We start from the raw sequence: 72,089 nt of genomic DNA on the forward strand, positions 1-72,089 counted from the left end.
CCAGATATAAACCTAGTGGGAGTGACCCCCCACAGAGGGACAAAAGGACCCCCTGATGATCCTCTAATCGCCTGAGCCAAGGTGTGAAACTGGGTGTGGGTCCCAATCAGCCAGAGTTTCGGGTGAGTTCATTGTGAAACCTGGCCCCACCTTATCATGCGAATTCCTGAGGTCAGATGGCCCAGGATGTGAGTGGGCGTTAAGGCGTCTGGGAAGGGATCTCAAAACTGGATTGTAGATGGCAGACAGTTGGTGTCGTAAACCCCCGCCTCTGTTCAAAGATGGTCGCTCACAGTGGACATAGATGGCTTCTTTCACTCCTCTTTCAAACCATCTGTCCTCTCTGTCCAAAATGTGAACATTGGCATCCTCAAAAGAGTGTCCTTTATCCTTAAGATGCAGATGGACTGCTGAGTCTTGTCCTGTGGAGGTGGCTCTTCTGTGTTGTGCCATGCGCTTGTGAAGTGGCTGTTTGGTCTCTCCAATGTAGAGGTCTGAGCATTCCTCGCTGCACTGTACAGCATACACCACATTGTTAAGTCTGTGTTTTGGCGTTTTGTCTTTCGGGTGAACCAGTTTCTGTCTGAGCGTGTTGCTGGGTCTGAAATGCACCGGGATGTCGTGCTTGGAGAAAATTCTCCTGAGTTTCTCTGATACACCGGCTACATAGGGGATGACAACGTTGTTGCGTCTGTCCTTCTTATCCTCCCTCGCTGGTGTCTGATCTTCTTTTCTGTGCCTCTTTGCTTTTTCTCTTAACCCTTTAAAGCCAGTGTTTCTGTGAGTTTTTGACACTTCTACATGACCTCAAAAAATGATATAAATTGCATGGCACATGTTTAATGACTACATTGGAAAAATGTGGCTAATGTAGCAAATGTGATACAAATTAAAACTCAGATGCAGATTAAAATTTGATATATTTTTTATATATTTTGTCTGAATGTTCAACAGACGCTCCATAATCAAAAAAGTTTTCTGGCAGTTATTTCATGGTTCAGGTTTTAAAGGGTAAAACATTCACAGATATTCCCCCTTTTCCCCCCATAAATTTAAATCATCCACATCACAATTTTAATCTCTATTTTATCCGACTTATCCTCAATAGCAGAAAATACCAGGGTGGGCTCTGCCATGCACTCATCAGAATATTCATGCTCCCAAAAGCTGCCTTTTAATGTAACCACATTAAATTGACTTGATTTGAATACTTTTAGATTATACAAAACACATTTTCCTTAATGTTCCTGATTATTTGAACAACTAAACCTTTGGTTTCATGCTTCAGTTGCATTTCTCTCTAAATGATTGTGTCAAGTTTATGAGGGCAAAGAATCCTGTTTTGAGTGTTTCCGATAATAAAAGTAAAGATAACGAGACATGGGCTTGAATAATGAGTTTTACAACATACTTTACTACTATAAATATGCAACTCACAGCAGTTAGTGGTTTTCTCCTGGGCACAACTCATCAGCATAGACTGTCTGTCAGGTAAGATTAGATATTTTTTCATTTCACCCCCAAAGTCTTGTTATATATGATCTAACTGATACTAATAGTTTTGTAGTATTGTATTCTTTCTGAAAAGGGGTTCAGTGTCTATTTTTTTACATGTTTATTTTTTAAAAACATGTTCAAAGTTTATGTATTTAAAGAAAAGCTTAAAGGGAAGCAAACCTGTCTGCACTGCACAACCATCGTGTAAAACTTTGTTGTTCTCTATGTATTTAATATTTGTTTCTGAGGTGATCAGCACTTTAGGACTGCTCTACTCTATTTTTAAATATGAACAAATATGGGTTTCTAGGAAATTCTATTAAATCTTCATTTCCTGGCAAAAAATCTAAACATTTAGATTGAAACCAAAAAAATTGCATAGTTAAATCTGGTCTTGAGTTATGGTTGAATTTTTATTTTTCTGACAACTTTTAACTTTTACTCTCTGTATTTTAAGGCAAATATCTATACTTTGTATCACTTACATTTTCAAAACAGTCTTGTTACTGACTATGTTCCATGAAAATACTACAGTAGTTAATTTGCAATACTGTGGTGAAGTGTTGGACTGTTGCAAAGCATTTTATTTTAAGTTGATGATGACGACTGTGATGCTTCACAGTATCACATCTTGAGAAATTGGAGTCTAAACTTATTTCTGAGTGATTCTGTTCCCTATGCTCCACACATTTTTCAGTTTTTTTCAGTTGAGTAAAAGTCACACAGCTACAACATAGGTTATAACCTTTAAAGCAAATCTCTTTTTTTTCTGCTTGTGTTCTACATAATACACATGAATTCATTAAAAATTTGAATTTGGCTTGAAATAAAGCTGTGTTTGCCTGTGTATTCATTCAATTTTATTATACTTCAACGTTCGGTTACCTTTTCACAAAAATAAGCCATAGGAAAGTCTTGCAAAGAGCTACTGCACAGTTCTGATTTAAAAAACATATATGACTTATCGCACTGTAAACAGTGTCTTCTTTGAAACAAATAAGGTCAGAACAGCAAAATATTCAATTGAAAATATGTTGTTTTTCTCTCTCCTCCAGCAGGTTCACAAAGCTGGTTAAGACCACCACATCATGGAGAACATCACACATGTGATGAGCAAATCGCCCTATGGCCCAAAAATGGAATTCAGCACAAAAAACTGGGGTGTTGTGGTAAACACCAACTTGGCTGCAGGAATTCTCCTGTCCACCTCTCTGCTGGGCCTGGCTACCTATATTGGTGCCTTCTGGGACCAAAGAGGTGCACTCAGTCTTTTTAAGAGAAGCTTCATCACGTCCTTCTCGTGTGACCATGGGAACCTCAAAGGTGTTCAGAACACCCATGTCTCTCTTTTTGCTCTGATTTTCATCGATGTTCTAAATGTCATCGGAGCAATGACCTTAGGAAGTCACCTGGTTGCAGCTACCTGTCCTGGAAACACATGTTTGTACACCGAAAACCTGTGGATGTTTTCAAGACGGTATTTAGTGATGATACATCTCCTGACTGCCCTCATTTCAATCCTTTACCTCTGCCACCCACACCTGGGTTCCAAACTACGTTGTGTTTTCTCTGTGGTGTCTTTATTGATTTGTGTTTTATACTATAGTTCTATGCTCTACACCATTGAAGTACTATACATGCAAGAAGTTCTCACCTGCGGACTGGCTTTGGCTATAACTGCAAAATCTAAACTCACAGGGAGGAAAAAAGACAAGCTACGAATTGTAACTGTTGCATTGTGCACCTTCTTAGTTGTCTACCTTCCGGTTTTTGTTCTTGATTACCTGATCTATAGTCGGACCATCTCTGGGCTGCCAATAGAAGACTATTTTGTAATTTATGTAAATGTGTATTATTTCACAAACTTTCAAGTCTTTCTCGATGGACTCTTGTGCTATTCAATTTTGAAGATGTCTGCAGCAGAAGAAGAACAACAACCACAACAATGGGAGCTACAAGAACAAGGGCTGCAGCAACTGCCACAACAATCACAGCAACAATTACCACAACCACCACGACCATGGCAGCAACAACCACCACTACAACAATCGCAGCAACAATCACCACAACCACCACAACCATGGCAGCAACAACCACCACCACAGCAATGGCAGCAGCAGCAACAACAGGGCTTAATTTATCCAAGGGTTCATGTTAATACAAATGCAATTACTGCATATAACAGGCAAAACTGGAATTAAGTCTCTGTGCTATGAAGTTTGACTCGATCATATCTCTGAAATCAGCTACATGTAGTATTTTTTTCCCAAGTATTTGCAACTGTGGACACTAAAATCACTTAAAAAAATGACTAGATGGGTGAGGGCCTAGTTAAAGGTTGATAGCACTATTATTCAGATGGCTGTACTTTATGTTCTATTAATTTAATTTAAAATTGGATGAAAGGAATTTTAAATCAGAGATTAAGATGATTATTGTATCTCTACTGTGATTTTAAAGCCAATGTATAACACAGAAGAATAAGTACACGCAGAATGCACTATAAATGTGATTATGTGACAAATTACAGCAACTACACAAATACTGTAATAAAAAAATATCCTTTTTAATTAAAGTTGTTTCTTTTTTTTTTTTACACTGTTATGCCTGGTTTTGACAGATCAACTTCTCAAAAAAACAAAAACAAACAAACAACAAAAGTAAACCCCAACCACACATAACAACAGCTTATACAACAATGTGGGGGAGAAAGGGAGCGCTAGGTTGTGCCAAAGAGACAAAACCAGAACCTAGCTGAGCTTTACTCTAAGAGGGAAACAGCAAAGAAAGACGATCCTAATCCTCATCTCACAAAATAAGCTCAAAACATTACATGGGTGGCACCAACCTACTACCTAGTGTTTTTTAACAGAAAACATGTGTGAAAATGTACAGGTTCCCCCAGAGTTACCCAGCCCTCTTACTACCACCACAAACCTCTCACAAACAAATTGAATGCTGCAGGGCAGCTCAACACATGTGCCAAACGATCCTTAGCGAGTGGACGAGAAAGCCGCCTCTAACCACAGGCGAGTTTCCTTTTATGAGCCTCTCCTTATTCCTGGTTGGTCCATTCAAAGCCTCCTTCCTCCAGTTAGCTTTAGATTCACAAATGGGCAACAGGCTGCAGTCTTCGTACCCAGGGAAATGGCAAGTAAAATGAGAGGGAAGAAAACAGACAGCCTGGAGACACATTACAAACACATTTTCTCTTTTTTGTAAAACATCATCCAAATCTCCACAACAGATTTTAATGTGTAAAAACTAATACAAATTATGAATCTGTGCACTTAAGTTACATGTTACAAACACAGTTTCAAAACATATAAGCTTCAGCTGTGAATGGTACAGTAAGCCATGTTTACAATGACAGTTAACTGTTTTTGAAAAGTCTTCCTGAATCCATGAAATGATTTCCATGATAGAATTTTTCTTGTTTTTAATCCAGTGCCGCCTGAGGGCCCAAAGATCCTACGCATCCAATACTGGGTTTTAGCCTTGTCCATTGCGCACAGAGATTTCTCTGAATCCTTTCCAATCCAATCCTAATACCACACACACACACACACACACACACACACACACACACACACACACACACACAAATACCCAAGCTTTCAGGTTGAAAAAGAAAGACCAAAATATGTTTTAAGTTGTACTTTTTACCTCATTCCACAGTTTCTATGGCAGAGAAAGGTTGACCCCTTGTTATTATGTTCGGTCTCTAGAATATGGAGGAGCTGGTCAGCAGACCAGTGACATTGAAGCAACATACTGCATAAAGCGCATTGATGCCCTTTGTGATCTGGACAGGTGTTCAACCCATTAAGGGATTTAAAAACAATAATATCTTGACTAAAACACATAGGAAGCCAAGGAATGTCTTCAGTTTTGTTCTTAATAAAAATAAAAGTTCTAAAAAATTACTATCCAGGTTTTGATGTTACTAAAACATTCGAATAAAGCTTTTAATGTTTTATAAAATGTTTAGTATAAATTATAAACATCATTATATTTTCTGTTACTGGAGGGGGGTTGCTTCACATGGAATTATATCTATGAAAACACCTCAGTCTATGCACTAAAGATGTCCAATAATCTTTTTCATGACTTTTTTCTTAACAGCAAAAATCCTTTTTATTTTGAATTACGTGGCATGTTTTGACAAAAACATATTGTGAATACTTTTGCAGCAGTCTGTTTCACATGCTGTAAATGGTTTATAACCAATAGAAGAACACACCCCGATAAGACATGTGCTTGACTAATTGTTTTTATGACATAATTACATCCATATATATGCAGCTCAGTGTGGCAGTGTTTGTCAGTTGGTGAATTTTACCCCAGAGACAGGAGATCACTTCGTAAATAAAGTAAGATTAAATTATGTCTTTTTACTCTCAAATTCTCATGTTGTATATGTAAAAATTAAAAGACTAAATGATTTTTACATGATTTTTACATGTTCTCTGATTCTCTGACAGAACAAAATGTTTTAAATGTTTTTTGTTGTTGTTGTTTTTCCTGTTTGTTGAGCAGAGGGTATATATTTCTTCCTGTTGATTATTGTAGAAAAGTGTCAATTCCAGCCTTTAATTTTCAAATGTCTGCCTTCACAATGAGAGCTTATGTCAGGGCTCCGTGTGCATGCGGATGGAGAGGAGGATCCAAATGCGAGACTCCGAGACTGAATTGAAACTGAGAACCTTAGCTTTATTGCTGGTGATAAACGAAAACATGAACTGAGCAATGACACTGCGAACTGAACACACAGGCATAATTCTGAGGGTACGACATGACACTGAGCACAGGAAAACACAGGGCTAATATACACAGGATGGTAATCAGGGAATGGGCAACAGGAGGGAGACACAGCTGGGAGAAACTGGACTAACGAGACAGGGGGAGCAAAGCTGCACACACTAACATAAGACGTAGACTTTCACAATAAAACAGGAAATAAGACACAAAAATGCAGACTAAGAAACACGGACTTAACATGGGCAGAACTAAAAATAAACCAGAATAAGCTGGAACATAGAACATCATCATCATCATCATCATCACAAGCACTAAGAGAATAAGAAAACAATCCAACACACCAAAGTAACTTGAAATGCAGATTCATCATAAAACCCCAAAAAAGCACCAGAGAAGCATAAAGAACAATCCATCATTCAAAAATAAATCAAAACATAACATCTCAAAATACTGGGTCAAACTGACCCAGAACCGTGACAGCTTAAGAGAAGCAAGAAAGACTTCAGTCAGTTAGCACATTTTAAGCCCCTGTGCCCTTTATGTGAACAGGCAGCAACATGTTTCTCATTACACTATAAATTTTACAACAATTATACATGAAAATATATAATGTATAGTAATGTAATTTGCAGGGCAAAATACTAATACAGATATTGGTCTTCTCTCTCTTCCAGCAGGTTCACAAAGCTGGTTAAGATCACCACGTCATGGAGAACATCACAGATGTGATCAGCAAATCGCCCTATGGCCCAAAATTGGCAATTGGCACAAAAAATTGGGGTGTTGTGGTAAACACTAACTTGGCTGCAGGAATTCTCCTGTCCACCTCTCTGCTGGGCCTGGTTACCTACATCGGTGCCTTCTGGTTCCAACGAGGTGCCCTAAGCCTCCTTAAAAATAGCTTCATCATGTCCTTTTCATGTGAGCACATGAACCTCAGAGGTGCTCAGAACACCCACATCTCTCTTTTCGTTCTGCTTTTCATCGATGTTCTAAATGTCATCGGAGCAATGACCTTCGGAAGTCACCTGGCTGCAGCTACCTGTTCTGGAAACCCATGTGTGTACACCGAATACCTGTGGATGTTTTCAAGACGGTATTTAGTGATGATACATCTCCTGACTGCCCTCATATCACTCCTATACCTGTATCGCCCACACCTGGGAGCCACACTACGCTGTGTTTTCTCTGTGGTTTCTTTACTGATTTGTGTTTTACACTACAGTTCTGTGCTCTACACCATTGAGGCAGATTACCTACTAGAAATCCTCATTTGTGGATTGGCTGTGGCCATTGTTTCAACAGCTATTTTAAGCTTTGCTGCCACAAACATAGTAAAGATAGGCATCACAGTTATCTCAATGGTCACGTTCTTTGCTGTCTACTTCCCCAGTTTGGTTCTTAGGTACCTAGCATACAGCAGGCCCACCTCTGGGCAGCCAGGAGCTGACTATAATACAATTTTTGTAAATGTTTATTATTTCACAAATTTTAACGTCTTTCTCGATGGACTCCTGTGTTGCTTAATCCTGAAATTTTCTGATGGAGAAAAAGAAGATGAACTACAGCAACTGGAACTACAACCACCATGGCGGCAGCAGCAGCCACAGCCACTTCAACATGGTTTAGACTATCCAAGGGTTCATGTTAATACAAATGCAGTTAACCCTTATAACAGGCAAAGCTGGAATTAAGTCTCTGCATCATGAAGGTTGACGTGATTTATCATCAATAATAAGCATGACCTGATCACAGTTCTGACCTTTGATATTTGTCTTTCAGTCGTTTAGAACTGTGGACATTTTTTTTAAAAATGATTTGATTTTGATGAATGAAAATGGGATTTGCTACAGGTTGATTTGTAACAGTTTTTAGTAGATGGTTGTACTTCCTAAAACTGCATGTAATTAGGATGAAATCAAAGATGAAGATCAGCATCACATTGTCACTGTGATATAAATCATAACCAGTATAAAACATTGAGTATAAAAAGAGCAAGAAGAAATATGTAAACATCTCTATATTCACATAGTGGTCTATAAATTAAATGGATTTTGTGAGAAATATCAGTGATTATGTACACATTGTAATATAAATAATATTGTAAATAATATCACATGAAACTATTTAATGACAATTTTTAAACTTTTTTTCATTTCACTTCATTTTAAATTATATTTTAAAACTATTATACAAATCTCCGCAACAGATTTTAACTCAACTTTAATAAATAATATTCTTTTCTGCCCTGATTGATTTTAGACCGTTTTTGATTATCCACACAAAGCTGACACCTCAAGCATTTGACTCCTTCATAGAGAATAGTAAATCACGAGTTCGGTAGCATTACAGTTACATAGAAATACTTTTATCTGACACGTGCTCTTGTCCTTGGATGTTTAACCATTTTCCCGTTTATTTCACCCTGGAAGTGAGAAAAAAACGTACGAATAAGCCTCTGTAGCCAGAGTGAACAAGCCAAAGCTCTTTCAACTGGTTCATCTAAACTTTGCAATTTTACCCTTTACCCTTTACAATAACTTATTGCTTTTAAATATCTTATGTTTTATTTAGTATTTATTAAGTAAACAATAACCAAAACTACTTTTGTCAGAAGCTTTTTCAGTATCATTTCTGCTTCCTTCAGCACAGGCTGTAAACAGTTTTGAGAACATCTCAGGAGATAGCTTGAGATAGCTTGTCATGCAGTTTACAGCAATGGTCTGGAAGCTTTTTACTGCATTCTGGGACAAGGACACATGCAGGCAGCACCTGGGGATCATTTACTACTCACGTAACATCATTAGAAATTTGACAAGTGCTTAATCTTTATTGTATGATATGATTGTGATTGTATACAGAGTCATTTATGATATACAACAAGACAAGATCGCATTAAACTATAGTTATCTTTAGACTTTAGACCGTAGCTTTGTGAGAACAAGCAGCCCTTTCACCTTAATGCTAGCACTAACAATTCTGCTGTGGTGTAAATTTGCTCTTGGTTTGCAGGTGTATTGTTTACTGTGCTCACTTGCTAAATTTAGTGTCCAGGAGTGAGAACTGCAAAAAGACACTTGATTTAAATGCCTGTTTGGGACATTTTATGTTTGTGGATGCTATAGAAGGGATGCAATTTATAGAACAATATTGTAATCATTAAACTTATACAGTACTCTTGTTTCACAGGTCAATTATGCATTCAAGATGAAGAAAACTTTTGGTCATGATAAATCTTGGACTTTATAAGAGATGTTCCTTTTACTTCCAGAATATTCTACCATTCATTAATAGTGAAGTGCAGATATTAACAGGCCTCTCTGAAAATGAGTGAAGTTCTAGCGTGTCCTTCTGTGCTGACAGAATAATGGAAGAAAATGGAAGAAGATAAACACTGGCCACGCTTTTGTGTGTACAGTGGTCCCTCCTTTATCGCGGGAGTTATGTTCTAAAAATAACCCGCGATAGGTGAAGCAAGTAGCCAGCTTTATTTTTTACAATTATTATAAATGTTTTAAGACTGTAAAACCACTCACTACACACTTTATACACTTTTCTCAGACAAGCATGAACATTTTCACACTTTTCTCTCTTGTTTAAACTCTCTCAAAGTCCAAACCTTCCTAGAAAAATAAGTCCAGTATTATAGAATGAAACCAAAGACCAAACCCTGTTTTCAGATCCAGAACATGGGAGTAGAGCAGCTGCGAGAGAATTCGACATTAATAAATCAATCGTATGACAGTAGAGAAAGCAAGAAGAATGACTTGAGTAACGTTTGACTTCTCTGACTGTTTTGTTTCCGTGAGCTTTATGGTCCGAAGAACACGGTAACTTCTACCTTCCTTTAGCATGTCCAGAAGTCCAACTTTTTGTGCGATAGTTAGCATCTTCCTCTGCCTTTTGGGTGCTACCGCAGGTGTCTTTAATGGTGCAAACAAAACGTTTTGTCGACATTGTTGTGTTTGTTGGGGAGAAAACTTACAAGTGCAGCACTTCAGAGTCACACAGCCAGCGATCTAAGATTTATGTAAATTTGACAAGCTGAACACATTCTGTACTGTACAGGAGACACAGCAAGGAGGAGATTGATTGATGGTCTACAGCCAGTCAGGATGCAGAACACAATGCGCTGTAAAAAAGAAAACATGAAAATTTGCATTTAAAAAACCTGCGAAACAGCAAGGCCGCAAAAGGTGATCTGCGTTATAATGAGGGACCACTCAAAAAGGGTACGAATGGGCTATGCATAAATGTGTGGTGCACGTAGGCATTTATACATGTATGACTGACAAGGGAGTGTTTTGGGTGTGACCCAGCTCTAAAACTTCAGATAACTTATCTCCAGGTGACTTGTCATGCACAGCCAATCAAGTTCCCTATAAATAAATAAATACATAAATAAATAAATAGATTTGTCTTTTTTTGCAAACATTTTTGTTATATATGTGAACTCTGTTTCACTTGGCCAGAATGAAATTACAAGAGAAAGAAAAAGACTGATTTAAATAATTAATAATTTAAATAATTAAAAGTGTTTTTGTTTCCTTCAAAGCACGAGACAGGACAATCATGGGATAAGTTTCACTACTTAAGAAATCAGCTATGGTTACACATCTTTGTTTCTATTTCTTTATGCATACAGCACAACAAACCTTGAATGAAAACTAATACTACCTCAGAGCAATAACCACAATCACTAGCCATATAAATTGAAGTATGTGCTTAATGGAAGGACACACTTTTGGCTGGACTTTGCTGCTCAAATGGCTATTGTCATGTTGTTGTCCTTGAATTTAATGTCATTCTGATTAACCCTCTCAGGCTCAAATTAAACTTTTTGTTGCTAATGCACAACCAAGTCCTGCAGTGGTACTTCTGAATAAAAAAAACTCATAAAATATGTATGTGGGGTAATCAGGTTGTTAGTTTTTAACTGTTGCAAATCAGCAACACCTGCCTCGAGAGGGTTAATATAACTTCTTCAGTTTTACTTTTACTCTTTTTGCATACAATGTATGAATAAATTAAAGTAATATACACATTTATTTAATGAACATTAAATGAATCTGCTCTTTTTTATGTATCAAGAAAACAGGGATACGCAGTGGTAGGGGAGGTACATGTGACAAGCTGCTTGCCTGGCCTTTTCAAAACAAGCACACGGTTTTGAATAGACCTGCCACAGAAAGCACGCCGTAAGCAAATGTCCTGATTGTGCAGTGCTGTGGTGAGCTGCAAACCAAATATACAGAAATGTCCCTTTTACTAACCCATATACAAGTCCAACCCATGTGAAATGGTTTGCAAATTGCATAAACACAGAAAAAATATTGAATGTTTAAAATGAGAAAAAACCACCAGTCAAAATTTTTTTTGAATTTGATGGGGAAGGGTGTGAAATATCGGCAGACCAGTTCAGCACAATACTATGAAGCCATGCTGCTGTACTAGATCCTTATTTGTTGAAATATACAATGTTTTTCCTGAGAGAAGTCATCTGAATGGAAGCATAGGTTGCTCTAAAACCTGTATATACCTATCAGCATTGGTGCTGCCTTTCCAGATATGCAAAGTGGAAATCATAGGCACTAATGTACCATTACAGATACAGACTTTAAGTCTTGGGAGCCGCCTCCCTTGCACTCAGCACTATATGGCATTTTTATATTGCACTGAACTAACTGACTAAGAGGTTCTGCAATATTTATTTTTCAGTTTCCAAGATACAAGAGCCGACCGGACTCATTTTCCCTTTCATTTATTCCTCCAATTTGCATGACAGCTACTGAATGTGTATGATTTCTTTTTGTTCCCATACAAACAATGAAATCTGGAATGAGAGCCAATATTACATCAGTGCAATAACTACTGCCAATCATTTCAAACAGCCAATAAACTTTCATTAATAATTGATATACCTTTATTAGTCCCACAAGGGGAAATTTCATAAGGCTGCCGACCTATTGCACGCAATGGTGGCGCCATCTTACCCTCCGACCATACATACGTTACACAAAACATCACATGGGGAAGACAGGTCAGAGAGGTATAACAATGGAAAATGCACCACATGAGGAAAGATAAGGAGAAAAAAATAACTCCCCCCAGACTGAGCTCCAACAGGGAGATCAGTTTGAGAACAGAAAAAAACATCTCTGCACAAAGCACATGAAAAAACTCTTAATACACCAAAGAAACACATGACAAGCAACAGGGGTGGGTAAAGGGTGAGAGACAGCCGATTTAGACAGTACATCCGGGCCTGTGTGCGCTGGTCTCCTTGATCCACCATCAGCATCGGAAGGGAATAAGCGTCGAAGGTGTTTGGAAAGGGAGGGGGGATGAGTGTGTGCATATCAGTGTATATGTATGTGTGTGTGTGTCCATAGTTCAGCTGAGACAGTGTCCTTCGCCCTGCTAGGCTAAGTAAACAGTCTTCCAGCCAACCCAGGTGGCCTTGCATGGAATGGGAAGGAACAGACTAAACACAGTCGTTATCAGGGTGTTTTTGTTTGGCTCCAGCCTTGAGACCGCAGCTGGCGCCGAAAGCGTATCCGCATGAAGTGATGGTGCTTTTTACTTTAGTGCGAACAGCTCATATGAATTTCAAAGCAGTTCTATAGTCCAACACTGGTCTCTCAATCTCCTGTTGGAGAGCCGCGAGCTTCGCCATACTTGCGTTCTGTGATGTTGTCATTTCTTGTGCTCAAGGAGCCGATTCTGAGAACTCACGGCAGTGTGCCTCCCCGAGATGTCATCCAATTTGCACCCAGAGATGTTATTCCGAGCGAGCCCTTCCGAGATGTATCCAGTCTGCAGTCAGAGATCTTATTCTGAGTATTCACAGCAGCCGTAGCCTTTCCAAGATGTTATCCGTGCTGCACTCAATGAGCCCATTTTGAGAAACTCACGCCTCTCCCATCAATAAAAGCAAACCATTACAACAACTAAAACATCTTTGACCTTTGTTTCTGTGTGGCTCTCTTCCCTTTAGCTTCTCTTAGTGCTCTGTGAGTGTAACACTAAAAAGCCATAATCTGTGCCAGAAGGAATGATAAATGTAATATATTTATTGTTGCTCTACTTCTTTCTTGTCAAATATACAGTACATATGGTGGTCAGGACGATATAAAAAAAATTTCTTAATGAAAATTGCAAACAAACAAGAAGCTGACCTGGTGCGGATTCGTTTTTAAACAAACAAAGTTTTGAATGATCCTGCAATGCTAAGAAAACTTAACCTAGACTAAGCAAATGCCTTGACCATAGATCATTCAAATTGCGGTGAGTTGCAAACCAAATATATCTGAATATCTGAGACGTCTCTTTTACTCACACATGCAGACGTACATGTGTTTTCAAGCGTGACAAAGTGCCCTGCTAACATTCATCTCTAGGAATTTGCTCACTTTGCCACGGTTCATAGACGTGATGTTTTGGCTCAGTGCACAATCAAAAAACACAACTCCAAGCTATGGACTATTTATTATAAAAAGTTAATGGAGAAGGGGAGAAGGAGATACACTGGTACAATTTTGTCATAGTGAGGAAACAAAGCCAAGAGGTAAGACTACACTCATAGAAATACATTATACATTATGTATTTATAAATGGAGATTTTTAAAAAAACAAACAAAAACATTTTATTCAGGGCGTTGAATTGCAGATCATGGAGGGAAGATTAATGAAACTGCTCATCTTTGGTTTGTACTCTTTTCTTATATTTCTAGTTGAGAAATAGTACATATATACAGTATATATGTTTTGGTTTGCTTATGTTTTATTGTAGGTTCTACCTTACAATATAAAGTGCCCTTAGGTGACTGATCTTGTGATTTGGTGCTTTATAAATAAAACTGAACTGAATTGTTTGGGATGAATTTTGATTTCTTTTGTTTTTACAGGAGTTTTTCTTTTTTCTTTCTTCAATGTGCAGATAACACAGCTGACAGGTAAGAAAATATGAATTTATATCTCTCTAGTATAACTGACTGTCCGAAATAAGAACATGGTGATAGCAGCAGGGGTGTACTGCAATAACTAATAATAACAATAGTAATGATGACAGCAACTAAATAACTCAACACGAAATCATCCATGTGCCTAAAAGATGTCTTTAATGGAAATTACTGTGACCATTTTTCATGTTTTATCATACAACCTATTTTTTTTTATATAAATATAGTTTTATACTTATATTTTTTTCTAATTTCTTTCTAATTTTCTCCTTAAATCTGTCATCCTGTTTTTCAGACTCTTCATGGCCAAACTTCTTTAATATAGCTACAACTACAACAGATACTACTATTGCTACTCCTATTGCTACAACTAAAACTACAACAGATACCACCATTGCTACTCCTATTGCTACAACTACAATAGATACCACCATTGCCACTCCTGTTGCTACAATTACAACAGATACTACCATAGCTACTCCTGTTGCTACAACTACAACAGATACCACCATTGCTACTCCTATTGCTACAACTACAACAGATACTACCATTGCTACTCCTCTTATTACAACTCCAACAGATACTACCATTGCTACTCCTATTGCTACAACTACAACTACAACAGATACCACCATTGCTACTCCTATTGCTACAACTACAACAGATACTACCATTGCTACTCCTGTTGCTCCAACTACAACAGATACCACCATAGCTACTCCTGTTGCTACAACTACAACAGATACTACTATTGCTACTCCTATTGCTACAACTACAACTACAATAGATACTACCATTGCCACTCCTGTTGCTACAACTACAACAGATACTACCATAGCCACTCCTGTTGCTACAACTACAACAGATACCACCATTGCTACTCCTATTGCTACAACTACAACAGATACTACCATTGCTACTCCTCTTATTACAACTCCAACAGATACTACCATTGCTACTCCTGTTGCTACAACTACAACTCCAACAGATACTACCATTGCTACTCCTGTTGCTACAACTACAACTCCAACAGATACTACCATTGCTACTCCTGTTGCTACAACTCCAACAGATACTACCATTGCTACTCCTGTTGCTACGACTACAACTCCAACAGATACCACCATTGCTACTCCTATTGCTACAACTACAATAGATACTACCATTGCCACTCCTGTTGCTACAATTACAACAGATACTACCATAGCTACTCCTGTTGCTACAACTACAACAGATACTACCATTGCTACTCCTATTGCTACAACTACAACAGATACTACCATTGCTACTCCTCTTATTACAACTCCTACAGATACTACCATTGCTACTCCTATTGCTACAACTACAACTCCAACAGATACCACCATTGCTACTCCTATTGCTACAACTACAACAGATACTACCATTGCTACTCCTGTTGCTCCAACTACAACAGATACTACCATAGCTACTCCTGTTGCTACAACTCCAACAGATACTACCATTGCTACTCCTGTTGCTACAACTACAACTACAACAGATACCACCATTGCTACTCCTATTGCTACAACTACAACAGATACTACTATTGCTACTCCTATTGCTACAACTACAACTACAATAGATACTACCATTGCCACTCCTGTTGCTACAACTACAACAGATACTACCATAGCTACTCCTGTTGCTACAACTACAACAGATACCACCATTGCTACTCCTATTGCTACAACTACAACAGATACTACCATTGCTACTCCTCTTATTACAACTCCAACAGATACTACCATTGCTACTCCTATTGCTACAACTACAACTCCAACAGATACCACCATTGCTACTCCTATTGCTACAACTACAACAGATACTACCATTGCTACTCCTCTTATTACAACTCCAACAGATACTACCATTGCTATTCCTATTGCTACAACTACAACTCCAACAGATACCACCATTGCTACTCCTATTGCTACAACTACAACTACAACAGATACCACCATTGCTACTCCTATTGCTACAACTACAATTCCAACAGATACCACCATTGCTACTCCTATTGCTACAACTACAACAGATACCACCATTGCTACTCCTGTTGCTACAACTCCAACAGATACTACCATTGCTACTCCTGTTGCTACAACTAGAACTACAACAGATACCACCATTGCTACTCCTACTGCTACAACTACAATTCCAACAGATACCACCATTGCTACTCCTATTGCTACAACTACAACAGATACTACCATTGCTACTCCTGTTGCTCCAACTACAACTCCAACAGATACCACCATTGTTACTCCTGTTGCTACAACTACAACAGACACCACCATTGCTACTCCTATTGCTACAACTACAACTCCAACAGATACCACCATTGCTACTCCTGTTGCTACAACTCAAACAGATACCACCATTGCTACTCCTGTTACTACTACGACAACAGATACTACCATTGCTACTCCTATTGCTACAACTACAACTCCAACAGATACCACCATTGCTACTCCTATTGCTACAACTACAATTCCAACAGATACCACCATTGCTACTCCTATTGCTACAACTACAATTCCAACAGATACCACCATTGCTACTCCTGTTGCTACAACAGATACTACAATTGCTACTCCTATTGCTACAACTACAACTCCAACAGATACCACCATTGCTACTCCTGTTGCTACAACTCAAACAGATACTACCATTGCTACTCCTGTTACTACTACTACAACAGATACCACCATTGCTACTCCTATTGCTACAACTACAACAGATACTACCATTGCTACTCCTATTGCTACAACTACAACTACAACAGATACTACCATTGCTACTCCTATTGCTACAACTACAACAGATACTACCATTGCTACTCCTCTTATTACAACTCCTACAGATACTACCATTGCTACTCCTATTGCTACAACTACAACAGATACCACCATTGCTACTCCTGTTGCTACAACTCCAACGGATACTACCATTGCTACTCCTGTTGCTCCAACTACAACTCCAACAGATACCACCATTGTTACTCCTGTTGCTACAACTAGAACTACAACAGATACCACCATTGCTACTCCTACTGCTACAACTACAATTCCAACAGATACCACCATTGCTACTCCTATTGCTACAACTACAACAGATACTACCATTGCTACTCCTGTTGCTCCAACTACAACTCCAACAGATACCACCATTGTTACTCCTGTTGCTACAACTACAACAGATACCACCATTGCTACTCCTATTGCTACAACTACAACTCCAACAGATACCACCATTGCTACTCCTGTTGCTACAACTCAAACAGATACCACCATTGCTACTCCTGTTACTACTACGACAACAGATACTACCATTGCTACTCCTATTGCTACAACTACAACTCCAACAGATACCACCATTGCTACTCCTATTGCTACAACTACAATTCCAACAGATACCACCATTGCTACTCCTATTGCTACAACTACAACAGATACTACCATTGCTACTCCTGTTGCTACAACTACAACAGATACTACCATTGCTACTCCTGTTGCTCCAAATACAACTCCAACAGATACCACCATTGTTACTCCTGTTGCTACAACTACAACTACAACACATACCACCATTGCTACTCCTATTGCTACAACTACAATTCCAACAGATACCACCATTGCTACTCCTGTTGCTACAACTACAACAGATACTACAATTGCTACTCCTATTGCTACAACTACAACTCCAACAGATACCACCATTGCTACTCCTGTTGCTACAACTCAAACAGATACTACCATTGCTACTCCTGTTACTACTACTATAATAGATACCACCATTGCTACTCCTATTGCTACAACTACAACAGATACTACCATTGCTACTCCTCTTATTACAACTCCAACAGATACTACCATTGCTACTCCTATTGCTACAACTACAACTCCAACAGATACCACCATTGCTACTCCTATTGCTACAACTACAACTACAACAGATACCACCATTGCTACTCCTATTGCTACAACTACAATTCCAACAGATACCACCATTGCTACTCCTATTGCTACAACTACAACAGATACTACCATTGCTACTCCTGTTGCTACAACTCCAACAGATACTACCATTGCTACTCCTGTTGCTCCAACTACAACTCCAACAGATACCACCATTGTTACTCCTGTTGCTACAACTACAACTACAACAGATACCACCATTGCTACTCCTATTGCTACAACTACAACAGATACTACCATTGCTACTCCTGTTGCTCCAACTACAACTCCAACAGATACCACCATTGTTACTCCTGTTGCTACAACTACAACAGATACTACCATTGCGACTCCTATTGCTACAACTACAACTCCAACAGATACCACCATTGCTACTCCTGTTGCTACAACTCAAACAGATACTACCATTGCTACTCCTGTTACTACTACTACAACAGATACTACCATTGCTACTCCTATTGCTACAACTACAACTCCAACAGATACCACCATTGCTACTCCTATATCTACAACTACAGCTCCAACAGATACCACCATTGCTACTCCTGTTGCTACAACTCCAACAGATACCACCATTGCTACTCCTGTTGCTACAACTACAACAGATACTACCATTGCTACTCCTGTTGCTACAACTACAACAGATACTACCATTGCTACTCCTATTGCTACAACTACAACTATAACAGATAATACCATTGCTACTCCTCTTACTACAACTCCACCAACTGACATCAGACTTCCTATGAAAGGTACAATCTGTTGTAATTTACATAGCTTGATACAATGAAAGAAATTAGAACAGAGTAGCCTTTATCGTCATCACTTCCAGGGGCGGCAGAAGGCAGCCAATGATTTTCTTGGGCAGTGTTAATACCCTCTGCGTAGCTTTCCTGTTCTCAGTTGTGGCGCCTGCTTCCCAAACACCTGGGCAGCAGGAGAGTACACTCTCCACTGAGGAGCGGTAGCAGGCCAGAAGCAGCTTCTGGTCTTATATAAGTCTTATTCTTATCAAGTCCATCAATACATTTCATTTCTGTTTGATACAAAACTAAAGAATTTTTTTTAAGATGAAAATAATTATTATTATTTCATTTGCCATTTCCAGATGTGCAGAAGAGGACTGTAGTGAGGCTGAGAATGAAAAGCAGTGCTGATCTGACAGATCCAAACATCAGGGATCAAGGGCTGCAGCAGGTACAGGAAACAGATGTGTTTGCTCTGCTTTTAAACACCTCTACTCCATTTTCTTATCAGCTCTCAGCAACTCAAGCAACAAATGACGCCATTTTCTTTTTTTATATGTTGTGTATTCAGCTGGAGGCCTCTCTTCAAAATCAGGTCTCTGGTGTTGTTAGACTGCGTTGGAGGGACATCAGCTGTTAAAAGCAACAAAAGGAAGGTACGGATCCTAAATAACATATTTACACCATGTCATAAGTGACCCATATATGGTTATGTTTTATTTTATCCATATGCTAAATAAAGAAGTTTTCTGTAAGTAGAAGAAGCAAAATTTCATGGCTTGTTTTATGTTTTGATTAATTCAGCGTCTAATCTAAATTGAGCTACAGATCTGTTTAGAATTCACTAATGTCCTATCTGATATTAACAAGTGGTGGATAATCCTTGAGGCCAGGATGAGGGACTTTTTTAGGTTTTACATCACCTGTTTTCAGAGAAAAAACATAAATAATTTCATAATATCAGGTTCACCAATCTTGTTTTCCAGCGGCAGATACGTGTGTGGAGGACAGCGATTTACTCTAAAAGAGGACTGCAGAGAAGATCTGACATCAGGAGCAGGAAAGCTATGATGATGTTTGCAAACCTTTAGCTTGCATTCTTAATTATTTTGAGTGGATTTAGATACAAATGTTTAATTACTACAGTGGCTATATTTTATGTTTTACTTTGATTGATTTGCTGTTTCTCTAAACTGTTAATGCAATACTATAACCAGAAATGAAAAGTTGTTTTGGAAGATTTTAGTGTTGATATTTATGTTTATGAAAGTTATATGTCACTTCATTTGACTTTCCCAGACTTTCCCACAGGAACCAGTCACCACACCAGCACAACAAACCTGCAGTTCAGTGATATGAGATGCAGATGAGTTGTGACTTAAAAGACTTGTGCAAGAACCATAGACTGAATTTAAATAAGAACATTGCATCAGCATGAATATAAATGAAAAGCAAAGCAAATGACGTGTTTTACACCTGCATGCTTTCACATGTCCAGAATTTCAAGGAAAAAGTACATTTCAAGGATGAAGTTTAAGGATCAAGTTGAGACATACTTCCTGTATGATGTATTACTTGTGGGCAACTTTACCCTTATACAACCTGGCCTTGAGGGGTGTATAGATGACTCAATAACCGAAAAAAACAAGCCCAAATCAGTAAGCTTTCACCACCTTCTTTGACAGTTAGATGTTAAGTTCAATGTCACTGGGATTTGAACTAATTCCTGATTTTTAGTAGCTGCACCTATGTCATGAATTTAAAAATACTCATTCTCAAGTTATCGTGTTTACATAATTTTCCGAAAACTTTGTGCTTGACTTTTACTTCAAGGTCACTAGGTTTCAAACTCGTCAGAAACGTTTCGTACATGCACCTATGATATCAGTTTGGAAATCGGATGCAGCATCATTTTCAAGTTATCATGTTCAGAAACCTGGGTGTCCACGCTACCAGCCACCCCATCCACCTGCATGGCCGCGTGACGACAAAACCCCGTCAGCCTTTTACAGCTGAGGGGTAAAAACCTTTCACAAGAAAGAAAAATGGATGCAAAAATTTCATTCTGCATTTAAACTGATACACATTACAGATCCTGTTCTATGGGGTTATAATGAATTCAGTCTACAATAGAGGGGGATTCATTTGGGATTCATTTGTACATTTGTCAACTCGCTTCCACTTAACATTAAACTCATCACTGTACTTATTAATCTCATGGATTGTTGGCTTTTCTCACATCTGACTGAAACCTGAATTCTTCTCACAGTCTGTGATGCATGTGTTGATGATCCTAACAACAAAAATGAAGTAGAAAATATTATGGAGCCTGATCTGGGCTGTTGCATGATTTTGGCTAAGAAATAAATTAATATTGTGTCATACTGAAATATAATTAACTTGTAGGTTTTTGTGACAGTAATAATCGTTGTACAGAAGTGAAAAACAGACTATTAAAATTTTCTACACCAGCATTACATTCTTCACCACTAGATGGAGACAGTCACCAGTGTGTGTGAGTGCGTCTATGTGGTATGGATTGACATTTGACCTGGCACTGTACCTGGGCTCTGGGGACATTTCGACTTTTTGCTGTGTATTCATGTGTCCCCCTAAAACATGACTTGTAAATGCATTTTTAAGTGTCTAAATAATAATTTTTCTACTTCTTATGAGGTCACTATTTATCTTTTGACGTGTATTTGCTTAAACTGTAGTGTAAATTCATTTATTAAACTCTAATTAAAAGATTTTCTGATTTTCTTAAAAGTCCACCTATACCCCTCACCTGATTTTTGTGTATTCCAATGTATTGCACAGCGACGTTTCGAGTTAGAGTGGATGTGTGTAAGTACTGCAATTTAATACACATTTTCAATACACACGGCCGGAAGTCATTGTGATTGGTAGGCTATATATATAGGCGGTACCTACAGGAAACAGCGCCACGACTTCGCGCGTGCCCTTTAACAAGTATATGTCGACGGCAATACGAAGACGGATTAAAAACACAAAGGTAAGCCTTTTTTAATGTAAAATGCACCATGACTTTAATACTAGTGATGGGCAGATGAAGCTTCATGAAGCACTGAAGCTTTTCATCCAATTGCTTCACCCCAGCGCAAAGCTTCTTGAAGCTTCATTTGCTCTAGTAGGACACCTACTGGATGTAAAAATATTAGTTGGCATGAATTTGAAGAGTGTGGCCTTTTGCACACAGCCTGTAAATGTCAACAACAAAAGGAGTGTGTAAAACATGTATATTGTAGTGATGCAGTATACTGTGTATATTTATACTGGCAGTATGGAAAATGATCATTTGGAAATGCTTAAAATGGAAATGATCATTTACTGTGAGGTGAGGTGTGGTTGGGGTGTTGACAGTAGTTGTGCTTTTGTAACGTTGAGGTATGGACAGCTACACACTGAGCCTCAGTCCTGCCTGTTCACATTTTATTCTGTAAAAACTAAATTTTCACTGCTTTTATGGCCTTTTTAGTGGGGAGAACATAGCTAGGATTTAATGATTTAACAAATCTTTTGAATCCTTTGTCCTATTGCACCATCAGTATTATGAAAATACATCTTCTGTAGAAATTTACATACCTTGTTGGGAGGAATAAAATCAAAATGTTCCCACACAGGGGAGGACATCCTCCTCTTCTTAGCTGGCTCCATTCTCTCCTGACTTTCTCTCTTCACTCTCATAAACCTCCAAACTCTCACTAACCGCAACTCTCCATCAAACACCCACATTTTGAATGAAGTCTGAGGGGTTTATATCGCTGTCATATCTCGCGGCAAAGTTCGAACCACTTCATGAACCAGTCACGTGGTACAGCCGGGCAGCGAGGCTTCGGACGTCATCATTTTCAGCTCCTCCCATAAATGAAGCAAGCCTCGATACGCGCATCGCGGAAACGCCCCCTCAATTACTCGACACAAGCTTCGAAGCCTCGATACAGAACGTCACATCACTATTTAATACTATATGAAATTATAGGTGCACAGGCCTATATTAAACTGGTTTAATTTATGCTTTATGGACTGTTAGTTAGTCTTTGAAGAAGTAAAATGGCCCCAGCGTTTGTCATTGAGTAAATAAAATACGGCTGACGACTAACCGCGTCAACGCGATAAAGCGGGCTAACTCGTGTTAGGATTTACTCGGTGTTAAAGCATTATTGTGGCTTAAACGTGTTAATGCCGACATCGCGACTAACGCGATTAACAATTAAACCAGCGCAGTCTGAGTCAAAATCCCTGATGTCGCTGTCAGCTAATTTCGGGCAGTTTGTCCAATGTCTGTCCATTCTGCTGACAGCCCTAAAATAAAAGCAAGGGGTATAAGTGTATTTAGTCGTGTATTTATTTATATGCCTGAAGAAAAAACTTCTTACAGTTTTGATGCCTAAGCTTTCTCAGTACTTGTATCACTCTCTGCAGTCGCCATTACAGAAATGTCACATGTCGCCATTTTGAGTACTAGGCCTTTAACATTTTAAAAGAAGGCATAAATTAGGACTATGAATAAGTCAGCTGTGTTTATGCTGTAAACTACACTACTGCTAGTTCTGCTACTACTGATGATGATGACAATAATCGTAATACTTTATATGCTTTGGTAATACAGCCAATCAAAACGTACAGGAGAACATGCGAAGGAGACGCATTCCTCCACGGGAGGATGCAGTCTGTCATGTTTCTGCTGGAAGGGACAAACTGGGACTTGATATCCACTACATAAATGCCTCCAAAGGTAAGTTGGTCTTTAGTTTGGATTAGATTTGGAGTTTGTCACTTTGTCTTTTGTCACTCACTTGGTATGCCTCTGCAATTCAGGTCGGGGCATTTTCACGACTGTTCCATTCCAAAAAGGAGACTTCCTTTTGGAATACAGAGGTAAACTCATAACAAAAGAAGAATGTGAGCGGAGACACAGAGTTTATCATGACAGCCTGAAGGTGTTCATGTTTGAATTCAAGTTTGATGGAAAACTCTGGTGGTGCGTATTATATCAGTGTAGTTTGATTAAGATTAAATTACACATTGCTTTTGATTTATGAAAAAAAAAGCTTCCTAACAAAAACTAGTTAAGCTAATACTTTTTTGCCTAACCCCACAGTGTGGATGCATCTCAAGAAGATGGGTCATTAGGCAGACTTGTCAATGACAACCACATCAGTCCAAGTGCTAAGATGAAAATATTAAATATCAATGGAAAGCCCCATCTATGCTTATTTGCAAGCAGAGACATAAGTCCAGGTGAAGAAATAGACTATAATTATGGTGACTCGGATTGGCCCTGGAGATGCAAGGTATTTCTACAATTGTACTTTTTGGAACTGATAAATTGCATACCGTAAGCTATTTTTACATTTGTACCTACTCAAATTGGCTTAACGTGACTTAGGGCATCTAGTTTTCCACTGAAATTGAGTATCACCTACTGTGCCTGGGGTCACTATAGCAATGCAGCCGAGCATCCAGTGATATAAATGCCACAGCAAGCATGGACGTCAAGGTGACAAAATGCCTGCTGCTCAGTCTATACTTTAGTGTTCAATTCAGGGATCACGCTGTAAATTTTGGTCGCCATTTCAAACATTTCAGAGTTTCAAAAATGATGGCTTGGATTTTCACGAAGGAGGCGCACTCATAACTTATCGAATGACAACATTGACCAGCCACCTGGTGGCATTCAGTCTGTCTATGTCAAATTTTCTGATCACTTTGGAACCTTGGTGCAGTAGTTACTGAAAAACTACATGGTACTATAACCTACTGGAAAAACAGGGGTAGGTACTAATGGAAGCGCTAACGGCTGCAGACAGGAAGATACTGCCAGCACCAGAAACGTGCTCGTCATCTCCGAGCATGAAGTAAGGAGAGCCTTCAAGAGAGTGAACACCAGGAAAGCAGCAGGACCAGACGGCATCCCAGGTCGTATCCTAAGAGACTGCGCATACCAGCTAGCTCCTGTGTTCACTGAGATATTCAACATCTCTTTATCTCAGTCGGTGATCCCCACATGCTTCAAAGAGTCCATCATTGTTCCTGTCCCGAAGAAACCCCACCCTGCTTCTCTCAATGACTATCGCCCTGTAGCCCTCACCTCAGTAGTGATGAAGTGCTTTGAACGCCTGGTCAGAGACTTCATCATTTCTTCACTACCAGACACACTGGACCCACTACAGTTCGCTTACCGTCCAAATCGTTCCACAGACGATGCCATCTCTCATCTCCTCCACACATCACTCACTCACTTGGACACTAGAAGGGGGAATTATGTTAAAATGCTCTTCATAGACTACAGCTCTGCATTTAACACCATAATTCCCTCCACACTCACCACCAAGCTGGAGCATCTGGGACTCAGCTCATCTATGTGTCTGTGGATCTCCAACTTCCTAACTGGCAGACCACAGGCAGTAAGGATGGGCGGACATGTCTCAGCCTCCACCACTCTCAGCACTGGAGCCCCCCAGGGGTGTGTTCTGAGCCCCCTGCTGTACTCTTTGTACACATATGACTGTGTGGCCACTACCAGCTCCACCACCATCATCAAGTTTGCTGACGACACCGTCGTGGTGGGCCTGATCTCTGATAACAACGAGACGGCCTACCTGAAGGAGATTAGGAATCTGGAGAACTGGTGCCAGAGGAACAACCTCCTTCTAAACGTCAGTAAGACAAAGGAGCTGATAGTGGACTTCAGCACTAAGCAGGAGAGGAACTACCAGACCCCCGTCATCAACGAGTGCCCAGTGGAGAGAGTGAACAGCTTCAAATACCTCGGAGTTCACATCACGCAGGACCTGTCATGGTCCTGTCACATCAACACCGTGGTGAAAAAGGCCCGTCAGCGTCTCTACCACCTCAGACGCTTGAGAGACTTCCAACTGCCCTCCAAGGTGCTCAGGAACTTTTACTCCTGCACCATAGAGAGCATCCTGACGGGAAACATCTTAACCTGGTTCGGGAACAGCACCATGCAGGACAGACGAGCTCTACAGAGGGTTGTGCGGTCAGCTGAGCGCACCATCCGCTCCGAGCTCCCTGACCTGCACTCAATCTACAGCAGGCGGTGCTGGACCAAGGCCAGGAAGATCGTGAAGGACCTCAGCCATCCCAACAACAGACTGTTCTCTCTGTTGAGGTCAGGAAAGCGATTCCGCTCCCTGAAGACCAACACAGAGAGACTGAGGAGGAGCTTCTTCCCGCAGGCGATACGGTCTCTCAATCACACCACCACACAGTACTGACCCACACATACAGTTCTTACACACACTGGACATTCTGGACATTGTTATCACTTCATTACTTAAATCACGCTGCTGTTATTGTGTATATGCTGCTGTTATTGTGTATATATTTATTTATATTTCTTCATACATTCTTATATAGTTCTATACTGTGTATTGTGTATTTTGTTGTACAGTTATTTTATTTTCAACTTTAATTTATATATTTTATCTTATTCTCCCAGTTAAATTTACCCTTCATTCTAATTTGTGTTGTACAGTTATTTCATTTTTAACCTTAATTTATATTTTATTCCTTCCTAATTAAATTTACCCTTTTTAATTTTTCATATTTATTTCCTATCTTATTCATAGCCTTTTCCTTTTTTGTTTTCTTTAGGTCACGAGCAGTTGTCCAAGCATTTCACTACAGATCGTACTGTGTATGACTGTACGTGACAAATAAAATTTGAATTTGAATTTGATTTGAATTTGAAATGGGCAATTGTGATGGCTGCCACATCAAAGCTCTCTAAAAGCACTAAAAAAATATCAGCAGGTATGCAGAAATAAAAAATGGCTTTCGGTTTCTAAATTTTAACAGTGATTGATGTTTAATGTGATTCTAGCCTCTTTAGTTAGATTCATTTTAAATTTTGTCCCTCGAAGATAAATGGGCCCTAGTGATAGTTCGTTGCTGCTACAGGTGATTCTTTTACTCCTTTAGCAATGGCTTAAAAAAGATTAAAGAAATCACACTGACTATTTTTCTCTTAATGTCAAGATACGTTGTGTGGCAGGCAGGGGAAGGACCCAAGATGCAGATTCACAGACACGGGGATAAACTCAAAAAACACAGCTTTATTGCTGGCCACGGGAAGCAATACAAAATAAACTAAAACTGGGAAAACTAAAGCATGAACTGTACAAGGAACCGAACCACGGGGAGAATTACACACAACATGAGGGAGAACGCGACGCCGAACAGAGGGAGACTCAGACAGAAATACACAGAGGGTTAACGAGGAAAGTGGGCACACACGGGGAACACAGGTGACACTGATAATCATAACGAGACAGGGCGGGGTGAACTGAACATGACATGTACAGGCACAGAGGTTCAGACAGGAGGAGAGAGAGCACGGGGAAAACAGACATAACGGGCTGGGGAAACATGAAACAACCACAAAGGGAGACGAGGGCTCATAAATACATAGAGGGCACACAGGGGGGAGAGAGAGCACGGGGAGAACTTAGACATAAAGGGCAGGGGAAACATGGAATAAAACATAAGGAGAGACGAGGGCTCACAGATACACAGAGGGGCACACAGGGGGTAAAAGCCATGAAGGGAAAACACTTAGGGAACAACACAACAGGGCAACTCAGAAAACATGGCCTAAATAAGGAACGAAATACAAAAATACAAGGAACTAAGAATACTGGGCCCACATGGCCCAGGACCATGACACTTAATCATAGGGCCTTAAATTCTCTATACATGACAGTGAATATTTTAAAGACATTAGCTTGAAACTTATCTTTCTCATACAGTTTATTTAATGTTTCAAAAGCCTCTTCAAAAATGCACTGTATTTTCATTTTCTATCTGTTACACACGAAGACTGAGACCAGCCAGATTCAGAAGACTGTGAGCTGCCTAAAGCCGCAACCAAACAGCTTTCCAAACAATGATCTGGACCTGAAACATCCAGAGCCTGAAAGGGTAAATATAATCCAGTGTACCACTTAATGAACTAATAATTTAATCTATCATCATTCTTTATGGATGCTGTGTGTGTGTGTGTGTGTGTGTGTGTGTGTGTGTGTGTGTGTGTGTGTGTGTGTGTTTGGCAGTCACCTGGGTGTGATGTGATTTACATGGACTGTGGCTTGTAGGTCCTTTTCCTTGTTTCAAAGTGCAAGTCTGGATAACATCTGAGTGTGTGTGTGTGTGTGTGTGTGTGTGTGTGTGTGTGTGTTAACCACCCAAATGTGACTTAGGAGGACCACACTGTTATTGGGGGACTCCGTCAAAGTTTGCTTCATGGTGACATCACTCTGGTTTTAGGAGGGGTCTTCTCATATTTTTTGACAGTTTGACCTACAGCGTGCAGAACTGACTGCATGTGCTTTGTTTCTATGTTGAAATGGTATTAGCAGTGTATGTGTAGTCATTAAAATATCCTTAAGTGTGAACAGTTTGGTTGTTTTTTTTTCAGCATTTGACATTACTGCAATGCTTTGACAAAAAACTACTTCACTTAAATAGAACTGCAAAGCTAAATTAAGTCTATCAAAATGTGTTTCAGTTTGTTTAGGGGTCTGGCACAAATCTTGCCTTGCAAAATTGGCAAATCAGAATTGTCACCAGTCAACACAGGTGTGTATCCCATTCATATTTGGCTTGGCTTTTTCAGTTTATATTTTACCTGTCTAAAGTATTGATCAATTAAAATAACTTTTATTCTTACATTCCAGAAAGAAGAAATTTCTGAATATTCAGGGGAGGATGGATTGCCACATTCAGTTCTAGATCAAATATCAAGCGATGATGATGGCAACCACAGCATATCAGAAGAAGAATATGTGCCAGATTCAGAGTCATATGATGAAGATTCAGATGAAGACATCTCATTATTGCCAAGCACATCAAAAGGTCTGCTATGCCAAGATGACATCTCCAAAGCGCACGAACAATCAGATTCAACGAATTTAATCCACAACTTGACAAAGGACAAGCCAGAAGATAAAAGTGAGCTTTGCGAAACTGAATCAGAAAAAATGACTTTAAGTAAAAGAAATTACTGCTATTTTTGTGGCAAACCACAAGCTAAAATTTCCCGCCACCTGAAAATGCACAAAATGGCTCCTGATGTTGTGCATGCATTTTCCCTGCCTAGAGACTCAAACGAGCGTAAAAGTCTGTTAGAGAAATTGAGAAATTTTAAGCATAATGCTGCAGTTTTGCATGGTGGAGTGGGACCACTGAAAGTGAAGAGAAGACCCAAGATTAAAGCAGTAGAGGGAAAGTTTGCTCATTGCTTTCATTGTCAAGGGATGTATGTTCGCAAGGATCTTTGGAGACATGTCCGCAGATGTCCTAACAAACCAAAAGATGACATGGATAAAGAACCTGGAAGAACCAAAGTACTCGGCCTGGCTTTAACTCTGGAGTCTCAGTGTTATCCGCAGGTGTCAAGTGGAGTCTGGAAGGTTCTTGCTGTTATGAAACAAGATGAGATTGCCTCAGCTGTGCGAAATGACTTTACTGTTATTCAGTTTGCCCAGTCCCTCTACAATAAACATGGACAAGACCCTACAAAGTATGATTATATACGACAGAAGCTTCGTGAAGCGGGACGTTTGTTGTTGTGTCTGCGTACAGAATTCTCAGTGCATAACATGGAAGAAGCTATTAAGCCTGCTAATTTCCAGAGAGTTGTGCAAGCAGTAAAGAAAGTTTCAGGTTTTGATGAAGAGACACTGTCATACAAAACTCCAAGCCTTGCGCTGAAACTGGGACATACACTGCATAAAATGTCTGACATTATCCATTGTCGTGCCCTCATGACAGAGGATGAAGCCCTAATCAAGTCCACTGATGCGTTCAAGAAGTTGCCTTGAACACATTGAGTGAAGCAACGTTTAACAAGCCATCAACATTGCCCTTTACAGAATATGTTCGGCTTCTCCATCACTACCTTCAAAAATCTGCAGAAAGTGCCTTTTGCAGCTTGGAGAACGAAGCCACAGCTCAGAATTATGCCCAACTTGCACAAGTTACACTCTCACAAATCATTGTGTTCAATCGAAGACGTTCTGGAGAGGTTTCAAAGATGCACCTCAAAAGTTTTCTTGAAAGAGACAAAACAGCACTCCACAGATGTTGCCATGGGGCTCTCAGAAATGGAACAGACTCTGTAACTATTTCTGTAGAATAGAAATAATGGGAAAAAGGGACAGAAATGTTCCAGTTCTGCTAACACCAAGCATGCTGGATGCTCTGTCACTACTGGTTAGTAGGAGGCCTGACTGTGGTATTTGTGCCACTAATATCTACCTCTTTGCAAGACCCCGATCAATGAGTCATTACAGAGGAATGGACTCCTTGCGTGTTCATGCACACCAGTGTGGAGCAAAGCAGCCTGAGTATCTAAGATCGACACAGCTCAGAAAACATGTTGCCACACTCTCACAAGTCCTTAATTTGAAAAACAACGAATTTGATCAGGTTGCAGATTTCCTGGGTCATGATATCCGCGTTCACCGCGAATTCTACAGATTACCAGTTCCCACAACACAGCTGGCCAAGATTTCCAAACTGCTTTTAACACTGGAAAAAGGACATCTTTCCCAGATCCAGGGGAAATCACTGGATGAGATCAAAATAGAAGGTTTGTATTGAAAGGAGCAAATATTAGGGCAGTAGTTGAATATTATGCTTTATCAACAGAATTAAAACCTAAAAGCACAGACCATTCTGTTAAATGTCCATGATTTAAGGTTCTTGAAGTCTATTGTTTCATCACTTTGCAACATTTGGCAAACTGCAGAGTGGTGGCCTTAAATAGTAAAACTATGTACTATAATTTCCAGTATTTGTTCTGTATTTTGTCATATCTCGTTGTTAATGTGAGGTTTTTGGGGGGGTTGTGTTTGTGTTTGTTTGTTTTTTGTTTTTTCCCCCCCACAATTTCTCAGATGAAATTGCATTAAGTGATGCTGAAACAAAGGACAGTGAGAGTGAATCAGATGAGGATGACACAGCACTCACAATGTCGGCGTGTGGCACCAGTGAGCCTGTACATGCAGTAGCTGATTCCACAAACACAGCGCAGCTCCAAGACACTGTAGATTGTGGCAAGTTACCACTAGCTTGGTTTCTGTGGATAAAATGTTTGTTACAAATATTTAAACTTAATCAAATTGTGTAATCAGCAGATGAAGGACCACTCACAATGCCTGCAGCAAGTGAGACTGCTGCTCCCTCTGAAGGTAAGGGGTGCAGTTGGTTCTCTAAGCTTATTATTGTTTCATCACTTTGCAACATATGGCAAACTGCAGAGTGGTGGCAAAAAGTCCCTTGGATGAGTGACAAAATGTTTCTCCCACTGAAAACGTTACGTCCAGATTAACAGAATCAACGTTTTGGGATTTACTTAACTGGATGATTGAGCATGCATCAAGAGACTTTTATTCAACTTTTTATTCAGTCTTTTATTCACAGTGGAACACTAAATGTTGTCTCATTTTAGAAATTTGATAAATTTTCAAAGAGAATTTTAGCTCGTTTTGATATTGATGGTAGCAACACATTTCAGAAGTTAGTACAGGGTAGCATCCATTCTTTTAACAAGCAAATGTTTTTTGTTTTTTTTGTTTGGTTTTTTGTTTGTTTTAACTACTACTACTTTATATATCTTCCAGAGAAAAATGTTGCTCAATCCCAAAATTCCCGAAGAGCTCCCAAAAACATGTGGTCCAAGGCTGAGGTTGCTGCAGTGATGAGGCATTTTAAAGACCACATAAACGAAGGGAAACTAGCCACCAAAAATGAATGCAGTCATTGCAAATTGGTAGAAGATCCGGTGTTGGCAGGAAGAACAGTTCAAAACAAGAGATTTTGTAAGAAACAGAGGATTAACTGCAAAAAGGCAGGAAAAAAATGAACTAAAATAACTGTTTAGCCAGATGTGGTTTTACATCTTGGTCAGATTGTCAATTGTTGTTAACACTGATGTTCTGTTTAAAGAAAAAAAAAAACAGTTCTTGTTAATTACAGAAGTAGTTTGTATTTCATAATTTTTACATTTAATTTATTTAGTTTTTTTTTTTTTTTTTTTGACAGGTTCTTATTTTAATATTTTTTGACAGGTTATATTTAAAATAAAAAATTATAAATGCATATTTTCTCCCCTTAATATTTACCTTTAAACTATTAAAATTCATTTTAAATGTTTTTAATTTTTCTGTTTTCTATATTTTTGTATTTCTGTGCGAAGCGTGGGCATTTTGTCCATAGATTTCTTTTTTATATTTATGGTTAAAATTAATGTTCAGATCCAAGAACACTAATAAAATGATGTTCCAGTAATCCTGTGTCCTGTTAGATGTGTATTCATGGCAATGATGAGCTATTTAAATTTTACATCATTGTCCCTTTAAAGACCCAATATTGTTTTGGGGTTTTTTTGGACCTCATAAAACACATCGTTGTCAAGTGGACAATGTCTCCAGAAAACACAATAGTCTGGTTGGTGTGTATCAGTGTATCTAGACTTATATAGGGAGTGTATGAGGTCTGAAGTGACCCAATTTTTTTTCAGATTTTTTTCGAACACTTTAACCTCGCTCCCTTGGCTCGAAGTCCTTTGAAAACGGTAGTCCACTTAAACCACCACCGGGCGGATTGACGTAGTATAGTCCCTCCATACCACATAGACCCGTGTGTGTGCAGTCCTTTTTACATGTATGAAAATGGTGTGCGTGGTTAAACATGAGCTTCTACTTTATACTGGTTTCAAGATCTCAACTTGACTTTGCAGGGTAACAACATGGGAAAGAAAGACAAAATAACAAAACACTTCTGACAATCAAGTAATCTTGCAATAAATCTAAATATGAAATGTTTGCATTTGCAAATAAGGACCTGGATGTAAATAAAACCATTTTCTTAAGCTTGACCAGCCTCTTGGTGAATGTTAAATCAGGAGATGAAGTTAAATTCAGCATGAGCCTCTAGTTTAAGAAGGGTTCATAAACTCAGTGTGGTCTTTAACAACACAATAGAAACACTTTTGAGAGCCACGTAATCTTAAGCATTTTCAAATTTGCATTTACAATTAAGGACTTACATGTAAATAAGTGCATTTTCTTATGCTTGATCATTCCCTTATTTAAAGTTAAAACAGGAGATTAAAGTAAATTCAGCTACATTCCATTTTATTTCTATAGTGTCAAATCACACCAGCACTGCAGTATCGGCCTCAATGCATCTAATGGACCCTTCAATAATAGAGAGAAAACCCCAACAAACAAACAACTTCCTATGAGCAAGCACTTCACGACAGTAGGAAGGAAAAAGTCCCTTTTAACAGGAAGAAGCCTCAGGCAGGAGCAGCGACTGGTTTGGGTGAGGGGAGGGAGTAAGGCCAAAAGGCACACAGTGCAAGAGAATAACAATGATTAAATGCAGAGCGTTGTATAAACACATATAGAGTGAGAAAAGGTCAGTGAAGAAGAAACAATCATGCACATCATCTAACGCAGCTTAATTAAGTGAGGGTATCTGATCCAGCTCAAACGATATGCATTGAAAAAATGTTTTAAACCAAATCTTAAAACTGAAGAGGATGTCTGTTTCCCAAATCTAAACTGGGAACTGGTTTTGTCTCCCATTCTACCTTTAAATACCCCAGAACCACAAATAATCCTGCAGTCTGAAAGCAAAGTGCTCCACTGGATTGATATGGTACTATGAGGGGTTGATGATACACTATATCGCCAAAAGGCTTCACTCACCCATGCAAATCCTTTTATTTAGGTGTCCGAGTCACTTCTATAGCCACAGGTGTTTAAAATGAAGCCCTTGTTTCAGAATGGCTCGTTCTCAGGAGCTCAGTGGATTCCAGTGTGGTAGTTGTCAAATTTAGTCCCTGATAAATATTCAAAAGTATATATTTATATACCACCAACAGCCACCTAAAGCTGCTTTATATTTTAAGGTAAAACCCATGTAGTTAGTAGTATTAAAATAAAGTGGAAGCAATTAGGAATGACAACAACTCGGCCAGGGAGTGGTAACCAAATTCCCTTAACTCTTCTTCGTAATTGTTTTGCATTGCGTACAAATACATTGACCTTCAGTTCCACAGAAGGATTCACAATTAAAACACCGCAGATGTATGGCACCATATCAGGTACTTTTATAACTGTGATTATAAATCATAAATATTGACAGCTCATTAAAAGAATATTAATAAAAATGAAGTATCTGGTTTTGTTTTAAATAGTTACACTGTAGTGTAACCAATTTTACACGACTTAAATGATGCTGTTTTGTGTTGTGCTGTGTTCAGATTGTTTATTCTATATTTTGTAAAACTGTTGTGCAGGTAAATCCAATTTTGGATATACATGCAGTTGCAAATATATACACACACTCACTCAAAATCTTTTAATAAGTGTTGCTCAGTATTCTATGTAAATACCTTTTAACATGACAAGACAAAGGTCTAACTCCTCATTAGCTGTTATGATTGACTACTATCGGTAGTTTCTTGTTGCCATTTTTCCCATAAAAAAGGTTGGTTTGACAGCAATTTTGGACTGACCAATACTCAGAACACTGGGAATGCTCTCTTTAACTCTTACTGTTTCTCCTTGTCCTGGTGCTCATGGGGTCTGGTCAAGGCTGGACTGGGACAAAAAATTTGCCCGGGCATTTTGACTAGAGACCGGCCCACCAAAGATTGAAAATGTGACGTCATCCAGGGGTAAAACCGCAAAGGATTCTGGGAACTTGTGGCAAGAGGTACTAGCGCACGCAGGCTTTCAATCGAACTCAGTGACACAGCGGTAAAAAGAAACCCAAAAAATGGCAAGAAGCTGTTGTATTATTAACTTCAATAGCCGGTCGCATGACAGCCACGGGAAGCCGACGGGTAAAGAGATCGTTTTTTTTACGTCGTTGAAGAGAAATTTTTTAAGCCATGTTTCCGAAGTAAGAGCCGACGGATGGTCTGGATATACCAAATATAACGTCTCAGAACACTCCAGCTCACAGGTTAGTCTGCTCCAAGCATTCCCACAAAGGTCAGAGTTTTGTAGTAGTTAAAACATCATTTTTCTTAACATAATTGGTGATATAGGTTACAAGCAAGTCCGGCACTGAACAGAAATTGTCGCGCTATGCTCCTTTGTTTATTGTGCATAAATAGTGAATTGTCCTGACACAATATTACGTTTCGCTTCTGTTATTACCATGGTACATTGACAAAAACATATACTTTTATTCACAGGATAAAACAGTTGTTTTGTATCACTAATTGCCCAGTACGATTACAGCATACAATATTATTGTCACTGCTACATTTCTGTAATGAACCAGAAATTATTTCCACTACTAATTAATTACCGTTGAGCTCAAAGGTTATATAACCTTTGAGCTATATTTTGATTGAGTGTGTGTATATATTTGCAACTGCATGTATATCCAAAATTGGATTTACCTGCACAACAGTTTTATTATCCATGGCTTCAAAATATAGAATAAACAATCTGAACACAGCACAACACAAAACAGCATCATTTAATAAACGGTTAACGAATGTGTATCTATGACGACGATTTGTAAGACTGGTAAACTTACCTTTGTTCGTACGATAGTCTGTCGTTCTACACGGTGCATTTCAAGGTCCTGCACCCATCCGTCGGTAAACTGTACCTGGGCTTGTTGCAGTGACCTGAAGTTACTAAACTTCATGAGTGTATGCACTCACTCCAAGAACCGTATAATTATAAATATACGTGGTGCGTGGTGAAAGTTGGGCAGCACGCTAATGTATTTTGTCCCTCTGTGTGCTCGTAAGGGTCTGACCCTTTCACTCCTTTGATTTTTTCCTCATATTTTTTCTTTGTCTTTTCGTCGAGTCTGTCTTTGTACGGACCGGCATTGTACTCCTTTTGTTTTGTACATTCCATTTTTGTGCGGCAAAGAAAAAACAGGAAGGTATTGGAACCGGAGAATGAACGTTTTGCGGTGCTGCAAATGCTTGCGTTTGATGCGGTACTTGGATTGTTTTGCCACTAGTTCCCGGCATGCAATGCGCGAAAATCACGTGATTGCTAAACAAGGGGGAGGGTGCATCCGGCCTCCTCGGCTGTAATTGGTCCAACCCAGAGTCGATCATGACCAATCCAACACCTTTCATTATATATACCCTTCCTAAAAAAAAAAAAAAAAAAAAATCCATCGGCCCATAAAAACAAAAAATCGCCAGCGGCCCACCGGGCAACTGCCCAGTATGCCCGATGGCCAGTCCAGCTATGGGTCTGGTCCTCTGTGGTTCTCAGGAGTGGGGTCTGGCCAGGGCTGGGACAAAAAATCAGGCCGGGCATTTTCACTAGAGACCGGCCCACCAGGTATTATAGGAAAAACCATAAAGCCTTTGAATGAAAACAAACGCTGTTGTCACAGTGATGTACACTGTCTTGTTGGTATATACAGTGGGGCAAAAAAGTATTTAGTCAGCCACCGATTGTGCAAGTTCCCCCACTTAATAAAATGATGACAGAGGTCAGTAATTTGCACCAGAGGTACACTTCAACTGTGAGAGACAGAATGTGAAAAAAAAATCCATGAATTCACATGGTAGGATTTGTAAAGAATTTATTCGTAAATTAGGGTGGAAAATAAGTATTTGGTCACCTCAAACAAGGAAAATCTCTGGCTCTCACAGACCTGTAACGTCTTCTGCGGGCATCTATGCGGGCGACTGTGGCTCAGGGGGTTGGGAATCGTATCTGTAACCGGAAGGTCGCCGGTTCGATCCCTGGGCTCTCTGTCCTGGTCGTTGTGTCCCTGGGCAAGACACTTTACCCTACTTGCCTACTGGTGTTGGCCAGAGGGGCCGATGGCGCGATATGGCAGCCTCGCTTCTGTCAGTCTGCCCCAGGGCAGCTGTGGCTACAACTGTAGCTTGCCTCCACCAGTGTGTGAATGTGAGAGTGAATGAATAGTGGTATTGTAAAGCGCTTTGGGTGCCTTGAAAAGCGCTATATAAATCCAATCCATTATTATTATTCTGTAAGAAGCTTTTCTGTCCCCCACTCGTTACCTGTATGAATGGCACCTGTTTGAACTCATCATCTGTATAAAAGACACCTGTCCACAGCCTCAAACAGTCAGACTCCAAACTCCGCCATGGCCAAGACCAAAGAGCTTTCGAAGGACACCAGGAAAAGTATTGTAGACCTGCACCAGACTGGGAAGAGTGAATCTACAATAGGCAAGCAGCTTGGTGTGAAAAAATCAACTGTGGGAGCAATCATCAGAAAATGGAAGACATACAAGACTACTGATAATCTCCCTCGATCTGGGGCTCCACACAAGATCTCATCCCGTGGGGTCAAAATGATCATGAGAACGGTGAGCAAAGATCCCAGAACCACACGGGGGGACCTGGTGAATGACCTGCAGAGAGCTGGGACCAAAGTAACAAAGGTCACCATCAGTAACACACTACAACGGCAGGGAATCAAATCCCGCAGTGCCAGACGTGTTCCGCTGCTGAAGCCAGTGCATGTCCAGGCCCGTCTGAAGTTTGCCAGAGAGCACATGGATGATACAGCAGAGGATTGGGAGAATGTCATGTGGTCAGATGAAACCAAAGTAGAACTTTTTGGTATAAACTCAACTCGTCGTGTTTGGAGGAAGAAGAATACTGAGTTGCATCCCAAGAACACCATACCTACTGTGAAGCATGGGGGTGGAAACATCATGCTATGGGGCTGTTTTTCTGCCAAGGGGACAGGACGACTGATCCGAGTTAAGGACAGAATGAATGGGGCCATGTATCGTGAGATTTTGAGCCAAAACCTTCCATCAGTGAGAACTTTGAAGATGAAACGAGGCTGGGTCTTCCAACATGACAATGATCCAAAACACACCGCCCGGGCAACAAAGGAGTGGCTCCGTAAGAAGCATTTGAAAGTCCTGGAGTGGCCTTGCCAGTCTCCAGACCTCAACCCCATAGAAAATCTGTGGCGGGAGTTGAAAGTCCGTGTTGCTCGGCGACAGCCCCAAAACATCACTGCTCTCGAGAAGATCTGCATGGAGGAATGGGCCAAAATACCAGCTACTGTGTGTGCAAACCTGGTAAAGACCTATAGTAAACGTTTGACCTCTGTTATTGCCAACAAAGGTTATGTTACAAAGTATTGAGTTGTATTTTTGTTATTGACCAAATACTTATTTTCCACCCTGATTTACGAATAAATTCTTTACTAATCCTACCATGTGGATTCATGGATTTTTTTTTCACATTCTGTCTCTCACAGTTGAAGTGTACCTCTGGTGCAAATTACTGACCTCTGTCATCATTTTAGGTGGGGGAACTTGCACAATCGGTGGCTGACTAAATACTTTTTTGCCCCACTGTATGCATCAGTCTAATAAACTTAAACCTACACCATCCTCCCTATTCTGGTATTCTAAACAGTACCCGAAAGTAGACTGCTTGGTCGAGTTAACCTCATGAACTATCTACAACACATGGTGAAAACCTGAAATTAAGACAGAGAAGACTAGAGGTGAGACATGATCATTACTGATTACTGATGACAGATTTAGATAAATTTTCATAAACCATTCATTTGCCACATCAATAAACAGCACAGCATGGCAAAATATTTTTTCTAACATGGCAACCTTTAAAAAGTGAAAGGAGACAGAAAGACAGGTGAGAAAGAATAAAACTTAATTGACTTTTTGATGGCATTTTACACACAGTACTGGTACAGTATCTAGAAAATGTGGGAAAATACTGGCATCATATACAGTACTTAGCTACTTCTGAAGAAATTATGATGGGACCCTAAAAAAAATTACTATGTACAATAATCGATTTCTATTCATTTTACATCAGATGAAAACGTTTGTTGTAAGATTCAGATAATTATTTATTAAAAGCGAGACATTTTAAATGAAAATAAGAAAGTATTTCTTTGTGCCCCACCTCTCCCTGTTAATGCCCTACCTGGACCCCTGGCAAAACTTTGCTAGACCCGCCCCTGCACAGTTACCAGCTGTCAGCTACTTAGAAAAGGATCCTGGTGTAAGTTGTCTCTCAGAAACAGTTCATAACTTCCCTTCAACTCATTCATGTCACCTAAAAGGTAAACCTGTTTCTCCATCACCTGTTCAACTCTGATGATTCAGTAAGGACATCTCCTGGTTTCATCTTCATGTTTCCCTCTCACCAGATATCCAAAAACCGATATCATGACCAGCAGCTTTACAGCTGTGGCTCCAGCAAACATCAGCTGATACTAGAAATTAATATTAAATAAATTCTAACAACAGCTGATCAAGTTTAAACGTGCTGCTGTTGTTTAGCGCGACATCTGCTGGTTTTCTCTTTCTGGTGCAAAGTGGGCGATAAACAAACAAGAGAGAAAAGCCGATCAGCTGATCATTGATCAGTGTCATGATTGAAGTAGAAACAGGAGAGAGGGGGGAGAGAATGAGAGAAGAAGAAGCAGCTGTGCAGCAAAGACACAGAATAACTCCAGCTTTGTGTCTTTTTCATTGTAGCTGAAGTCCGGGACAAACTGTTCCTTTTCACCTCAATACGAAACGCGCAATATTTTCTCTGAATGCAGGACGATTCTGTTTTTTACGGGATGGTTGGCAACTTTTCTAACTAACCTTATTAATAAAATAAGATAAAACGAGTTCAACATCAATATTATCATAGCACCCGCCCAGCAGTATATAAACTCTGTCATGCTAGCTAGTACGCAGTACGAGTTATTGTGACTGACTATAAGAAGTCAGCATAACGAAAATAAACTCCACCTAAACTTGGTTTATATCTGACCCAGATAGACTGTAGGTCATAACTTCTTACCTGAAGTTCAGTTCACCACCTCGGGTCTCTGCTCCTCCTGCCTTTCCGTCATCCACCTGCCAGCGTGTTGCATCTGCTGGCCTCCACCACTTGCTAATGTTACTGAATCTGTGGAAGCTCCGCAATAGCCACCACCAAACAACTGAGTTATTTTTACACATCTCCCAGCATCTGGCCAATCCACCACCTTTCAGTGTTTATACCGTTAAGGAAAAAAAGAAAAAACAAAACAAAACAAAAAACCCATCGGCCCATAAAAACGAAAAATCACCATCGGCCCACTGGGCAAATGCCCGGTATGCCCAATGGCCAGCCCAGCTATGGATCTGGCCTGTGTACCTCTCTGGGTGGTTTCATGAGGGATAGCATGCTGTTGTATGGTGGATGCTGGGGTGGCTGTATGGGGGCTCACCAAACCGACAAGCTGGAGTCAGAAACGTATTTTTTTGTGGTCTTTATATCAAGGGATTGTAACCCTAATCCTGTTAACATAAATATAATTGGAAAGACCATAAACTTTAGTCTTTGGAACTTAGAACTGCATTTAGAAACAGCCATCAAAATCGAAATCTATTTCTTCTCAAAACATATTTAGTTTTCTGTTGAATGGCTTGATGGTGCAGTGGTTAGCACTGTCACTGGGTTTGAATCAGTTGACTGTGGCTTTCCTGCGTTGAGTTTGCATGTTCCCCCAGTGCCATAGACATGCACGTTAGGCTGCAGGGGTGAACGTGAGTGTGATGAGCTGGAGATCTGCATGTTATCCTTTGTCAGCTTGGATAGGCTCCAACCCACCACCGGCAAAGTGGACGGGGAAAAGAAAGTTATTTTAGTGGAATAACAGTTATTAGTGTAAATTGGAAAATTTTTGTTGATCCAAGTAGGTTATTTAGCATTAGCTAATTTAGTGTGCCCTTCACATGCTTTGAATTTTAATCTTGGCAATCATGCTGAATGCTATTGACACCCTTTAACGAGAAGTCTGGGCTCGGGAGAACCCGAATGCCCTGGAGGGACTTTCCCTGCCGGATACATGATGGATGGGTGGCAGAGGATCGTGTGCCTGGCGGGACTGAAGATATCTACCTATTCGGAACCATGATAACAGGGTTTTTGCTGATCGGAGCTGGCTTGGCCCTGGCTTATCGGAGAATTAAGAGAGCGGAAACCTGTTCAAACCCCCACAAGGCTGCCCGCTGGGATTGGAACGACAGGTGCGACTTCTCAGAAAGGGCTCACTGAAGGCAGCATGGTTAAGAGCTTGGAGGCGCTTACGACTGCAGTGAATGCTCAGAATAAGACCTCTGAGCGTATGTATGTTGGATTACATCAGGAAAGAATCAACTCAGAACAACATCTCTGGGCGGAAGCTGGATTACATCTCGGATCAGTTGGCTGCGGTCGCGAGGTCTCAGAATCTGCTCTGTGAGCAAAAGAGTGACAAGACCACAGAATCGACGGCTAATAACATCACGGAGAAACTCGCAGCTATTAACGGGAGATTGACAGACCAGTGTCGGAGTGTTAAAAACAGCTTGAAATTCTCACGAGTTGTTTGCAAAAGAAAAATCACCATCATAATGCGGCTACCCCTTCGGCGCCAGCTGTGGGCTCAAGGCTGGAGCTGAACAAAAACTCCCTGATAACGACTGTGTTGAGTCTGTTCCTTCCCATTCCATGCAAGGCCACCTGGGTTGGCTGGAAGACTGTTCACTTAGCCTGGCGGGGCGAAGGACACTGTCTCAGCTGAACTATGGACACGCACACACACATATATACTGATACTGATAAGCACTCACTGACGCATCACCCTCCCTACCCCGGATCCAACGCCACCTCCAACGCTTACCTCCCCTCTGATGTGGACATCGGGTCAGCTGGAGGCGCAGTCGAAGATTGCAGCGGTCCCAGATCAGATGTACACACTGGAACACTATCCCATGCTGTGTTTATTGTGTTATGGTGTGTTGATACCTGTGGATTCCTGTATTATCCTTCGATGTTTTTTTTTTCCTCGCTACCTAGCCTGACCTGTCTCCCCAATGTGATGTTTGTATTGCATGTACGGTCGGCAAGGTCTGTCATCTCGGTTGTGGGCAAAAGACCTGCAACTGACAAATAAAGGCTATCTCTCTCTCTCTCAATAATTATTTTCTGCAGACTGTGTGTTTTTACTTCCATTGTCAGGACACTAGATAATATTTTTAAAAAGCACAACTTAAATTAAAAACTAATTTTAGAAAGTAACTAAAAACAAATTGACTGAAAAAGTTAGCAGGAAAGAATAAAGCCGTTGTGGTTTAAAGATAATCAGCTCCGCAATCATGCATGACAACAATCATTCCCCTTTGTGATGCCTAATTAAAAGAAGACAGGCTAATTATGTTTTGTTATTTATTTATTTTTAGTCAGAATGCTTCAGCAGTATCACCTAATCCAGGGGTAGGGAATGTTAGTACTCGAGAGCCGGCGTCCTGCAGGTTTTAGATGTGTCCTTGATCCAACTGATTTAAAAGGCTTAATTACCTCCTCAACATTTCTTGAAGTTCTCCAGAGGCCTGTTAATAAACTAATCATTTGAGTCAGGAGTGGTGACCCAGGGTGAGATCTAAAACCTCCAGGACACCGGCTCTCGAGGACTAACGTTCACTACCCCTGTTCACTACCCCCGTTAGTCCTCAATGAATTCCTGATGGGTGTGCGGACCAGATCTTCTGCAGAGTAAAGTATACGGACCATAGAAAACGTGGACAATGAAAACGAACTGGGCAACACACTGGACTTTCCAATGAGCAGTATGGCTGTGGGCTGATGGCAGTGGCAATGTGGACTTCACCAAATGGAGCCTTGTTGAAACCAAGCAATTCTGCAGGCAATGAGTGGTGTGGAATAACCAAAACAGATGTACAGGGAGTGCAGAATTATTAGGCAAATGAGTATTTTGTCCACATCATCCTCTTCATGCATGTTGTCTTACTCCAAGCTGTATAGGCTTGAAAGCCTACACCAATTAAGCATATTAGGTGATGTGCATCTCTGTAATGAGAAGGGGTGTGGTCTAATGACATCAACACCCTATATCAGGTGTGCATAATTATTAGGCAACGTCCTTTCCTTTGGCAAAATGGGTCAAAAGAAGGACTTGACGGGCTCAGAAAAGTCAAAAATAGTGAGATATCTTGCAGAGGGATGCAGCAGTCTCAAAATTGCAAAGCTTCTGAAGCGTGATCATCGAACAATCAAGCGTTTCATTCAAAATAGTCAACAGGGTTGCAAGAAGCGTGTGGAAAAACCAAGGCGCAAAATAACTGCCCATGAACTGAGAAGAGTCAAGCGTGCAGCTGCCAAGATGCCACTTGCCACCAGTTTGGCCATATTTCAGAGCTGCAACATCACTGGAGTGCCCAAAAGCACAAGGTGTGCAATACTCAGAGACATGGCCAAGGTAAGAAAGGCTGAAAGACGACCACCACTGAACAAGACACACAAGCTGAAACGTCAAGACTGGGCCAAGAAATATCTCAAGACTGATTTTTCTAAGGTTTTATGGACTGATGAAATGAGAGTGAGTCTTGATGGGCCAGATGGATGGGCCCGTGGCTGGATTGGTAAAGGGCAGAGAGCTCCAGTCCGACTCAGACGCCAGCAAGGTGGAGGTGGCGTACTGGTTTGGGCTGGTATCATCAAAGATGAGCTTGTGGGGCCTTTTTGGGTTGAGGATGGAGTCAAGCTCAACTCCCAGTCCTACTGCCAGTTTCTGGAAGACACCTTCTTCAAGCAGTGGTACAGGAAGAAGTCTGCATCCTTCAAGAAAAACATGATTTTCATGCAGGACAATGCTCCATCACACGCGTCCAAGTACTCCACAGCGTGGCTGGCAAGAAAGGGTATAAAAGAAGAAAAACTAATGACATGGCCACCTTGTTCACCTGATCTGAACCCCATTGAGAAGCTGTGGTCCATCATCAAATGTGAGATTTACAAGGAGGGAAAACAGTACACCTCTCTGAACAGTGTCTGGGAGGCTGTGGTTGCTGCTGCACGCAATGTTGATGGTGAACAGATCAAAACGCTGACAGAATCCATGGATGGCAGGCTTTTGAGTGTCCTTGCAAAGAAAGGTGGCTATATTGGTCGCTGATTTGTTTTTGTTTTGTTTTTGATGTCAGAAATGTATATTTGTGAATGTGGAGATGTTATATTGGTTTCACTGGTAAAAATAAATAATTGAAATGGGTATATATTTGTTTTTTGTTAAGTTGCCTAATAATTGTGCACAGTAATAGTCACCTGCACACACAGATATCCCCCTAAAATAGCTAAAACTAAAAACAAACTAAAAACTACTTCCAAAAACATTCAGCTTTGATATAAATGAGTTTTTTGGGTTCATTGAGAACATGGTTGTTGTTCAATAATAAAATTATTCCTCAAAAATACAACTTGCCTAATAATTCTGCACTCCCTGTATGTTGTGAAGGTGAGTAAATGACTATGTGATTTTTGCACCAAATGATCCAATGCCAATACACTTTAAAAACTGTAATTACAATAAACAGCAACTTTCAAATCTTAGTATTTCATGCTTCCTTCCCTCCCACCAACCAACGAAGAAGACAAATGTTTATTAATGAATATATTAGTCATATTTAAAAGCAAAACAAAAAAAAGTGAGAAAGATCTGAAGCTTGCTAGCACACAAACCTAATGCGGATTTGTAGTGAACATCAGTATATGCATTACTCTCCGGAACAAAGCTGGGAGAGAGGTCAAGCTCTGTGCAGACAGAAGCCCACTGACATGGCATGCATGCATGTCAGAAGCACTAAGAATAAAAGAGCGTTTTTATCCCTTACACACATTTCTTAAAACAGCAACTTGAAGATTAACTTCCATTAGTCCTGGGCCGGACCGCCTGTTATTAATGACCAAAACCTTGTTCAAACTTGTCTCTGAGACTCTTACTGTCTGCTCTTGCAGAACTCCCAAGTCTATTTCTATACATTAAGTTCTATTTGTAAATGTATTTAAAATCGATAGATACTGTGACTGCATGTATAAATTTAACATTGAAATTACTGCCTACAGTAAAATGACGTGTGTTAACCTTTAGTTTAGAGATTACCTGTCAGTGCACCTACCAACAACATCACCTCATCAGAGCATGCAAATCCATCTCACTGTGATGGAGTTCCATACAGTGTGAATGTCTTGGCACGTTGCACACTTAAAACAACCACAGACATTACAAGGAAGCCACAGGATACACAGTGCATCAGATCAGGTACTTTCTAAACTTTGATTATAAATAATTATTTACATGTACAAACATTTATTTATTTCTATTAGTTGCTTTACTGGTAGTTACAACAGTTGTTTATAGTTCTAATGTCTGAATTCCTTGTAACTTATAAAGTTTGATTTTGTGTTACATAATTTGATGTACTTTCTGCTCTTTTTGCAATCGTAAACTCTTAAACTGTGGAGGTAAAAAAAACTTTTGCTTTGATTTTTGGCTTTCAAAATTTTATAGTATCCTTATAGGATTTTTAGAATATAAACCTGCAATTATAATTATACTCAGAAGTACAAGTACTTTGTACAGAGGGGCCGATGGCGCGATATGACAGCCTCGCTTCTGTCAGTCTGCCCCAGGGCAGCTGTAGCTACAACCGTAGCTTGCCTCCACCAGTGTGTGAATGCGAGAGTGAATGAATAGTGGCATGGTGGTTAGCACTGTTGCCGCACAGCAAGACGGTCCTGAGTTCAATTCCACCATCAGGCCGGGGTCTTTCTGTATGGAGTTTGCATGTTCTCCCCGTATTTGCGTGGGTTCTCTCCGGATACTCTGGCTTCTTCCCACCGTCCAAAGACATGCAACTTGTGGGGATAGGTTAATTGGATAATCCAAATTGCCACTAGGTGTGAATGGTTGTCTGTCCCTATGTGTTAGCCCTGCGACAGACTGGCGACCTGTCCAGGGTGTACCCTGCCTCTCGCCCTATGACAGCTGGGATAGGCTCCAGCGCCCCCCGCGACCCTGAAAAGCGGAAGCGAATGGATGGATGGATTATTTAAAACTGTACAATTTTCAGGTACCTGTACTTTATTTGAGTATTTATTTTTCTGACAACTTTTTACTTTTACTCGCTACATTTTTAAACAAATATCTGTATTTTTTACTTCCTGTGTTTTCAAGTCGTTACTTTAGGTTCTTTTATAACGTTTATACTTGCGACTCAAAGTAGGCTGGAAGGAGTGCTGGTATCTGTAAATTTTAAATCTATAAATGGAGTGACCCTTTTATAAGTGTCAGGTAATCAACATTTCCAAAAAAATTCATCAGCAAACACACAAACTGTTTGTGTGCAGTTGTGTTGCACAGTGTGTTGATAGCTTCAGGTCAAGCTGCTGTGCACTGGGAGATTTAAGAAAAGACAGGAAAGGAAAGCAAGAAGAGAGGTTCTATTTATTAATAAAGGTTATTTATAAAGGTCGTAGAAAGGACAGCTCAGTGACACTTGATAAAATGCAAATTTAAAGCTTATAAGTTTTGTCATCATTTTGATTGTTGGATTCTTCTCTGTGTGTGTTATTGTCGCCTCTACCTTACAATATAAAGCTATTTGAAGCAACTATTGTTGTGATTTAGCGCTGTACGAATAAAATTGAATTGACATGAACTGATTACATATTCAAATCAAGTTCAAATTCAAATTTTATTCATCACACACACAATCATACACAGTACAACATGTAGTGAAATTCTTATTGCTGTGCAATGCCCGACCATTAAACTACAGTAAAGAAATTTGCATAATTTACAAATTCAACATTTAAAAAGTTTACAGAAAAATTAAATAGATAAATTTACAGTTAGAAAAAATTACAGAGAAAGAGGTAATAAGAGTTGCATAATAGATTAAAAAAAAGGTCTAACAGATGTAAACAATAAATTAAGAATTTAACACTGGCAGTCCCAGGCTTCTACCTTTCTACCTTTAAAACCCGCCACCAGCCAAATGGCTGGTAGGCTTTTAGCTAAGCTTTAGCTTCAGGCAAGTGGAAGCTAAATTGGCTAGTCATTCATATGTAAATTGGGTTGTTACCTGGGAATTCTGGAGGGAGGGGAGTGGGGGTGTGTGGATGAGGGGGTGGGGGAGCTGCTAAAAGCGGTGAGCTTCCTTTTGTGTTTCATCTTGATGCATTCTCAATCATCCAGGGAAACAAATCTCCAAAAGTCACCAACTTGGAGTGTTTCAGTTTGCCATCTTAGGGAGAAATCAACACACATGGGTGTATGTCCTTTGTTGCTGACATTTATTGATAAAAACAGTACAAAAAATCAACCATTTGTACACATTTTTACAAATAATTATAAAAAGTGAGTGAGTACATTTCAACATTTTCAGCAATCACTCACAATCCTGGCACTGCCATGGTATCTGTAGTCTGCATTTACCACATGTGTATCTGTTGCAGTGAACACATCGCACAGTGGCATGATTGTTCTTGCAATTGTGTTTGACCTGACACATGGCTCTTTTTCCAGGGCTCGGTGTGGAGGGTTGTGTCAAAGGCAACTGTTCTTTTCTTGCCTTCTTCGCAGCTACATGAGAGTGAGCTAACTCCCTTGCAAGCTCCACCAGGAAGTCCACCCGTCTTTCCTTCGTCCCGGTGCATGCTTGATACAGCACATGTGCATTCAGTGCTGCCATGTCAATCATGTTATAAAACACGGCAACTGGCCAGCGCCGTGTTCCTCTGCGGACAGTGTACTCCCGAACCATCTGGTCCATCACATCCACGCCACACTTTGTTTTGTTGTAAAGGGTGACAGTGTTTGGCTTCCTTTTGGTAGTGTTATCAGTCTAACAGATGTAAACAATAAATTAAGAATTTAACCTAAGACGTAAAGACTAAACTAAGGATTAAAGGTAAATTATAAGATAAAAAGAGAATGTGAAAATAAACAGTGTGCATGCGGTGATGTGATGTATGAGAGTCCAGACTACACCTGGTTCAGGGCCTGAATAGCCTGGGGGCAGAAGCTCCTCCTCATTCTTCCTGTTTTGGCCTTAAGAGAGCAGAAGTGCATCCCAGACCTCAACAGTGAGTAGAGTCCATTGTTGAGATGGGAGAGGTCCATCATAATCTTTCTGGCTTTAGTCTTGTACCACTTAGTGTAGACAGACAGCAGGTCGGGAAGTTCAGAGCGAATGCTGCATGGCCGAGCACACCACTCTTTCTTTTAGCTGTGCAAACTACTGAGTAGTTTCACGCAACATTTCAGTAACACAAAGATACTATAGCTGAGTTTAGATACAGTGGGGCAAAAAAGTATTTAGTCAGCCACCGATTGTGCAAGTTCCCCCACCTAAAATGATGACAGAGGTCAGTAATTTGCACCAGAGGTACACTTCAACTGTGAGAGACAGAATGTGAAAAAAAAATCCATGAATTCACATGGTAGGATTAGTAAAGAATTTATTCGTAAATCAGGGTGGAAAATAAGTATTTGGTCAATAACAAAAATACAACTCAATACTTTGTAACATAACCTTTGTTGGCAATAACAGAGGTCAAACGTTTACTATAGGTCTTTACCAGGTTTGCACACACAGTAGCTGGTATTTTGGCCCATTCCTCCATGCAGATCTTCTCGAGAGCAGTGATGTTTTGGGGCTGTCGCCGAGCAACACGGACTTTCAACTCCCGCCACAGATTTTCTATGGGGTTGAGGTCTGGAGACTGGCAAGGCCACTCCAGGACTTTCAAATGCTTCTTACGGAGCCACTCCTTTGTTGCCCGGGCGGTGTGTTTTGGATCATTGTCATGTTGGAAGACCCAGCCTCGTTTCATCTTCAAAGTTCTCACTGATGGAAGGAGGTTTTGGCTCAAAATCTCACGATACATGGCCCCATTCATTCTGTCCTTAACTCGGATCAGTCGTCCTGTCCCCTTGGCAGAAAAACAGCCCCATAGCATGATGTTTCCACCCCCATGCTTCACAGTAGGTATGGTGTTCTTGGGATGCAACTCAGTATTCTTCTTCCTCCAAACACGCCGAGTTGAGTTTATACCAAAAAGTTCTACTTTGGTTTCATCTGACCACCTGACATTCTCCCAATCCTCTGCTGTATCATCCATGTGCTCTCTGGCAAACTTCAGACGGGCCTGGACATGCACTGGCTTCAGCAGCGGAACACGTCTGGCACTGCGGGATTTGATTCCCTGCCGTTGTAGTGTGTTACTGATGGTGACCTTTGTTACTTTGGTCCCAGCTCTCTGCAGGTCATTCACCAGGTCCCCCCGTGTGGTTCTGGGATCTTTGCTCACCGTTCTCATGATCATTTTGACCCCACGGGATGAGATCTTGTGTGGAGCCCCAGATCGAGGGAGATTATCAGTAGTCTTGTATGTCTTCCATTTTCTGATGATTGCTCCCACAGTTGATTTTTTCACACCAAGCTGCTTGCCTATTGTAGATTCACTCTTCCCAGTCTGGTGCAGGTCTACAATACTTTTCCTGGTGTCCTTCGAAAGCTCTTTGGTCTTGGCCATGGCGGAGTTTGGAGTCTGACTGTTTGAGGCTGTGGACAGGTGTCTTTTATACAGATGATGAGTTCAAACAGGTGCCATTCATACAGGTAACGAGTGGGGGACAGAAAAGCTTCTTACAGAAGACGTTACAGGTCTGTGAGAGCCAGAGATTTTCCTTGTTTGAGGTGACCAAATACTTATTTTCCACCCTGATTTACGAATAAATTCTTTACAAATCCTACCATGTGAATTCATGGATTTTTTTTTCACATTCTGTCTCTCACAGTTGAAGTGTACCTCTGGTGCAAATTACTGACCTCTGTCATCATTTTAAGTGGGGGAACTTGTACAATCGGTGGCTGACTAAATACTTTTTTGCCCCACTGTATTCTGTCTTTGTATACAGTAAACTGTTAGCGTAAAATGAAATTTACTGAAGCTCAATGGCTTCATTATTTTTATGGTGCTTTTGTAAACATTTGATTACCAAATAATAAATTACCATGTATTTTGTGAATTCATTCATAGTTAATATTTTTTGTAAATATATTAGGTGCAATATATGACAACATTTCTCTGCCTGGTAGGCTTTGAGACTAAACAAATAAGGATAATTTTCCATTCAAAGAAATTCCCACAGTTGACGTCAGCCATATTCAAATTCTTTCTGTGAATTGCAGGAATGTTCTTTGTGCTTTTGACGACCAAGACCAGGACTGCAGAGGTGATGACTGTGTCACATTCAACAGGTAACTGAGGACACCCCGATGGGCCTCTAAGACTGAGTCTTTCAAAAGTATAATGTGTTGATGACTCTACTGGATATCACACGACAGCAGACACTCAAGTTTAATGAAACCAAGCAGGGCAAATTAAGAATGACAGGTTTCTGAGGGAGTGGAACGAATCGCCATTTGAGTACCAAGGCTCCAATAACTGCAGCTAGTGACTGGATTCTGTACAGCCCAAGTTTGTTATTTTTTATTGATCAAAATTTTATTTTATTGATATAAAATGCCAGCTCAAGAGCACTCTACCAGCTTCTACCAGCAGCAAAAAAAGAAGCCCTTTTAATTAGCAATTGACAGCCCTTATCATACCCAGCTGCTGATAAGCCACGTCCTCCTCATAACCTTTCAGTGTGTGTCCACACTTAACAAAACAAACACCCTATAAAGATTTATATATCATATTTTATAATTAAAAATAATTATAATGTTTTATACATAATCAATAAAATATGAGTTTTTATTGAAAGTATCTATGCAAGTATGTGCAAAAGTTTTGCTAAAGAGCAGTGAACTGGACATGTGTGTGCTTAATAAACTGGCAAATTACAGCAGGATATTCCTATCCTCGGTCAGAAGGCACAGGTGACTTATATGATGAAAGAGAGGGTCCACAGCAATGATAATTTGGGTTCCTTTAATCCAAAACATCTTCAGAAGTGAATTTGTGTGGGTATATGTATGTGTGGTTCTGTAAAATAACGGAAATTACAATTAGCAAACAATTAAAGTCAACCAAACTGGTCTAAATAATACAGAAAGGGTTGAACAGAAAAATCTAATTCAGAAATGACTAAACACCACCCCCTGGTGGACACAAATGGGCTGCTGCACAGGGATGGACTCCATCTTTACTTTGAGCAGCTCAACCACAAGGGTGGCGCCATTTTGGTCAAATCAACATGAGTAACCACAGTGTCTCGTGGCGACACAAACCACTGGCAAACTCTATATAAGTATCACACGGCATACATGGGCGAGTATAGGATGAGTTACAGCCATAGAACAAATACAAGGCACTTATCATTCACGCACACGCATGACACATGTTCAGTACAACTAACCAGCTCCACCAGCGCTATAACGGTCAACCAGCGCAAAAACAAACCCAGGATGGGAGCAATGTACCATCTTAGCCGCCATTTTTACTTCGATAAACAGAGCACGTTGTGTGTGACGTCTTCTTTTGCACATGACGTCTTGGGGTTTCTTTTGTTGTTTTGTAGAAAAGATGTAAATCAATTAGAACGATGCTGTATTAGTTCCAGACAACGTTATTAAATCATGGGGTGTACTTAGTTTGTCAAAGGACTTACATACAAGTTATGAATGTGTATATATACACATATATACATTTTAAAAGCATTTTACATGAGCTGACTTTTGTTGCATTATAGGTAGTCTAAGCATCGTTTCTGTCAACTTTTTATAGCAGTTTTAGGAATCCTGTGATTATATGACACTGATTTGCTTTTCTTTCTGAATGACTTAACAAATTTGTGTTAGTGTGATTTTAGTGTATAATTACCCTCAACCAAATAGTAACATTTTATCTTAATAATTTTCTTAATTTCTTATATTCCACTTACCTGATGACTGTCAGTGGTTCTTTAAATCTTTTGTGATGCATCTTTAACCAAATACATTTCAATTTCTCCAAAACTTCTTTGCACACTGTACAAGTAAATGCACCTTCAGATCTACAGAAGGTGCATAGATAAAATATATCAGATGTAGTGGACAATATCAGACACTTGTTTAACTCTGTGTATAATTCTTTTAAATATAAATTAGTAAAGGCAAAATCTATATCTTTATTTCAAATTGTCAATAGGTGTATTTAAAAAAGGTGTTCTTTTGTGTTTCTTGTTTCCAGACTAATTCATCTTAATACACAAAATCATGAATATGAAGAAGACATTTTGTGAAAACAAAATCTTTTTTATGAATTCAATAAATAAATAATATCAAAGATCATAAGATTAACTATGAAATAAATCAATGTAAACTATTTTGAATCCTCTCTGTGCATCTAGTTTTAAAAGCCCATTACTGCTACCTATTATAATGTTGTAAACTGGGAAGCATCTTGTGAGAACAGGAAGAGCCAAGTGACAACAGAGAGATTTAACACCCAGCACTGGCTAATTTGCAAAGTGGGCCCAACGTGTCAAAGAAACTGAATAAGAATAATTAAGCTTTGTTTTCTGATGCAAGCAAAAAGTACACTGCAATATTCAAGAATCAATAAATGAATCAATTTCCATTTGTATATATTTTTTGACTGATAAAAGTATCCTGTCAAAATATGATCTTGAGAAACAACCTGGGAAACAAACAAACAGACATGAGTAGACAAAAGAATAATAGGACAATAAGGATAATACCAAGGTTTTTAAAGCCTTAACACCATAACTATAGTTATAGATAAATATAATCTCTGCTTCTATCATTTCTATGGAAACGTTAAAGTTTTCCATTTAATTGGTGTCATTAATATTGGGATGAAAGTTTACAGATTTTGCTTTTAAAATTATTTAGCCAGCTTCTACTGCTTCTGTAACGTTATAGTACAACATACTATGATCACAACATTCAATGGATGACTGCTTGTTATTATTCTGCATGTTTTGGCTGCAGGAATTTTTGTAATGCTTTTCATGACTACCACCAGGATGGCACTGGTTTCGACAGGGTCCAGTAAAACAGGTAAATAAGCACACTGGTCAGTATGCATACACACACACACACAGACTTTAGTTATGATCGTGGCAAACATTTACTCAATAATTATCGTCATCTCTTAAAGCTGCATTGGCACACCATTGTCTCTCTAAAATTTTTAAACAACATTGGAACAAACTGAGAATTATTTCTTGGCGTCTGTGTGTAAGACTGGATAATCTTGTGTTTTAGTGCAGTACCACTTCATCAATGAAACCCTGACTTGGTATGAGGCTCAGAGGTTCTGCAAAATAAAATACACTGACCTGGCAACCATAAACAACATGGATGAAGAAAATCAGCTGGTCAGTACACTGGACAGTCAAGCGACCGCCACATGGATCGGACTTTACAATGGAAAGAACAACAGGTGGCTGTGGTCTGATGGGAGCGGCATGGCGAGCTTCACCAAATGGAGCTCTGGTCAGCCAGACAACTATGGCGGCATAGAGTCGTGTGGAGAGATGTATGATAACAGCTTCTGGAATGATGAGTCATGTGACGTAACCAAAGCTTATGTGTGTTATGAAAGTGAGTAAATTGCAATCACACTTTTGAGAGTGATTAAAATTAACTTTCTGGACTTAAGAGTGCATGCTACTTTTGCTACTTTTGATCTGTCTAATAATTTTAATATGAAATATTTATTGATGATGATAAATTTAATCTATATTAGTTTTATTAGTAATTATTATTATTAGTTCTATCTAAAAACAAAAACAAACAGTAATCAGGTGAGTAGCACACACAATGATCATCAGAATCAGAATCAGAATCAGAATACTTTATTGATCCCTGGGGGAAATTATTTTTTGTTACAGTGCTCCATTTTAAACCAACATTAAGACAAGACAGACAATACGCTAACTAAGAATAGTACAATATATACATATATATACATACATACATACATAAGTCACTTATAAATAAATATTTGGAAAAGAAACATGTGTAGTTGTAGCAGCAAACAGTGTGTTAAGTGGATGCGTTGTACAGGGAGATGGCCACAGGCAGGAATGATTTCCTGTGTCGTTCAGTGGTGCTTTTCGGTAATCTCAGTCTCTCACTGAACGAGCTCCTGTGACTGACCAACATGTCATGGAGTGGGTGGGAGGTGTTATCCAACATTGTCTTTATCTTGGACAGCATCCGCCTCTCCGACACCACCTTGAGGGAGTCCAGCTCCATCCCCACAACATTGCTGGCCTTACGGATCAGTTTATTAAGTCTGTTGGCATCTGCGACCCTCAGCCTGCTCCCCCAGCATGCAACAGCATAGAGGATCGCACTGGCCACCACAGACTCATAGAAAATCCTCAGCATTTTCTGGCAGATGTTGAAGGACCTCAGTCGCCTCAAAAAATAGAGACGACTCTGGCCCTTCCTGTAAAGTGCTGTGGTGTTTTTAGCCCAGTCCAGTTTATTGTCAATGTGTACTCCAAGGTATTTATAGTCCTCCACAATGTCAACACTGACCCCCTGGATTGAAACAGGGGTCAAGTGTTTCCTGGTCTTCCTGAAGTCCACGATCAGTTCCTTGGTCTTTGCCACGTTGAGCTGCAGATGATTCTGCTCACACCACGTGACAAAGGAGTCGACCACAGCCCGGTACTCTGTCTCATCATCCCTGCTGATGCATCCAACCACCGCAGAGTCATCAGAAAACTTCTGAAGATGGCAGGTCTCTGTGCAGTGGCTGAAGTCTGTGGTGTAGAGGGTGAAGAGGAAGGGGGAGAGGACAGTCCCCTGTGGTGCCCCTGTGTTGCTAATCACCTTGTCAGACACACACTGTGGGAGACGTACATATTGTGGTCTTCCTGTCAGGTAATCAACAATCCAGGACACCAGAGAAGCATCCACCTGCATCGCTGCTAACTTATCACCCAGGAGGGTCGGCCTGATGGTGTTGAAAGCACTGGAAAAGTCAAAAAACATGACCCTCACAGTGCTCGCCGGCTGGTCCAGATGGGTGTAGACACGATTGAGCAGGTAGATGATGGCGTCCTCTGTTCCGAGACGAGGCTGATAAGCGAACTGAAGGGGATCCAGATGTGGTCTTACTATGGGTCGCAGCTGGTCCAGGATGAGCCTTTCCAGGGTCTTCATGATGTGGGAGGTCAGTGCCACGGGCCTGTAATCCTGGGGGCCACTGGGACGAGGCGTCTTTGGTACAGGGACGAGGCATGATGTCTTCCACATCACCGGGACCCTCTGCAGACTCAGACTCAGCATAAACAGTTTATGAAAGACTCCACACAGCTGGGGGGCACAGGCCTTGAGGACAAGGGGACTCACTCCGTCTGGTCCAGCAGACTTGCCTGAGTGAAGTCTCCTCATTTGCATCTCAACCTGGTATTGAGTGAAGGTGATGGGTGGGGGAGGGGTGTCAGGAATCTCACAGGAGGCAACATGTGAAGAGAGAGGCTGGCACAGTGGTGTGGCTCTGGATTCCAGGCTGACTGCAGGTGAGGTTGTGGGGGTGGGAGCAGACACTGTGGTGTCGAATCTATTGAAAAACAGATTCAACTCGTCGGCTCTATTCTCACCTCCCTCAGCTCCCCTGCTGTTGGTTGGCCTGAATCCAGTGATGGTCTTCATGTCCCTCCACACCTCTCTCATTTATAGTCATTTTAGTGATGAGATTATGAGAACTCAATATTTTGGCTTGAATAAACATTTGTACAACAACTATGTTACCAAAAGGATGTAATATATGCCACCAACTTTGGTTATTCTCTGGGTAGGTTTGTATTTTCTCCTCAGGCTCATCACAGCTCCTTTGACTGAACTTTAGGATGAATTCCAGTAGAAAAAATAAAAATAAATAAAATGTTGGTTATTTAAAAATGTTGATATTTCTAAAGATCCAGTTATTAGCTCCCTGACCACATTTCTGGTATTTTTAATGATACAATGAGGTTGAGAACTTTTTTTAAAGTACCAAAGATAAAGCATTGTTGCATGATGTTGGTCATTACAGTAATGACCAACATGATCCAACGATGGCTGAGCAAATAATGGATCATAAACAGACTAAATGAAGGAGCAAGTGATTTAGTGACCAAGATAACACAGTTCAAGCTGACGTCGTACTGCAGTTACATTCAGTTTTGTTTATATAGTGACATATCATAAAACAGTTGGCTGTTTAAAGCCGCTTTAAATTTTAAGGTAAAATGTTTACCTTAAAATTGTGTAAGTGTTTATGACGAGAAACATCATGGCTCTGCTGTTAGTAATTTGGCTCTAAATCTCCTACCTGACTATTTTTCTTGGCTGAAGATACAAGACTAACTCTCTTTTATTAATTTCTCTATGTGTGCCTCTAGTTCAGCAGGATGGCAGCAAGAAGTATGTGGTTTACACACAGGGACAAACCTGGCCAAACAGTCAAGATCTGTGCAGGCAGAAGCACACTGATCTGGCATGTGTGCTTACAGACAAGGAAAATGCAGCGATTGCTGCAGTTACCAACAGAGTGTGGTTCGGTCTGTTTAAAGACTCCTGGGCTTGGTCAGATGGAACAAAGACCTCCTTCAGGTACTGGAAAAGAGGCGGAAGTTATAGTGGAAACTGTGCTTCTGTGGAAGGATCACAGACGGGACGCTGGATACCAGCTGACTGTAACCAGAAAGCAACATTTATCTGTCAAGGAGGTAAGTTCCTGAAATACACAAGTAATAAATCAGTTCCTAGAAAAATGTGATACAACTGTTGTGTTCATTCAAGCTTCAGAACATGGGTTAAAAAAATAATAAAAATCACAATAATAACTGATGTAGTTCTGTATTTGTCTTCTACAGATGCCAAAGTAAAAAAGATGGTCATAAGGATGAAGGTGAAGTCTGATGTGGATCTCATGGACTCCACTGCCTCCAGTCAACTCCTAATGAAGGTACAAGTGTAGATTCAAGGTTCCTGGTCTCTTTACTAAGAATTAGGTACAAAAAAAATTATAAAAGTAAGCAAAAGTTCTTTATTTTGTTCTAAAACAAAAAGAAATTTCACATTTAACATGATTTAAAAACATTTAGTCGTGATTATTACCTGTTTGTTACACAAACAGCTATTTTCTTCTATAATGTCTTTTATTTTTAAGTTGGAGACCATCCTGAGAGATCAAGGGGTGGCTGATTTCAAACTCAGCTGGCAAAGTGATAAAAATGGCAGTGTCTTTCAGCGTTAGCTACAAACCACGGAGAAGACGGGGATGAGATGCTCACTGCAGACTGTATATATCATGCATCAATTCAACTAGTTTTCATTTGAAACATACAAGTCATTTTGTGGAAAGAAATATAGTTTAAAAGCAAAAACAAGTTAAATATGTTTTTCTCTTTCCAGGATGCTGACTGCAGAAGTACCCATGTTGTTTTACTGTAGTGCTGATGGATGGATTGTTTAACCTTCTATGTGGACGTCACATTTTGGGTTCTTTAAACCAAAATAGTCAATTTTGCTCTACAAGGGCCTGATATCCACTTACGAGGACATTATACCGCTACTGTTCTATCAAAATTTTAAACGAATATCCTCATATGTGGCTCTCATTTTTCTTAGAAACAAAAATTGGGTAAAAGAAACAAAGAAAATCTGGTGATTATTTGTTTTTACATTCATCGGGTCCCAATCAGCCCAAATATCAAAGAGAAATTAAAAATGCATACCGTGGAAGAGTTCAGGTCTTAGTAGGTTAAAGATCATGTCTCACCTCATTGAATCTAGGTGGGAACTATAGGTGGGAATAGTACTTATACAACATAATATTGAATAAGGATGAGCTTTAAAAATGCAGGAAAATGAGCTTTCTCTCTCCATTCCTATCACTGGAGAGAAACAAAAACATGTGGCCTCTATAATGCTACAGGCAGCCACTTGTATGTCCACAATAAAGTATTTTTTCTGAATTTTCAACTTGTGATTCACATTTGTTTTGATTTGGTATTGATTTTTGATTCTGATCCCCCATCCGATCCCCTACACTCGCTATTGTCTTCTAAAAAGAAATAGCACTATTTAAATTTTTTTTTTTTTTTTTTTTTTTTTTTTTAATCTCAGAAGTGTTTCTTAGACTTCCCTGATGATGGTGATACTTCCACATGCCAAACATAAGGCACTTGAAATAACTTGCTTAATATTAAAAAATCTTTACACATAATTGAAATGTTATCGTCTTTTTTTGTCTTTAATTCAATAAGACATACTTAATTTTATAATTATGGTGCAACACATTGCTCAGTGTTTATATAGAGAAGCTGATGCTATTTACCCACTCTTTCTTTGGCGGTTGCATTCATGGATTATAAAACTGTAAACCTTTTGCTTTATTTTCAACCACTTTTAAAATCTTTCAATATTTTGACAAGTCTTATAAGTGCATTTTAGAACACATGATGATTGGTTTTCAGAGGTAATCCACACATGGGCCAGCACAGGACCACCAGTGTGTTTGTAACTGGTCTTGTGCTTGTGCACCTCTGGCAAACAAGAGGTCATTCTTTGCGGTATGTGGGCCATGTGTAAGCACATCGTGTGGGCCAAATCTGGACGATATGAATTTTGCTATGTGGGTAATAGCTGAGAGAAATTAACGACTGACTGGTGGATGTGGTATGAGGACATTGGAGAAATTGCCATTTACAGCTGCAGTAACAACCAAGGGGTCAGCGACTGTGTGGATGGAATAAGAAGGGTTTGAGAATTGGTACTCTGACATTTGTAGCAGCTTGAGGCTTTTACATGCTTAAAATGTGACTCGCATGCAAAATCTAAAAAAATGTTCTTCCAATTAACAACTATGGGAGAAAACACTAAACCCTGTATGCTAGCCCTACGCTACATCATGGTGAAATAATTCTTAGAGCCACTGCAGGCAATATCACACAGACTTTGTCAGTGTTAAAAATATCGAGGAAAATAAAGAGGTTATAAAGAATGCAACAGCCACAATGTATCGATCAAGCTGTTCAAGACACCTGGAAGTGGTCTGACAGGATCTTTTGGAAACCAGAAAAAACTGATGCCAAAATATACTTCTCCACCCATCCTCTTACACTTATCCTCATCTGGGTTGCAGGGGGACAGATAATCGTTCATACTCTTGTATGTAAAACACAAAAACAAACTAATTAACATATAAAAAAATAAACATGGGCTATATAGGAAAGTTTGTGTCAAATGTTATCCTAAGCAAAGCCAACAAACTATTAGTTGAACCCCCCAAGTTTCGATGTAAATCTTTTAATCTCTTTGCTTTTTTAATTAAATTAAATTGAACTGAGCTGAACATATTAAAAAAATATGACTCCCACTGCTGTTGCATAAAATCAGTTGGTAACTCAATCCTGCAGAAGTATGCTGTACGTACCACACACACGAACTGAAAGTGAGATTAACTTTTATACTCTAATTTTTATATCACAGTTATATTCACATCTACAAGAGCAGGGTGTGTCAAATTTCACAATGAGTTGGTGAGCCAAGAAACATAAATGAATCAATCTTCTATCACTTACAAGATATAAAGATTATGATCCATTAGGTTACCGTTGCCATAAACCACGCCAACCTGCTAGTCATTTTTTTTGTTTCCCTGTAAACTTCATGATTTCAAAATACATAGTATTTCTAAATGAAATGAAAATGAAATATTCACACAGTTTCATTTTTAATACAGCTTGTTGAATCAGTTAGTAAATTTGCAGCCCCACATACTATATGCACATGATCACTGTATTTTTCATGATCAGCTGCTTCTCCACTGTCTTTGGTAAATTATTCCATCATTTAATTCCCTTTGCTTAAAGCACAGTTTATCCAGATAATGCATCTGTCAGGTTTATATTGTTGATTGTCATTTATGCTTAGAAATATTTAACCATATATGCTTAGAGGTGTATAATCGATTGTGTAGTGATAGGATGTGTGATCCTTAGGAGTCTGCAAAGACTTCGTGTGCATTCCAGAGTGTTCTGGCATGCACACTCACAATCTTAGGGTCATGGGAAGAGGTTGTATCTTTTCTTGCTGATATATAGTATAGCAAACACATCTATATCTGTTTTACTCCTAGTGCCTTTTGTTTAGATGAACTGCTGGACTTCCAGACCAGCAGGTTTAGGGAAGTTGTTTATGGGGTCTCTCTCTCTCTCTCTCTCTCTCTCTCTCACACACACACACACACACACACACACACACACACACACACACACACACACACACACACACACACACGCTTACACAACGCACAGGCAAGGTACTCTTTGTGTGTATGTATACGTCATATGTGAATGAACCTATGTATATCCATGTAACCTCAATAAAAGGGCAGTTGTCCCGAACTTGAAGATATTGAGGAGGAAAACAAAACAACACTGGTCCCGAAGGGTCTGGTCAAACAATGATTTCTTTGAACACACACGCGGGAAGATGTATACTGCACACAATCAGCATAGATCTCCACCCAAAAATACACAAGCAATTGCTTTTATAATGTCAGGGTTTGACGCCCCTTCTCGCGTTTTCCAAGAACATTATTTGCATTTTTTACAGACAATGGTCAATTTCTTTTCTTTTTTTATGAAAAGAGTTACTCAACCCTAGTTTTAGCACCTTAATATTTCTTTTTTTTTTGTCCCGTTTGGATCTATAGCCATCAGAATTGTTGTCTTAAGACAATGGTCAATTTTAAGAGATAAATGCAGACACCGAAGTTCCCCTCACTGGCATCTTCGTCCACATATGGCGATGAATCCAGGCCCTGAAGATCCCCAGGGACTTCTTTTGACACATCTTCTGTCATCTGTCACTAAGCAAACTCAAACGCCACAGATTGCTGAATGGTTTCAGGCCTTTTCTCAGGCCTGTTTCTAGATTATATGTACTATATGTGTTTTGTAAGCGCGTATGCAGTTTTAACCTTCTATAGCTCCAAGTCACTTACACAATAGATCGCCCGGACATCGCGCTGAACGCGGCTTATGACCTTTCCTTAATAACCATCTTAATGCAATGTCAATACTGTAGATTATATTGTTAATGCAATGTTAATGCTGCAGGATATATTGTAGCTGTAAAATAATTTCTTTAATTCCACACAGTGTTACGGGGGAGCGAACGACAGCCACTGGGGTCAAGCGAAGGAACGGCGATTGTCCAGTTGGTCTCCCTCGTTTATTAACACTATTGATTAATAAATTCATTTAAAAGATGTGGGACAAGTCCATGCAGAACCATATTTATTCAACAGGTATACTTAATTAAATTAAATTATATCATCAAAATAAATTTTATTTCATTTTATTTTGTTACAGTGATTACATGATGATGGCCTTTTATTAAAACAAACAAACAAACAAAAACAAAAAAAAAAACGAGGAGCTAATACGATAAATATTATATATATATATATATATATATATATATATATATATATATATATACAAGAAGGCATCGGTGGGCAAGAGACGAAGACAGGGCGTTGTTGGAATGCTACTACGCAAGTAACCCCGGCGGAAGGGGCTACATGAATAGGATGAGGGACCTATGGATTCTTCGATACCCAACATCCACACTGACGGCGAAACAACTAGTAGCTCAGTGTTCCAACATTCGAAAGAAGGGACTGCTCTCACAGCTAGAGATTGACGAGGTACAACACAAATGCTACGGCAAGGAGGAGTTAGGATGCCAGGTCAGGGGGGAGATATCATCACCCCCACCCGAGATTGGGTACATAGCCCCAAGTGCGATAGGAGAAGGATCGTTGAGTGCGAGAGGAACTGACCTGAAAAATAGGATCATGGCCAAGCTTGAAACCTGGATCCCCTATAGCCGCTTACCAAGATTACGTGAAGTACCCTCAGAAGGTCTGCTAGATGATGTTAATGCAGCACTACGGACAATACCTACAACCACGATTACGACACTAACAAGCTGATCTACAATACGGCAGCAGTGATCAGTGAGATGCTTGGCTACAAGTTGAACAGCCACAAGGGGCAGTACCCTCCATGGAGAAGGAGGCTAGAGGGCAAGATCAAAGTAGCACGGAGGGAGGTTAGCCAACTAACGGAGTTGCAGAAAGGTGCGACAAAGAAGGTGCATAAGAAATACAGCAAGCTGTCCATACCTGAGGCCTTGGAAACTGCCAAGCAAAGACTCACAGCCTTGGCCAGCCGCTTGAGGAGGTACACCAGAGAGATAGAAGGCAGGAGAATAAACCAGCTGTTCTCCACAGAACCAGCAAAGGTGTACTCTCAGTGGCAAGGGAACAATAATAAGAGAACAGCACCACCAAGGCTGGAGGCAACCCATAACAGCAATGCTCAGTGGCTAGTGGATCTGAGGGCAGACCACAGCGACCTCCCTGAACAGGGTCCAGTAACCATCACAGTGGCAGATATCCAAGAAAGGGTCTCCAGTATGAAGAGTTGGACAGCACCAGGGCCCGACATGGTTCACGCCTACTGGCTAAAGAAGCTGACTGCACTCCACGAGCGTCTGGCAGCACAAATGAACCAGCTGCTAGTTAACGAGAGACACCCGGAATGGCTAACCGAAGGTCGGACGGTCCTGATCCCCAAGGACCCCAAGAAGGGACCGGTCCCCTCCAACTACCGACCAATAACCTGCCTCAGTACTACATGGAAGCTCCTGTCAGGCATCATATCGGCTAAGATGAACAGGCACATGGGTCAATACATGAGCAGGACACAGAAAGGAATTGGCAAGAATACCAGAGGCGCAAAACACCAGCTACTGGTAGACAGAACAGTCAGCCGATACTGCAAGACCAGACTGACCAACCTGTGCACTGCCTGGATTGATTACAAGAAGGCCTATGACTCAATGCCCCACAGCTGAATACTGGAATGCCTAGAATTGTACAAGATCAATGGGACCCTAAGAGCCTTCAGCAGGAACTCAATGGGGATGTGGCGTACAACACTAGAGGCCAACTCCAAGCCCATAGCACAAGTCACCATCAAGTGCGGGATCTACCAAGGAGATGCTCTGTCCCCACTGCTGTTCTGCATAGGCCTGAACCCCCTCAGTGAGATAATTAACAAGACTGGCTACGGATACCGATTACGGAACGGAGCAGTTGTCAGCCACCTCCTGTACATGGATGACATCAAGCTGTATGCCAAGAGTGAACGAGACATCGATTCACTGATCCACACTACCAGGCTATACAGCAATGACATTGGAATGTTGTTCGGACTGGAGAAGTGTAGTCGGATGGTAACAAAGAGAGGGAAGGTAGTCAGAACTGAGGGGATTGAACTACCAGAAGGCAACATTGCAGACATTCAATTCAATTCAATTCAATTCAATTTTATTTATATAGCGCCAAATCACAACAAAAGTCGCCTCAAGGCGCTTCATAGATACAGAGAAAAACCCAACAATCATATGACCCCCTATGAGCAAGCACTTTGGCGACAGTGGGAAGGAAAAACTCCCTTTTAACAGGAAGAAACCTCCGGCAGAACCAGGCTCAGGGAGGGGCGGCCATCTGCTGCGACCGGTTGGGGTGAGAGAAGGAAGACAGGATAAAGACATGCTGTGGAAGAGAGACAGAGGTTAATAACAGATATGATTCAATGCAGAGAGGTCTATTAATACATAGTGAGTGAGAAAGGTGACTGGAAAGGAAAAACCAATGCATCATGGGAATCCCCCGGCAGCCTACATCTATTGCAGCATAACTAAGGGAGGATTCAGGGTCACCTGGTCCAGCCCTAACTATATGCTTTAGCAAAAAGGAAAGTTTTAAGCCTAATCTTAAAAGTAGAGATAGTGTCTGTCTCCCGAATCCAAACTGGAAGCTGGTTCCACAGAAGAGGGGCCTGAAAACTGAAGGCTCTCCCTCCCATTCTACTTTTAAATACTCTAGGAACAACAAGTAGGCCTGCAGAGCGAGAGCGGAGCGCTCTAATAGGGTGATATGGTACTACAAGGTCATTAAGATAAGATGGGGCCTGATTATTTAAGACCTTGTATGTGAGGAGCAGGATTTTGAATTCAATTCTGGATTTAACAGGAAGCCAATGAAGGGAAGCCAAAACAGGAGAAATATCCTCTCTCTTTCTAGTCCCTGTCAGGACTCTTGCTGCAGCATTTTGGATTAGCTGAAGGCTTTTCAGCGAGTTTTTTGGACATCCTGATAATAATGAATTACAGTAGTCCAGCCTGGAAGTAATAAATGCATGAACTAGTTTTTCAGCGTCACTCTGAGACAGGATATTTCTAATTTTAGAGATGTTGCGCAAATGGAAGAAAGCAGTCTTACATATTTGTTTAATATGAGCGTTGAAGGACATGTCCTGGTCAAAAATGACTCCAAGGTTCCTCACAGCGTTACTGGAGGCCAAGGTAATGCCATCCAGAGTAAGAATCTGGTTAGATACCATATTTCTAAGATTTTCAGGGCCGAGTACAATAACCTCAGTTTTATCTGAATTAAGAAGCAGAAAGTTAGCGGCCATCCAGGTCTTTATGTCTTTAAGACATTCCTGCAGTTTAACTAATTGGTGTGTGTTATCTGGCTTCATGGACAGATAGAGCTGGGTGTCATCAGCATAGCAGTGAAAATGTATGCTATGTCTTCTAATGATACTGCCTAAGGGAAGCATGTATAATGTAAACAGAATTGGTCCTAGCACTGAACCCTGTGGAACTCCATAATTAACCTCAGTGTGTGAAGAGGACTCTCCATTTACATGCACAAATTGGAGTCTATTAGATAGATATGATACAAACCACTGCAGCGCAGTACCTGTAATACCTACAGCATGTTCTAATCGCTCTAATAGGATATTATGGTCAACAGTATCGAATGCTGCGCTAAGGTCTAGCAGGACAAGCACAGAGATGAGTCCACTGTCAGAGGCCATAAGAAGATCATTTGTAACCTTCACTAAAGCTGTATAGACATAGAGGACAGTTACAAGTACCTGGGGATCCCGCAGGCGAATGGGAACAATGAAGAGGCCGCTAGAAAAGCTGCAACCACCCAGTACCTGCAGAGGGTCAGGCAAGTCCTGAGGAGTCAGCTGAATGGTAAGAACAAGATCCGGGCCATCAACACGTACGCCCTGCCCGTGATCAGGTACCCTGCTGGGGTAATAGGCTGGCCAAAGGAGGAGATAGAAGCCACTGACATCAAGACAAGAAAGCTCCTTACCATGCATGGAGGGTTTCACCCCAAGTCCAGCACCCTGAGGCTGTACGCTAAGCGGAAGGAAGGGGGCCGGGGACTGGTGAGTGTCAGCACCACAGTCCAGGATGAGACAACGAACATCCAAGAATACATTGGGAAGATGGCCCCAACTGACCGAGTGCTCAGTGAATACCTCAGGCAGCAGAAACCCAAGAAAGAGGAGGGAGACGAGGAACCATCATGGAAGGACAGGCCCCTGCACGGTATGTACCACCGGCAGATAGAGAAAGTGGCTGATATCCAGAAATCCTACCAGTGGCTGGACAAAGCTGGACTGAAAGACACCACAGAGGCACTAATCATGGCAGCACAAGAACAAGCTCTGAGTACAAGATCCATAGAGGCTGGGGTCTATCACACCAGGCAAGACCCCAGGTGCAGGCTGTGTAAAGATGCCCCAGAGACAATCCAGCACATAACAGCAGGGTGCAAGATGCTAGCAGGCAAGGCATACATGGAACGCCATAACCAAGTGGCCGGCATAGTGTACAGGAACATCTGTGCCGAGTATAACCTGGAAGTCCCGAGGTCAAAATGGGAGATGCCCCCAAGGGTGGTGGAGAATGACCGAGCTAAGATCCTGTGGGACTTCCAGATACAGACGGACAAAATGGTGGTGGCTAACCAACCGGACATAGTGGTGGTAGACAAACAGAAGAAGACGGCCGTAGTGATCGATGTAGCGGTTCCGAATGACAGCAATATCAGGAAGAAGGAACACGAGAAGCTGGAGAGATACCAAGGGCTCAGAGAAGAGCTCGAGAGGATGTGGAGGGTGAAGGTAACGGTGGTCCCCGTGGTAATCGGAGCACTAGGTGCGGTGACTCCCAAGCTAGGCGAGTGGCTCCAGCAGATCCCGGGAATAACATCGGAGATCTCTGTCCAGAAGAGCGCAGTCCTGGGAACAGCTAAGATACTGCGCAGGACCCTCAAGCTCCCAGGCCTCTGGTAGAGGACCCGAGCGTGCTGGGTGTTCATATATATATATATATATATGTATATAATTGCCACTAGGTGTGGCATATATACAAAATACTATGTTATTTTGCTTGTATTTTATTACTATGTACAAGAAGCCAACCAACCAATATATATATCAAATTGCCACCAGGTGTGAATGTGCAAGTGAATGTGAGTGCGAATGGTTGTCTGTCCCTGTGTGTTAGCCCTGCGACAGACTGGCGACCTGTCCAGGGTGTACCCCGCCTCTCGCCCTATGACAACTGGGATAGGCTCCAGCGCCCCCCCCCCCCCCTGAAAAGGATAAGCGGAAGTGAATGGATGGATGCTACTCAGATTTAGAAATAAAAAATTTTTGTCTTTACATTGTGAAAATGGCTTTTGGACATCTCTATTGAACTTATGAGGGCTCAAATTTCAAACTACCCCTTGATGCTTGACTTGTAACTTTTTATAATACTTTTTATAAAATGAAATGAAATTTTGATCAATTAAATGAACTAAAGTTGTTAAAAAAATAACAGAAATCAGCTTCTGATGAGGACCTTACTGACATTCACTGAGTGAACTTTAATAACTTTGATGGTTTGCTGTACAGTCCATTCTTCATATATTTAGCATTTTAAGGAATGATCTGATTTGTACCTTAATAATTTAAAAACAAAACCAATATCTTAATGATACTGCATTATATTATACTAACTGGCAACCTAAACACATAGAGCAGGAAGCTGACCATATACAGGAAAGAAATACTTTTCATTTCATTTTCAGTTCTGCTGAAACGTGTGAGCCATTGAAGGTATTTTCACTCATGGACAAAAAGCAATATAGTTGTTATCACTAGCATGCTAAATCCCTCAGGAGAAATGACATAACAGTGGAACATAAACTCAACACCCAAGAGACGGGAAATGTGCAGTAAGCAGCAGGTGTGGCTCAGGTTGTTTAAATACCATTCTTGGGCTCTCCAGTCATCCACAGAAAGCAGATGTTGTTTGTTTTTTAAAATACTTGATGCCAAATGTTTTGCTAATTATATATGCTACTCTGAAAACTCTCTCTGTTCATACACTGTTGGAAAAGAAGCTTTCTTCTGATTTCCAACCATTTGAAAATACTATGTTATTTTGCTTGTATTTTATTACTATGTACAAGAAGCCAACCAACCAATTCCTTTCCATAAAGCCAAATTAGCAGGCAGACTTAAAAGTTATTATGAAATGTTTATCTCTCTACGTCACCACTCTGACAGGTGTAAGATTGAATATCAAACTCATTTTCTTTTTCCAAATTAATGACTAAACGGTATTTCACGGTTTGTGCAGGAGGCCAGGTTTTGGTTGTTCAGAGCAAAAGCTTTTGCCATCCTATGCTAAACAGAAAGTGTTTATCATTTACATCCATCTCACTCTCACTTCTCTAGGTGTCTGATTTCGGTACCAGAAGGAATAAAGAAAAAAAACATACATTTCTTCTCTTGAAGTTTGAACTCATTGCCATGAAACAAAATTCAGCAGAAACTGAGATGGCTGACATCATCGATGACGTGGAATCAGAAGTTTTATGTAATAACTACTGGAAACTGCGTTTCAGAGTATGTGAAACAAAACCCAGAGTCCAAAAACACACAGCTGTTCTCTTTGTTGGTGCTCCTGAATGCATGTCTTCCTAATTCTTACCTCCGTATGGATGAGTGTCAACAGATCCTTGGACCACCTGATCTAATCCATGGAGGTCCTCCCTTTAACGAATGAATGGAGCCTTTCACCTTTTTGATCAAGCTAGGCGAGTGGCTCCAGCAGATCCTGGGAACAACATCTGAGATCTCTGTCCAGAAGAGCGCAGTCCTGGGAACAGCTAAGATACTCAAGCTCCCAGGCGTCTGGTAGAGGACCTGAGCTTGAAGGATTGACCGCCCACAGGGGCGAGTGGGGAATTATATATATATATATATATATATATATATATATATATATATAGACCTGAAATCAGCCAATTGTGATAAAGAGGACTTTACTGACTTTCATTGATTGAACTGTATTTACTTTGCAGTCCATTATTCTCTCTATTTATATTTATCGTTTTCAGAAATTTATTTTAATGATTTGATAATAAAACCAACACCTTAATGATACTGCATTATATTATTGTAACTGGAAACCTAAAAACACATGACAGGCAAACTATTTACAAGAAAACATCACTTTTCATTTTCATTTTCATTTCTGCTGAAACACGTGCGAGCCATTGAAGGTATTTTTACTCATGCACAAGCATTAATATGATAATAAATACCAACACCTTAATGATACTGCATTATATTATTGTAACTGGAAACCTAAAAACACATGACAGGCAAACTATTTACAAGAAAACATCACTTTTCATTTTCATTTTCATTTCTGCTGAAACACGTGCGAGCCATTGAAGGTATTTTTACTCATGCACAAGCATTAATATAATTGTCTCACTACCCTGTTTGATCACTGTTAAGATTCAAGAATTGAGAAAGGGTACAAGAGGTGATCGAAAAATAACCACACTGGTCCGGCCGGGTGAAGTCAAACGAAGATTTTAATTCACACGTGGGAAGATCACTGGAAACAGCAATTGATCTTCGACTTACTAAGGCACAAACAATTATTTTATAACATCAGGGTTTGTTTACTGACGCCCCTTCATGCGTCACCGGTACATTTTATACATAGATCAGATCAACATCATCATGACTTTTCACCCAGAAAATCATCTTCTATTTTCATAGCTTGGTACTTTCCGTTCTTATCTTAAAATGAATTGTTCCTCTTTCTTGTCTAGACATAACTGATCTCCCCTCTAAATAAATCTTAACTAATGTGTGTGTACGTGTTGACCTCACATGCTCTTTGTGTCACCTCTTCACCTCCTACTGTCTGTGTCTCGTCCTCAAATGCTCTTTCTCAATTCACCTGTTGCACCTCTGACCTCTCACTAGACCAGAAGCTCACTGAGACTATGTGTATGTCTTCTACTAAATAAATGTTTTAACCAAGAACCTCTACTAAAACCTTAATATAAAATGACCTGATATAAGTGTTTTGTAAGCATGTATTGCAATTCCTTCTATGTTCTAGTTTTCCCTCAGCATGTATCACCTGAACAGTCACGTCAGTGAGGCTTACGACCTTTAAAGAACCTGAACATCAACTCAAATAAGCACAGATATGCAATATGTATAAAATAGTTATAACTGCACCTGAAATACAAAGTTAACATCATCATAAACATCTTAAGGCCATCTTAAAGCTATCTGTTACATTGTTAAAGCAATGATCATACTGCAGATTATATTATGCTGGTCAAATACTTTTCTATTCATCCCCACATCACCAAGAAGTGACACAGTTTTGTAAACGGACTCAGGCGCAGACCAGGAGACCTTTGCAGAAACTGATTTATTTAGTTTATTTACAGTGGTGTCACCGGGTGATTATATATATACAAGGTGCTCGGGGAAGGGGTCCGGGGCTCCAGGGGGGAAGGGTCCAAAACCACACTCTGCTCTTTCAGCCAACAATCCCACTCTTTTCCCACTCTAGTCGCTCCTCTCGCTCACTCGGGGGTACAGGGATGGGTCCGGGGGGAATCTACGCACACACACAGAAAATCCAATTAGCACTGGATCACAAGGAAACTCACAGACTTAGGCAGATTGCTGAAGCACTAACGCTGGTGACTCAATGTTCCAGCGACGAGTAGTGTAGGTCTGCCATCTTAAAAAGCCCTTCTGATTGTAGTAACCAGCGCCAGGTGTGATGATGAGCACAGGTGTGTGGGCCAGGGGCGGAGCCCACAGTGAGCACCGCTGTGGCCGGGGAAAGAGGGAGAGAGAGAGAGAGCACAAGAACAAAACACATGTTGCCTAACACGGAATCAGCCGGTGAGGCACGGGGACCGTGACAAGAAGAGATGAAATCACTCTCAGCACAATGAAAGATATACGTAACACCAAAGAGACGGGAATGTGCAGTATGCAGCAGGCGTGGCTCGGGTTGTTTAAATTTCAATCTTGCGCACTCATCCACACACCTGCTGCAGCTCCAACAGGTCTCTTAACAGGTGAGTAGGCAGAAATATTAGTTTTTTGTTTGTAAAAGATTTCAGAGTACACAATACATGTTTTTTGCGGGGTTTATAACATGTGCTACTACTGTACACTTAACAGAAGTAACAAATGTCACATGTAATAATGTATGATATAAAACAAAAAAGATGTAATCTTGTTTATTATGGTTTATTGGCAAAGTACCTAAACAATAGTCGACTCTATTAGTGCACATTTTTCTTGACTTTGAGTTAAAAAAAAAAATTTTTTTACTACACACTGGGCTTTGGTACAGTCTCACTGTTCATTCACTGTCAGAAAAGAAACTTTCTTCTAATTTCCTAAACAGTATATTGTATTGTTTGTATTTTATTACTATGTACAAGAAGTCAACCAACAAATTGTCATTGCTATCCATACAGCCAAATTAGCAGGCAGACTTCAAAGTTATTATGAAAAGTTTATAACTCTACTTCACCACTCTGATAAATGTAAGATTGAATATCACACTGATTTTTTGTTTTTCCAAATTCTAATGAAAACAGTATTTTCATTGTTTTCTTATATGTTGAAAAAGTTTTTGGTTGTTCAGAGCAAAACTTATTGCAATCGTATGTTAAACAGAAAGTGCTTATCACATGACAGCTGAGAGATTTATGAAGCGCGTTGAGGCGACTTTTGTTGTGATTTGGCGCTATATAAATAAAATTGAATTGAATTTATGAAATGTGGAAACTTTAGAGCTCCCATTTTTCAAGCAATAATTATATGAAATTATATTGTGTATAAACTTAAATGTTGGAAGTAACAGAAGTTGTATACATCTGTCTGTGTGGTTGTTAAAATCTTTTTTGTCAATGAATATATGTTTAAATTATGTACAATATTATCTATTTGGTATATTTTAAAATTAATAGATCATTTACATCCATCTCATCCTCATTTCTCTAGGTGTCTGATTTCAGCACCAGAAGGAATAAAGAAAAAAATATACATTTCATCTCTTGAAGTTTGAACTCATTGCAATGAACCTAAATTCAGCAGAAACTGAGATGGCTGACATCAGCGATGACGTGGAAGCAGAGATTTTATGTAATAACTACTGGAAACTGTGCGTTTCAGACTATGTGAAACAAAACCCAGAGTCCCAAAACACACAGCTGTTCTCACTGTTGGTGTTGTTGAACTCATATCTTCCTAATTCTTACCTCTGTATGGATGAGTGTCAACAGATCCTTGGACCACCTGATCTAATCCATGGAGGTCCTCCCTTTAACGAACGAATGGAGCCTTTCACCTTTTTGATCAGTCCGGTTCCTGAACATGTGACAATAAATCACCCAGTGATTTCACAAAGATCCATGGAGCTGCTGCATGATCTGAAGATTAACAGAAGTACTACAGTGAAAAAATTAATGCACTTACTATGTGGATCTGAGAGTGAACCACGTATTGTCCAATACGTCAAAGATTTGCTAACAAAGAGAGAAATGAGTGAGGATGGTCAAGAGAAATTCTCAAAGTTGATCAGGGATATTTTGAGACGAGAGAGGTTTTACCATGCTGTCTCTGCACTGAAATGTGCATCAGAAAAATTTGAAACAAATCCTATTTTTCCTCAAACTATTTCTCGTCTGTATCAAAAGAAGGATACGACTAAAGCTGAAGAATGGGCGAGAAAGGCGATTGAAAGAGCTCCAAACAACTCTTACATGGCTGACACTCTGGCACAAGTTTATAAGAAACGCTTGATTGGTGCTGGTGAGGGTATATTTAAAAAGGCACGAGAGGCCTTCCAAGCATTTAAAGATGTGGAGAAGAAAGCTGAGAATGAAGCGCTCTCAGAGACAATGGAGGCGGCTGAGGGTGAAAGCAGGTCTGATACCTTCAACAACAGAGGCCGCTTTGGTTTCATTCAAG

At 40.2% G+C, this 72,089-nt stretch overlaps 4 protein-coding genes and 1 long non-coding RNA gene across 5 annotated transcripts in view; all 5 read left to right on the plus strand.

Moving 5' to 3' along the window:
- Positions 1 to 5,826: 5,826 nt before the first annotated feature.
- Positions 5,827 to 8,696, plus strand: LOC147333327 (uncharacterized). The gene is made up of 2 exons (XM_086287258.1): positions 5,827 to 5,870; positions 6,933 to 8,696. The coding sequence occupies exon 2, from the start codon at positions 6,966 to 6,968 to the stop codon at positions 7,950 to 7,952; it is 987 nt and encodes a 328-aa protein (XP_086143384.1). The 5' UTR covers positions 5,827 to 5,870; positions 6,933 to 6,965; the 3' UTR covers positions 7,953 to 8,696.
- Positions 8,697 to 19,355: 10,659 nt separating this feature from the next.
- On the plus strand, positions 19,356 to 20,082 carry LOC147333328 (uncharacterized). Its single transcript, XR_015125365.1, has 3 exons — positions 19,356 to 19,414; positions 19,535 to 19,619; positions 19,950 to 20,082. It is a non-coding gene; the product is annotated as an uncharacterized LOC147333328 (long non-coding RNA).
- A 3,537-nt stretch (positions 20,083 to 23,619) lies between these two features.
- Positions 23,620 to 31,345, plus strand: LOC147333329 (uncharacterized). Its single transcript, XM_086266165.1, has 6 exons — positions 23,620 to 23,722; positions 23,806 to 23,865; positions 28,520 to 28,590; positions 28,689 to 28,962; positions 30,912 to 31,070; positions 31,149 to 31,345. The coding sequence occupies exons 1-6, from the start codon at positions 23,620 to 23,622 to the stop codon at positions 31,343 to 31,345; spliced, it is 864 nt and encodes a 287-aa protein (XP_086122291.1).
- Positions 31,346 to 45,073: 13,728 nt separating this feature from the next.
- LOC147333330 (macrophage mannose receptor 1-like) lies at positions 45,074 to 57,082 on the plus strand. Its single transcript, XM_086266549.1, has 7 exons — positions 45,074 to 45,125; positions 50,065 to 50,133; positions 52,813 to 52,881; positions 53,089 to 53,427; positions 56,226 to 56,552; positions 56,700 to 56,791; positions 56,996 to 57,082. Exons 2-7 carry the CDS (start codon positions 50,067 to 50,069, stop codon positions 57,080 to 57,082), a joined length of 981 nt encoding a protein of 326 aa, XP_086122675.1. The 5' UTR covers positions 45,074 to 45,125; positions 50,065 to 50,066.
- A 12,910-nt stretch (positions 57,083 to 69,992) lies between these two features.
- Positions 69,993 to 72,089, plus strand: part of LOC147333331 (sterile alpha motif domain-containing protein 9-like) — a 3,673-nt gene continuing 1,576 nt past the window's right edge. Inside the window, exons 1-2 of the mRNA XM_086266410.1 lie at positions 69,993 to 70,183; positions 71,121 to 72,089. The exon at positions 71,121 to 72,089 is cut by the window's right edge and continues 1,576 nt beyond it. Of these exons, the coding sequence (XP_086122536.1) occupies positions 71,195 to 72,089 (895 nt within the window). The 5' untranslated portion in view covers positions 69,993 to 70,183; positions 71,121 to 71,194. The remainder of the gene's footprint in view (positions 70,184 to 71,120) is intronic.

This window comes from Aulonocara sp. 'chitande type north' Nkhata Bay, linkage group LG3 (assembly GCF_057382095.1).
Source record: "Aulonocara sp. 'chitande type north' Nkhata Bay isolate Kocher_YH1m ecotype deep benthic linkage group LG3, A_spYH_male_GT1.1, whole genome shotgun sequence".
NCBI classification, from domain to species: Eukaryota; Metazoa; Chordata; class Actinopteri; order Cichliformes; family Cichlidae; genus Aulonocara; species Aulonocara sp. 'chitande type north' Nkhata Bay.

Bases quoted from the DNA above. Each gene is read 5' to 3' on its own strand.
- LOC147333327 (XM_086287258.1), top strand. From the start codon at position 6,966: ATGGAGAACATCACAGATGTGATCAGCAAATCGCCCTATGGCCCAAAA.
- LOC147333329 (XM_086266165.1), top strand. From the start codon at position 23,620: ATGCGAAGGAGACGCATTCCTCCACGGGAGGATGCAGTCTGTCATGTT. The intron at 23,866-28,519 runs GTAAACTCATAA...AATGTGTTTCAG, and splicing joins CTTCCTTTTGGAATACAGAG to TTTGTTTAGGGGTCTGGCAC. The intron at 31,071-31,148 runs GCAAGTTACCAC...TTGTGTAATCAG, and splicing joins CCAAGACACTGTAGATTGTG to CAGATGAAGGACCACTCACA.
- LOC147333330 (XM_086266549.1), top strand. From the start codon at position 50,067: ATGTTCTTTGTGCTTTTGACGACCAAGACCAGGACTGCAGAGGTGATG. The intron at 50,134-52,812 runs GTAACTGAGGAC...TTTTGGCTGCAG, and splicing joins GACTGTGTCACATTCAACAG to GAATTTTTGTAATGCTTTTC. The intron at 56,553-56,699 runs GTAAGTTCCTGA...TGTCTTCTACAG, and splicing joins AACATTTATCTGTCAAGGAG to ATGCCAAAGTAAAAAAGATG.